Source organism: Urocampus carinirostris, chromosome 4 (assembly GCF_059441175.1).
Source record: "Urocampus carinirostris isolate Australia breed hairy pipefish chromosome 4, RoL_Ucar_1.0, whole genome shotgun sequence".
NCBI classification, from domain to species: domain Eukaryota; kingdom Metazoa; phylum Chordata; class Actinopteri; order Syngnathiformes; family Syngnathidae; genus Urocampus; species Urocampus carinirostris.
The window spans coordinates 47,599,541-47,670,159 of NC_142352.1; the positions used below are offsets into that span (position 1 = coordinate 47,599,541).

The 70,619-nt window shown below is 40.2% G+C and overlaps 3 protein-coding genes across 4 annotated transcripts; 1 reads left to right on the top strand and 2 right to left on the bottom strand.

Annotated features, from left to right (window-relative positions):
- Positions 1 to 1,715: 1,715 nt before the first annotated feature.
- slc7a9 (solute carrier family 7 member 9) lies at positions 1,716 to 20,218 on the bottom strand. Its single transcript, XM_088333296.1, has 12 exons — positions 19,938 to 20,218; positions 12,277 to 12,424; positions 11,218 to 11,460; positions 11,028 to 11,153; positions 10,857 to 10,956; positions 9,453 to 9,497; positions 7,328 to 7,451; positions 5,905 to 6,008; positions 5,732 to 5,828; positions 5,094 to 5,243; positions 4,853 to 5,027; positions 1,716 to 2,329 (listed from the first exon to the last, which is right to left on the bottom strand). The coding sequence occupies exons 1-12, from the start codon at positions 20,052 to 20,054 to the stop codon at positions 2,268 to 2,270; spliced, it is 1,491 nt and encodes a 496-aa protein (XP_088189422.1). The 5' UTR covers positions 20,055 to 20,218; the 3' UTR covers positions 1,716 to 2,267.
- An 8,507-nt stretch (positions 20,219 to 28,725) lies between these two features.
- Positions 28,726 to 32,530, top strand: nudt19 (nudix (nucleoside diphosphate linked moiety X)-type motif 19). 2 transcript variants are annotated; one of them, XM_088334745.1, is made up of 4 exons: positions 28,726 to 29,580; positions 30,779 to 30,986; positions 31,064 to 31,301; positions 32,127 to 32,530. In XM_088334745.1, the coding sequence occupies exons 1-3, from the start codon at positions 28,807 to 28,809 to the stop codon at positions 31,261 to 31,263; spliced, it is 1,182 nt and encodes a 393-aa protein (XP_088190871.1). In that variant the 5' UTR covers positions 28,726 to 28,806; the 3' UTR covers positions 31,264 to 31,301; positions 32,127 to 32,530. The 2 variants fall into 2 exon arrangements, with proteins under 2 accessions (XP_088190871.1, XP_088190870.1); XM_088334744.1 differs by having other exon boundaries at positions 31,064 to 32,530.
- Positions 32,531 to 41,831: 9,301 nt separating this feature from the next.
- On the bottom strand, positions 41,832 to 49,436 carry LOC148368043 (regulator of G protein signaling 9-binding protein). Its single transcript, XM_088334743.1, has one exon. It carries the CDS (start codon positions 48,864 to 48,866, stop codon positions 48,126 to 48,128), a length of 741 nt encoding a protein of 246 aa, XP_088190869.1. The 5' UTR covers positions 48,867 to 49,436; the 3' UTR covers positions 41,832 to 48,125.
- Positions 49,437 to 70,619: the final 21,183 nt, after the last annotated feature.

The following is a 70,619-nucleotide window of genomic DNA, read 5'->3' on the forward strand; positions in this document are numbered from 1 at the left end:
ATAAGACATCAAAAACTTACTTTTTTGCTTCCTTGAATAAACCTGGGGAAAACATATGAGTTTGCCTTACGCTTATCCTTTCGAGAGTACATCCTCAATTTGTTTCCAGGGCATTTTGTTTGGTGAAATACACACTGGATTGATTGGAGGAGCAAGAGAGGAGACAGCAGGGGTCTAAAACTTGCAGCCCGCAGGATGATAGTTTGAGGCCCGGCCCTAATTCAACTCTTGAATAGTCATCAATACTGATATCAGGTATGAATACCAGTACACATAATCCCCATGCCATTGCAAAAGTAAAAGAAAATAGGACTACAGCTAAAATCAAAGCTAGCTAGCTGGCTAGAAAGCAGGCCTAAATCAGCTTGATAACTAGCACAGAGGCAGCACGGCGGCGCAGTGGGTAGCGCTTGTGCGGCACAGTTCATGTCTCGGGAACCTGTCGTGGATTCAAATCCAGCTCCAGACTTCCTGTGCGGAGTTTGTATGTTCTCTCCGTGCTTGCGTGGGTTTCCTCCGGGCACTCCGGTTTCCTCCCACGTTCCAAAAACATGCATTTCAGGTGAATTGGCCGGTCTAAATTGTCCCTAGGTGTGAATGAGCGAATGAGCTGTCTGTCCCTGTGTGCCCTGCGACTGGCTGGCAACCAGTTCAGGGTGTCCCCTGCCCACTGCCCGGAGAAGGCTGGGATGCTCCAGTTTTTTGCATAATTATCACTCACAAAAGTTTCCGGTCATCAAACCATTTTTAATATCACACATAGACAACCCAAATACAATATGCAGTTTTGAAATGTTGATTCAATTTATTAAGGCACAAAAAATATCAAAACATATGTGGCCCTATGTGAAAAAGTAATTGCCCCTTGAACCTTAGCACGAGTTAGGCTACCCGTTGCAGGGATAACAGAAATCAAATGTTTACGCTAATTTATGATGAGTCTTTCACAACACCCTGGAGGAACGCTGGCCCACTCTTCTTTGCAAAATAGTATCAAATAGGCCATATTGGAGGGGTTTTGTACCAATAACCTCCCGTTTAAGGTCACACCACAGAATCTCAATCCGATTTAGATCCGACTTTGACTTAGCCACTCCAGAACCGTATTTATTTTTATTTTTTAGACATTCAGAGGTGGACTTGCTGGTGTGTTTTGGATCGTTGTCCTGCTTTATGATCCCAGAGCTCTTTAGTTTGAGAGCACAAAATGATGGCCAGACATTCTTCTTTAAGATCTGTTAAACACCCGATTTCATTATTCTGTCAACCACAAGATGCCCTGGTACTAAGGCAATGAAGCACTTTGTCATGGCACTGTATTTACTTACAGCAAAACAGATTGTGTGGAATAAAAACAAAAATCATTTGTGTAAATCAGTTTAACTAGTGTACCACAACAATATTAGCAGGGTTGGGTAGGGTTACTTTAACTGGATTACTTTCAATTACTTTTGGATTACTCCAATACCAAATATGCTAATAAAAGACAAAAGAAACTAAATATGAATAAAATTATGACTCACAACACGTGGTAAGCTTTCTCTCCTGGCTTTAATCTCTTTGATCTCCGGCAAAACTAACATAAAATGCGACAGAAACAAAATGAAAATAAATCCAAACAGCTTGCCAACATCATTTTTGCCGTTCCATGTATTCCGTTACTCCCCAAGCCTGCACAAAATTAAGTAATTTTATTCATATTTAGTTTGTTTTGTCTTTTATTGGCATATTTGGTATTGGAGTAATCCAAAAGTAATTGAAAGTAATCCAGGTAAAGTAACCCTACGCAACCCTGAATATTAGCAATGCACATTGTTCTCTGCTGCCAGTGACCAAGACAATTCAGGATTTGCTTACATCATTGTCACTATTGGCCAATAATGTTGCTGTTCTTTGGGCGGATCTGCATTTTGTCACTAATAAAATTTAATACAAGGGCCTTAAGAACATGTTGGATTTTCTTATCTGAGGTCCGTGTTCTCTCGCCTGTTCTCCTTGCAAGTTCAAAATTCATTGATGTTTTCTCTCCTTATTTTCAGTGTCTACTAAACCTAAACTTATCATAAAAATGTAAAATGAATACCTCTGAAAAGGTCAGTGAAATTTGAGTTTGATTACATTTGTGAGGCTAAAGGGTTCAATATACTCATTCTGTATTTCATTTTGTGTCCTTTGAAACACAAACTGGAAACTTCATTCATACCGGAAACACATCATCATTCGGCTATTCATCTGCCAAACGAAGGTAGACTTAGATTGCCATTTGATCATTCAAGTTTCTCAGGAGGAACAACTTCCAGCAGTAGTTGCAGGTGTTTAGTAATAGGACCTGTGAGAGCAGCAAACATGAAAATAGTTATAGAAATAGTTGTCAGATAGATATAACACATTTGCTTAGGATTAACATTCATTTGACATGTGGTACATTACACAAACGTCTGACATTAATGCTAGGTGTTTTGTAAAGAGTTTTTCATGTTAGGCAGAGATATAATTTGTTTTGTATACATATACATATATATACATATACATACACCTATATATATACATATATACATATACATATATACATATACATATATACATATATACATATATACATATACATATATACATATATACATATACATATATACATATACATATATACATATACATATACATATACATAAATATACATATACACATACATACATATATACAGACTGTCTCAGAAAATTTGAATATTGTGATAAAGTTCTTTATTTTCTGTAATGCAATTAAAAAAACAAAAATGTCATACATTCTGGATTCATTAGACATCAACTGAACTATTTCAAGCCTTTTATTATTTGAATATTGCTGATTTTGGCTTTCAGCTGAAAAAAAACTCAAAAATCCTATCTCAAAATATTAGAATACTTCCTCAGACCAAGTAAAAAAATAATTTCATAACAGCAAAACTAAATCCAACATTTGAAAATGTCCATTGATGCACTCGGTACTTGGTTGGGAATCCTTTTGCACGGATTACTGCATCAATCCGGCGTGGCATGGAGGCAATCAGCCTGTGGCATTGCTGAGGTGTTATTGATGCCCAGGATGCTTCGATAGCGGCCTTCAGCTCATTTGCATTTGTAGGTCTGGTGTCTTTCATCTTCTTCTTAACTATACCCCACAAATTCTCGATGGGGTTCAGGTCAGGGGAATTAGCAGGCCAATCAAGGACAGTGATGCCATGGTCAGTGCACCAGTTACTGGTGGTTTTGGCACTGTGGGCAGGTGCCAGATCATGCTGGAAAATGAAATCCTCATCTCCATAGAGCTTTTCAGCAGATGGAAGCATGTAGTGCTCTAAAATCTCTTGGTACACAGTTGCATTTACTCTGGACTTGATGAAACACAGTGGACCAACACCAGCAGCTGACATGGCTCCCCAAACCATTGCTGACTGTGGGAACTTCACACTGGATTTCAAGCAACTTGGATTTTGCTCCTCTCCAGCCTTTCTCCAGACTCTGGCGCCTTGACTTCCAAATGAAATGCAAAACTTGCTTTCGTCTGAAAAGAGGACTTTGGACCACTCTGCAACTGTCCAGTGCTTCTTCTCCATAGCCCAAGTCAGACGCTTCTTCCGTTGTCTTGAGTTCAGAAGTGGCTTGACCATGGGAATACGGCTATTGTAGCCCATTTCCCGGACATGTCTGTGAACTGTGGCTTTTGATACCTGGACTCCAGCTTCAGCCCACTGTCTTTGAAGCTCCCCCAAATTCTGGAAGCGGCTCTTCTTCACAATTTTGTTAAGGCTGCGGTCATCTCTCTTGGTTGTGCAGCGTTTCCGGCCACATTTTTCCCTTCCAACAGACTTTTTGTGGATATGCTTTGAAAATGCACTCTGTGAACAGCCTGCTCTTTGAGAAATTTCTTTTTGTGTCTTACCCTCCTGATGGAGGGTATCAATGATGGTCCTCTGGACAGCAGTCAGATCAGCAGTCTTCCCCATACTTGTGATTTAGTTTACTGAACCAAGCTGAGTGTTTTTAAGGCTCAGGAAACCCTCACAAGGTGTTTCGAGTTAATTAGATGATTCAGGTGATTAGTTGAATAGCCTACTTGTATACTTTTTCATGATATTCTAATATTTTGAGATAGGATTTTTGAGTTTTCTTAAGCTGTAAGCCAAATTCAGCAATATTAAAATAATAAAAGGCTTGAAATAGTTCAGTTGATGTGTAATTAATCCAGAATGTATGACATTTTTGTTTTCTTAATTGCATTACAGAAAATAAAGAACTTTATCTCAATATTCTAATTTTCTGAGACAGTCCTGTATATATATATATATATATATATATATATATATATATATATATATATATATATATATATATATATGCTCCAACTAAGAGTTTGAAGTGTTCTGGTTATACAATTACTTTTCTCTGTAATGAGTACTGTAAAGCGTTATAAATACAATTTTATAACTCAACTGTCATTACAACATGATGCGTTATGTGCTACTTTTTAAAAGCAGATCGTAAATTATTCTGTTTTCTGTTCTTTGACAGCAATGAAATCAGGGTGTCAGTTTATAAGAGAGGTAAAGGTAGAGAGCGGGAAAGACAAGGAGAGAGAGAGGGAAAGAGAGAAAGAAAGAACAAAAGAAAGGGAGAGACTAAAAACATAGAAAAGAACACACAGAGAAATAAGAAGAGCAAGAGAGGAAGAGAAAAGGAGAGACAAAGAGTGAAACAAAGAAAGGGAGAGAGAAAAAAAGAGAAAAACAAAAAAAGGATGAAAACCCTTGGTGTGTCTGATCCGACCCACGCACCGCATGCTTGACAAAGGTGTGCAAGAAGATGAATAAACTTACTAATGAGTTTGCTTGCCCACTTGACCTTCAGATGGACAAAGGGGTAGTACAGGAGGAGGCCGCTGAGAATAAAGGCGGCACAGTAGAGATACTCCATTTCGGGATTGTCAAGAATGGGGGCAATGACCAGGTAGCAAGAGACAAGCATCATAATGATAGGAATTATCATGGGAACCTTTGAAATGAATGAAAACAGTTGAGCTTTTGTTGCACGGTTCAGAAAATATCTGATTCTCTGCACCTTGACTGGTCTTTTCAATCCCTTCCTTGTGAAACGCATGACGAGAAGGGAAAACATTGTCAGTCCGTAAAAGAACCACTGAGCAAAGCTGAAGTAGTTGATAAGGATGTTGATGTCTGCCGGGATGATGTATAAAATAGCTAGAAAACCCTACAAAGAAAACAAACAAAAATAATTTGAATATATAAGATATACGATAGCAACAGAACTTTCTGTAAAGCAGGTGTCTCTGACAAGGTGCCCGCAGGCAAAGGGTAGCCCCCTAAGAACACCTAACTTAGCTTGTGCACAGGTTCTGAAAATAGCTTACCAGTGATGAGTCATTGCGATATACTAGTCAGTTTGATTTCTAACTGAAATGATGTTTTAGTGCAAGCGTAAAGAACCTTTTGGAGTCAAAGAACCGTGAAAGCAATATATATAAATATTAAGCCATTGTTATCACTTATCATCAGTTCATAGTGAAATGGGTCACAAAAGATAAAATAAGTATTCTTTTTGTTTCTTTTCATTGAAACCTATTCATCAATTTCTTAGTTATTTGTTTTTTAATGTTGATAAATGCCTTAAATAAAATAGTTCAATCCAATGTTTCACAAAGTATGACAATAACAACATAAAATGTCGGGAACACTCACGTTAAACATCAGAGCTGGGGATGGAGTGAAGCGCCTCAGACTGATAAAAGATAAAATTTCCACCATGTGACCTTCCCTGCCGCTCACATAGGCCAGCCTAAGAAACAAACTTTTGATTCAGTTATGGCATGACATTACCTTCAAAAAAAATTCCCCCGTCTAATTAGTGCCACCTTCCTGCAGTGAAGCAGCTTCCATTGGCTGAGCCAAATGTTGAAAAGACGACGAAAAGCGGAACAATCCAAGCCATAGGGTGAAGAACTTTGTCGCCAAATGTCTACAGTGAACATATTCAAAACAAGGCTGAGAAGCATGGATTGTTTGGTTAGTAGTTGGGGCTCACAAGGTGCATCTCTTGCCCACCAGCTTTGAAAATACCCCAACTAGATGTATAATCGTGAGCTATGTTTTGATACCTGTTATTACCTCAACATTATGGTTGAAATAACGGAAAAGTTATCCTGTCTGGAATGAACGGGCCGTGGTTTTCCCATCCGGAATGAATGGGCCCATTTGTATTAAAAGGGGAAGTTTTATCACCATGGTAACCAGAGAAGTTTCCAGGGTCGTCCCAAGTGGGTCACTGACCTACATTATGTGTAACCATGACCAAAAGGCATGCTAACAAGTAGATGATAACGAATCATGCAAATGGCTACATGTTAACGAGAAACTGTTTATGAGCCATGCTAAGGGCTACATCCAAACGAGTAAATGCTAATGGATACATGCTAACTACAGCATGCTAATGAATCATGCTATCGACTACATGCTAATAAGTGATGTTAAGAGGTCATGCTTGTGTCACATGCTAACGAGCAAATGCTAATGAATACATGTTAACGACTACATGCCAACAAATGATGCTAAAGGCCGCATACTAACAAGTCATGCTTACGGCTACATGCTAGAGATTCATGCTAACAGCTACATGCTAATCAGTAAACCCTTACGGCTATATGCTAACGACTGCATGCTAACCAATTATGCAAACTACTTTATGCTGATAACCCATGCTAATGGATACATGCTAACGGGTCATGCTAACAGCTACATGCTAACGAGTAAATGTTAAGGGCTACATGCTAAAAAGTATATGCTAATGAGTCATGCTAACAAGTAGTAGCACAAAAGCCATGCTAGCAGCTACATGCTAACAAGTAGATGCTAACGACTGTATGCTGATGAGTAATGTTAATGGCTACATATTCACAAATCATGCTGTTAGCTGCAGGCTAACGAGTCATGCTAACAGCTACAGGCTAATGACTACATGACAACGGGTAAATGCTAATGGATAACATGCAGACGAATCATGCTAACAGCTAAATGCTAACGAGTTGATGCTAACGAGTCATGGTAATGATAACATGCTGACAAGTACAGGCTAACGAGTCGTGCTCATGACTACATGCTAACGAATAGATGCTCACCACTATATGCTAACGACTACAACCTACCGACTACATTCTCACGAGTCATACTAACAGCTAAATGCTAACTATTAATGCTAACGATGACATGATAACAACTACGTGCCAGAGTCCAGCCCCAACTCATACAATTGTCTAGTTCTTGTTATCATAGCAGGCTTACCACAGCTACAGCTGAGGATGACAGCAGTTCATTGGGGGTCATTACAGTGAAATAGGCAAGGTTGACCATAACATAACACACGGCCACTAGAGGGATCCCGATGAGGATGGCTAAGGGCAGATTCCTGGGAAAAATTACATTTCAAAAGAATCATCAAGTGTGTGCTGGAAGCAGAGTTACTTCGAAAATGTAATCTGATACACTTACTTGTTACCTGTTGAAAAATGTCATCAATAATGTAATCCAAGTACCATAATATTCCAGTAATGTAACTTGGTTACTTACAATTACTTTGGGATTACTCCAAGACCAAATATGCAAAAAAAGACCTAACAGACTGTGTATAAATAAAATTATTACATTTTTTTAAAGATAAATGAACAATGTTACCTTGAAAAAGAAATAGGGGGAAGCCTGGGTCAGGTAGTTGCTTTTAGTCCAACAAAAACTGCTGAAACATTAACCACGTAGTATAGAGTATTTGTCATTGCAGTTCTTTTTCCCCAAAATATTACCCCATTTTCCAGTCCCCCTCACTATTCCTCTCCCCCCCTCACTATTCCTCTCCCCAGGGGGTTTCATTGAGCCACCTCAGCTATAAATATGCTGGGCTCCCACCTCACTTTGCCTGACTGTTTCTATTCCTCAAGACTTTCCCCCGCCAAAACGACGATTTAGGCGTCACACAACTTCCTTCTTCAATTTCCTCCATGTTCCAGTTTCTCTACTCCAAGGCCTGCCACTCCAACCTTCTTAAAGGTATTCCCAAGTCTCCTTTTCAAAATCCTCTCCATCACAGGTATCACTTTCAAGTTTTCCCTCCTCATTCCAAGACCTGCTACATCAACCGTCTTCTTAAAGGTATTCCCAAGTCAAGCTTCCATTTCTTCAAGCTCTCGTCTGGTACCCCGGGCCTGAAGACGTTCACTTTTGGTCAAAAAGTCATGTTTTGTACTCAGGCACCTGGAGCAGCTGTGGGGGGACAGTTGAAGTGGCAGGCTTTGGGATGAGGAGGGAAAACATGAAGGGATACTTGAGAGGATTTTGGGTTGGAGAGAATCTTGAAAAGAAGACTTGGGAATACCTTTTTAAAAAAGGATTGGAGTTGCTGGTCTTCGAGTGAAGAAACTGGAACATGACGGAAATTGAGGGAGTAGGTCATTGGAGACGAAGCTTGCCGTGTTTGTGAGTAAGTCTTAAGGAATCAAAATGGTTCAGCAAAGTGAGGTTGGAGCCCTGGGTATTTATAGTAGAGGTGGCTGATCGTTTATTGCAAACACGTGGGGAGTGAAGAGGACTGGAAAATGGGGTAAAGCTGACATATTTTGGAGAAAAGAAGGACTTTATGCACCAAACCCTGACCAAGTGACTGCACTAATGGGGGTATCCATTCATTATATGATTTAAAAAAAATATTTTAATCATTCAAATGTAATGCTGGGTGATAAAGCACAATGACAAATATGGAGCTTTCATATGAATATAAACTTATCAACAAAAGCGTCATTTTTAAAAAGAGGGGTGTTGAAATTTCAGGCCGCAAGCCATTTACAATTTTTTAATGATATACAAAAACAATTATTTTAACGTAATCTCTGTACAGCTATTTTATTTTTATTTCCAAAGACACGAATTAGCTTTAATAATTATAATCTCTTTACCGCATACATTTGATCAAAATTTGCAAACCAATAAACAAATATTTATAAAACTATTTGGGTTTCTTATTCAAAATTTATCCATCCATCCATCTATTATTTGCACCGCTATCCTCAGTAGGGTGGCGGGGGTGTTGGAGCCCATCCCAGCTATATTTGGGCAGTAGGCAGGGGACACCCTGAACTGGTTGCCAGCCAGTCGCAGGGCACACAGACAGACAACTCACTCGCTCATTCACACCTAGGAACAATTTCGAACCGACCAATTAACCTGACGTACATGTTTTTGGAATGCCGGAGGAAACCCACGTGAGCACGGAGAGAACATGCAAACTCCACACAGGAAGGTTTGATCTCATGACCTCAGAACTGTGCCGCACATGCGCTAACCACTGCGCCGCCGTGCTGCCCGGCAGCACAAAACCTATACCACTAAAATGTACTGCCAATACATATGCAGTACCTACCTGAAAGGGTTTTTCAGCTCCTCGGTGATAAAATTCAGTTGACTCCTGGGAAATTAGAGAAAAACAAACAAACAATATTGGGGCATCTTACAAAGGAAATACCCTGTCATGCAATTGCCCCTATGCACGTGCCATCACATTGCCTTCCATGGCAGAATGAGAGCCATGACGGACGGGAAGTAGCACCATTGGGGAAAACACTTGAATGAGCATTTGAGTTGAAACAAATACTAAAAACCACGACAGACATGACATATAACCGCCGCTTTTTACCTTGGTAATTTTTTGTTGTGCGGGTTGGTGGGCTAAGCTAACCAGCAAGGTTCTAAGCCTGATTAGCAATTTTAGCGTATCCCTTTTGATAAAGACAGACGACGGAGAGGTTTATCTGCAATAAAACAGAAGGACTGGCATTGAGCCGAGGCACAATACTGGCGGCCCTCAAAGTATTCCAGGATTTGCAGCATTTTTTACAAGGTATGTTACATGTAGTTTCGAGCTATTTTTTGGTTTAGGTAGGTATGAGTCACAATGTAATTTGCTACAAAAAACTGGTAAGCATCCAGACTTTTATAAGCTTTTAGATCAGCGCCGGTGTATGGGAATACTCCATTTACAAAATAGTGGTACAGATGGTGTGGACTGAAGTCAGGCAGATTGGACAATTTTGTTAGATGTGTGAATATGTCAGGGGGAAGAATGGGTCAGTAGCTAGCCCTGCTCATGATTATATATATATATATATATATATATATATATATATATATATATATATATATATATATATATATATATATATATATATATATATATATATATATATATATATATATATATATATATATATATATATATACATACGATATCCCCCTAGCCGGGAGGTGGCTAGAGTCGAGAACACATTCACATTTTTGACTCTAGGAGATTGATACAGAGGATGGGATTCCCAGCCCCCTCGCTCAACCCAACTGATGTGTTGGGAGTCATTAGGTGACCAAACCCCCAATTCCATCCCCTAATGCTGAGCGCCAAGCAGGGAGGCAGTGAGTATCAATGTTGTCTTAGGTATGACTCGGCCGAGGCTTGAACCTGCAACTTCCCAGCCTCGGGGCGGGCGCCCTACCCCCAAGGCCACCGACCTGCTAATGATACCCTCAGTTAATCTAAATAGCAATCTTTGTTCTTACCGACAAGGTGAGCCAATATTCGCACAATATTTCTTTGACTAGTCACTGCCAATGGTGTTGAATAGTATTACCTTTTTTTGCGGTTGTCTACTGTTTACTTGCTTTACCAACTGTTTACTACGGATTACTGCCGTCCGTTATGGTGTCGTCTTGTGGTTTAGTCCCATGTGTGCAGAAAGTCAATAGCTGCATTAGCTTTGGAGAACTGACTATTTACCATCCGTCATAGGCCCAGAGTCCATTATAAAAGGCAAGTCCAATTCCACCGGCAGACACTGATGTGCCATCAAATGCATTTGATAAGTTATCTTTTTTTCCTGAGCAAACAGAAAAAAACATCTAATCACCAATGTGACCTATTAAAAAATCACATCTAGAAAGGTTTTACCCTGCACCAAGAGAACAATACCAGCTCCCACTATGATGACCACGATGACAAGCTTGGCCACAGTGAAGATGTTTTGCACATAACTCGCCAGTTTGACACTCAAGCAGTTGATGGTCACGATGAAAACTGAAAAAGTATATTTTAGGTGTAGTAGGTGATTGTTATGTATCGTGACTGCAGTTGGGGTTACCTATGGCTGCAAGCGCCAGACATTTGATGACAAGAAGAGGAGGACTGCATTCTTGGAAGAAAGGAGCCGATGCATACTCAGCAAAGCTCAGCGTTATGATGGAAAAAGCAGAAGGCTTTAAGACCATCACGGTGGTCCAAGAGTAAAGGTAGGCCACAGGGGAACCCAGAGCCTCCATCAGGTAGGAATACTCCCCTCCCGATTTTGGGATCATGGTGCCTAGCTCGGCATAGCACAGTGCCCCTGCCAACCATAACAGATAATGAAAATTAGTGGGAGTTTTTTTTTTTCTGATAAGATGTTTAAAAACATACACATTATTTAAAGGCAGTGTGGTCCTTCTGTTGACTGTGCACAAGGTATCGTGACCCAAAGAGTTGAAAACAAGAAGAACCACATAACCTCCCCACTAAAGAGACAGTGTGTTTTATTTAGTGCTTGGCTGGAGATCAGAGGCGATGTCAAGTTCGTAATAGAGGTTGTAGGCAGGCGGCGGGCAGAACAGGCGTAGTCAGGTTCAGAAACGGGTCAAAAAACGGGAATCGTGCGGGAGTCAAAAACAGGGAGTCAGGTTCGGAAGGCTTGCCTTAACGGGAGCTAAACGTTCGCAACAATCGAACGCCGGTAACAGGGAGTCGAGGGGTTTAACAAGTGGCAAGGAGCCAATCAGCGACCTGGGCTGTTTGTGCCACCGGGGCAGCCGCAGGTGCCCCGAATCAGTAATTTAGACAGACATATTCTAATCCAAACATGTAAAATCATATTTTTCTCATTGTTTGTGAATAAATGTGTTCCGCTTATAAAAGATCCCTTGTCATCCATGATTATAACATGTAGGGTAGGCTACTAAAGTCAGCTGACTAGAAATTGTAAGTTGAATTTTTTTTTTTTACTGATTCAGTGTAATTGAGAACAGGAAGTCTGGATTGGGACGCAGTGCCATACTGAGTTTGACATTCCTGCTGGATATGAAACAAACTTCAAATTATGATATTTCTAATGACATTTTATGTTGTCCGTAGGCAAGCATGCATATGAAAGATTGTTTTAGTCGCTTACCCAGCATTGCTAATACCCCACAGGCAGTCCAGATCAGGAGGCAGGGTCCTACAGCTCCAGAGTGGAGCAAGACCGCTTTGGGGGAGATGAAGATGCCTGAACCGATCATAGTTCCCACGATCAAACAGATGGCACTCAGCAGACCAACCTGAGCTTACACATAAACACGTTATGTACTTGTAACATGTCACATACGTACAAGTGTGATTCTCTAGATGAGTGGTTCTTAACTGTTCTGACTTGAGGACCTCCCCTCCCCCCTTATGACAAACTGCAAACCATATCAGGGGGGAAAATTCCACTTCTTAAGTTTATCAAATGATATAGTATTGTGCAATTTAAAGCAGTTGTGGTAGAATTGTTTCCCCCTTCTTTTTTATCCAAAAAGCAAAATGACCAGTAAAACCCCAAAAACTGTATGTACCGTATTTTCCGCACTATAAGGCGCACCTAAAAGCCTTTATTTTTTTCAAAAGCTGACCATGCGCCTTATAATACAGTGCGCCTTATTTATGGATCAATATGCTCTGTAGCCTAGATGGTAAGGCGCCCGCTTTGAGACTGGGAGGTTCGGGTTCGCGCCCCGGCCGAGTCATTCCTAAGACTTAAAAAGTGGTCGGCGGCGCCCTCTCTTGGCTGCGGCTGCATCGGGTCAGATGCAATCGACATTTCGTTCTGTGTACATTGTTACACAGAATGACAATACAAGGAAATTATTATTATTATTATTATTATATTAAGTCGCAAAGTCTTGTAACAAACTTGCAGCCGCCGACTAGATTTTTCATTGGCTAACCAATGTGTCAATCATCATTTGAATCGATCACTATTGGCTAAAGTTATTTGGAGGTAAAGGGGCGGATCCTTTTTATCATTTACAGGCTCGCATAGGCCTAAGCGGCAAAACAAAGCCTGCAATTGGCCGAAAAAGATGTGTCACTCATCAGTTGAATCGATCACTATTGGCTAAAGTTATTCGGAGGTAAAGGGGCGGATGCTTTTTATCATTTACAGGCTGACATAGGCTTAAGCGGCAAAACAAAGCCTGCAATTGGCCGAAAAAGATGTGTCAATCATTAGTTGAATCGATCACTATTGGCTAAAGTTATTCGGAGGTAAAGAGGCGGATCCATTTTATCATTTACAGGCTGGCATTGTCACGGTCGCCATGACGACCAGTATGCCACGCCCCCGAACTCAAGCTGAAGCAGATCAGCTGATTGCTGTTCTGCAATTTAAGGCTGGATTTTGGGTTTGGCGGGTGCGGGTTCATTACTCATTATTCACAATCCCGGTCTGTTATGCCTTGTCCTGTTTTAGTCTGTTATGCCTTGGCCTGTTTTAGTCTGTTATGCCTTGTCCTGTTGAGTTTGTGCCGGAGGAACTCTGTATTGTTCTGTTTTGCCTCGGAGTATTGGGCGACTTTTATTTTATTAAATAAAACCTATGGATCGTCAACGCATTTGAGTTCTCCCTTCATGCCTCCTGCCTACGTTCTGGTCCGGTCACCTTCCACGCCACCACGTCTCGTGACAGAATGAACCAGCCAACAAATAGAACTCAGCGAACGATCCCAGCGCGACTTGGGGAGAGCTGGAGAGCGCAGTTCGGCAGGCGCCTACTGAGTTGGCCTTCCCTGCCCGTTCGAACCACGGCCCCGCCCGTCGTGGCCCTTGCTGTGCCTCGAATGGGGTCCCGGGAAGAATTGACGCCTGCCTGTTCAACTCTCATGCCTGCCTGCCCGACTCCCGTGCCGATTGCCTGCTATTCCGTCTCCCCTGCGTGCCAGCCCGACTCCGACTCTGCTGCCCGTCGGGCCGACTCCGACTCCGCTGCCCGTCGGGCCGACTCCGACTCCGCTGCCTGCCAGTCCGACTCCGCTCCTCCTGTTTTGTCTGTTCTGATTTTGACTCTCTCATGTCTTGTCTGTTCTGATTTTGACTCTCTCATGTCTTGTCTGTTCTGATTTTGACTCTCTCATGTCTTGTCTGTTTTGATTTTGACCCTCTCATGTCTTGCCTGTTCTGATTCCGCCTGTCCTGTCTGAATCGCCACTTCTGAACCTGAACCCCTGAGCCTGACTCTTCTGAATCTGACCCCCCTGAGTGCGACTCTTCTGAATCTGACCCCCCTGAGTGCGACTCTTCTGAATCTGACCCCCCTGAGTGCGACTCTTCTGAATCTGACCCCCCTGAGGGCGACTCTTCTGCATCTGACCCCCCTGAGTGCGACTCTTCTGCATCTGACCCCCCTGAGTGCGACTCTTCTGCATCTGACCCCCCTGAGTGCGACTCTTCTGCATCTGACCCCCCTGAGTGCGACTCTTCTGCATCGGCCTGTCCTGAGTGCGACTCTTCTGCATCGGCCTGACCTGAGTGCGACTCTTCTGCATCGGCCTGACCTGAGTGCGACTCTTCTGCATCGGCCTGACCTGAGTGCGACTCTTCTGCATCGGCCTGTCCTGAGTGCGACTCTTCTGCATCGGCCTGTCCTGAGTGCGACTCTTCTGCATCGGCCTGTCCTGAGTGCGACTCTTCTGCATCGGCCTGTCCTGAGTGCGACTCTTCTGCATCGGCCTGTCCTGAGTGCGACTCTTCTGCATCGGCCTGACCTGAGTGCGACTCTTCTGCATCGGCCTGACCTGAGTGCGACTCTTCTGCATCGGCCTGACCTGAGTGCGACTCTTCTGCATCGGCCTGACCTGAGTGCGACTCTTCTGCATCGGCCTGACCTGAGTGCGACTCTTCTGCATCGGCCTGACCTGAGTGCGACTCTTCTGCATCGGCCTGTCCTGAGTGCGACTCTTCTGCATCGGCCTGTCCTGAGTGCGACTCTTCTGCATCGGCCTGTCCTGAGTGCGACTCTTCTGCATCGGCCTGTCCTGAGTGCGACTCTTCTGCATCGGCCTGTCCTGTTTATCTGTCCTGTTTTTGCCTGTCCTGTTTATCTGTCCTGTTTTTGCCTGTCCTGTTTATCTGTCCTGTTCTCGTCGGTTCTGCCTATCTGTCCTGTTCTCGTCGGTTCTGCCTGTCTGTCATCCCCTGTCCAGTTGGCCACCAGACCCCCCCCTGCCGAGCGCCGATTCCGATCCGCCCGACGCAGATGGCGCCTGCCTCTCCCCGTTCCTGCGTGTTCGGAGGAGGGAGCAGGGTTGCTCCAATCGCGATCGTCAACATTCCGGGGCGCGAGGTAGTAATTTTTTCTTTTTTGGGACCTCGGGAGCTGTCCCTTAAGAGGGGGGCTCTGTCACGGTCGCCATGACGACCAGTATGCCACGCCCCCGAACTCAAGCTGAAGCAGATCAGCTGATTGCTGTTCTGCAATTTAAGGCTGGATTTTGGGTTTGGCGGGTGCGGGTTCATTACTCATTATTCACAATCCCGGTCTGTTATGCCTTGTCCTGTTTTAGTCTGTTATGCCTTGTCCTGTTTTAGTCTGTTATGCCTTGTCCTGTTGAGTTTGTGCCGGAGGAACTCTGTATTGTTCTGTTTTGCCTCGGAGTATTGGGCGACTTTTATTTTATTAAATAAAACCTATGGATCGTCAACGCATTTGAGTTCTCCCTTCATGCCTCCTGCCTACGTTCTGGTCCGGTCACCTTCCACGCCACCACGTCTCGTGACAGGCATAGGCTTAAGCGGCAAAACAAAGCCTGCAATTGGCCGAAAAAGATGTGTCAATCATCAGTTGAATCGATCACTATTGGCTAAAGTTATTCGGAGGTAAAGGGGCGGATCCTTTTTATCATTTACAGGCTGGCATAGGCTTAAGCGGCAAAACAAAGCCTGCAATTGGCCAAAAAAGATGAATGTGAATAGCACGTGGGGTTGACGGCATAGAGAAAGCATTTTTTACTATTCTGTATTTGTAAATATTTTATTCTCCTGGATTTACTACACTCACGGATACAAGAGGACCATGGCTGCACATTATCATTGAACACAACGACTTCGGTGAGCTACTCCGGCTATATATTTTCCCTGTATCTTGTTTCAGACTGAACTCGATGTTTCTGTGATAAGCGGTGCAGATAATGGACGGAATGAAGTGTCTATTTTTAAATTAAACTCAATTCCAAGTGTTTATTGTCATATGCACAGTAATGTTGCGAGCGAAAAAGGAAATAGAAACTAAGGAATGGCTGGCATTTCTTGAATCCCAAGACTTTAACCTTCCGAATGATATTTGGAACGATGCATTTGAGTGACATCGTACGGACACCGCATCCGCAGGTGTTCTCGACACAAATTTGCTTCTTTGCAAGCTTTCGGAATGTTAAGGGGGTAATAAGTTTGACTGAACTATCTGACTGTTTTGTCGACGTTCCCAGCGCCTTATAATCCGGTGCGTCTTATGTATGTCAATTATAGGACCAAAAACTATTTTTTCAGGGTGCGCCCTATAACCCGGTGCGCCTTATAGTGCGGAAAATACGGTACTCGCATATAAGCCTACATCTCAAATAAGCTCAAACTAAAACTGCATCAAAATAGCCACTTACCAAAAAGGTTGGTTCCCAAAATATTTAAAAAGAAAATCATGTACCTAAACAACAACAATTACTTAATTTTGTAGACAATAAGGATCAATATACTGGTAAGAAGAAGAAAACTAGAAATATCAGGTTTTTAAATAGTTTACTGTACCTTCAAGCAGTGCTTCAATGGCGGACACTCGTACAATATTTTTGTATTTCACAATTAATTCCTTCTTTGACTAGGTCATTGTTCTCGCTGTTTTCTACTTTTCCTTTCCTTTTTCCACTAACTTTTTGAGGCCCATTATTATGGACAGAAAAATGAAAAAAAACAAAATCACAAAGTGAGATCTGCTCCCTGACAAGCACAGTTGTACAGCGCCGATTGAATGAACACGAAGAATAGATTGAGCAGGGTATTAACCCATCTACTGTGTAAATGACCCTCAACTTTTTTCTTTTTCTTAGCATTATTTGCCAGGGTAAAGGTTCGGGACCCACTGAAAACAAGTCTGCGACCCTTTTTGGGTCCTGACCCACCAGTTGAGAAACACTGCTCTAGATCTTGGTCTTGGCGTGCCGTCGGGAGAGGTTGAAGAGTGTGGAGTAACACTCCATCTTCTGATGAACTGAATGCGTACGACAGCGGCAGGGAAAAGGGGTCTACAACCTTTTTGAAGCAGGGAGCTTCTTTTTTCCTTTTTTATTTTTTTTATTTTTTTATTACTGATTAACGCAAAGGGCTCTCTCTCTCTCTCTCTCTCTCTCTCTCTCTCTATATATATATATATATATATATATATATTTATTTATTTATTTATTGGCAGCACGGCGGCGCAGTGGTTAGCGCGTGTGCGGCACAGTTCTAAGGTCTTGGGAACTTCCTGTGTGGGTTCAAATCCAGCTACCGGACTTCCTGTGCGGAGTTTGTATGTATCCCTGTGATTGCGTGGGTTTCCTCCGGGCACTCCGGTTTCCTCCCACATTCAAAAGACATGCATTTCAGGTGGATTGGCCGGTCAAAATTGTCCCTAGGTGTGAATGAGCGAGTGAGTTGTCTGTCCCTGTGTGCCCTGTGATTGGCTGGCAACCAGTTCAGGGTGTCCCCTGCCCACTGCCGGATGATTGCTGGGATGGGCTCCAGCACCCCCGCCACCCTACTGAGGATAAGCGGTGCAGCTGATGAGATGAGATGAGATATATATATATATATATATATATATTGAATTTGAGCACTTTCTAACAAGGTTGATAAATACAGTACTGTACTACTGGAACATGTAGATTTGGACAAAATGGCAAGTAAAACTTTAAATTCATTACATTTAGTTGCACAATTAAGTTGAGTTTAGTTTATCCAATTATGAAAGAAGAAATGTGATTTAATGATTTGATGGCCTATGTCTTTTGAGGAAGTGGATTACATCGCATACAATCAAATTGAGCATGTGTGTCATCAAAAAGTTATATAAAATACAAAATGATATTTGAAATGCATTTTATCTAGGGTTAAATTAGGGCAAACACTTAAAGTTAATAATAAAAATACTTTTTGAATACATTTTGCAAATTTTAGACAGAAATCAGGGTAGGAGAAAGATGCTGACATGAAAACTTGCTCCTAACAGAGAATCACCCATATACAGTATACGTACACATACATACACACATATACTATTTGTGAGTTTCTCATCAACTTGGACTAATGTGAAGCCAAATAAAACTAAATCCTAGCCTCTGCGGATTTAGAGTTCACTTTTTCCGACCCCTTATTCAACTAGCTTGAACCCGCTTAAAAGTTTGTTGGGTCCAACAATGCAATGTTGTGAAGTTAATATGTGGAGACAGATGCTGTGGCACTGCCTGGTACATATACCCAGACATCTTGTTTTGTGATTGTCAGTATTAGAAATAGCGCTATTATAATTAACGCTGTTACATAACGGCACTATTATTTCAGTAACTGGGTAATCTAAATTTTAAAAAATTCCTCCGTTACAATGCCGTTACCGTTACTGACAAGAGGGTTGCCTTACTTTGGCTGCAGAACGGCAACGGCGTGTCCCCGCAACCCAACGCCATTTTCAGTTGTTTACCTCAGGTCTATTTGAAAAATATCAGCAATCAATATAGCGAACACTATATCATTAGATAGCAATTACAACTATTTATTTAGTAATGCACGGAAACAAAAGCCGAATGAGAGCTGCACTTGAATTGTGTTGTTCGCGGATGAAGGGAGCCCGCTCCCCACCAATTTACAGCCGGTTCATATGAAAAGGCTCAAATTGGTATTTTATTTATCTTTTTTATAGATTTGTAAAGACTAATTATACATCCAGTTTTCCAGTGTTAATGTCCATCCATCCATCCATCATCTGCACCGCTTATCCTCAATATGGTCGCGGGGGTGCTGGAGCCCATCCCAGCTGTCTTTGGGCAGTGGGCAGGGGACACCCTCAACTGTTTGCCAGCCACTCACTCACTCATTCACACCTAGTGACAATTTGGACCGACCAATTAACTCGACATGCATGTGTTTTGGGAATCCTCAGTGCCTGGAGGAAACCCAAGCAGGCACGGGAAGAACATGCAAACTCCACAAGGGGAGGCTGCAATATCTGGACTTGAACTATGAACCTCTGCATCACTGGGCTGCATGCTAACCACCCATCCGCCGTGCCATCGCAGTGGTAATGTGTTGAGATGAAAACTTGAGATAAAAACTAAAGTTTCCTCTTTTTTCTTGTTTTAGCTCTCTTTTTCCTTTTGTTATTGTATTTTTCCTTCCGTTTGTTTTTTTCTTTTTTTAAGTTATTTTGTGCATACTGTTACATACTAATTGTTAATATATGGATTAAAGCAACAAAAACAACCTGAAGAGCTGTTAGTGACCAGAGCTGAAAAAGCCGGTTCTTCAAAAATAGTCGGAATTCTGATCTCTACAAGCAAACGTGGTGTTCTGTATTTGCTCAGAAAAATTCGAAATTTTTGACATATAACAATTTTTTAAGGTAACGGAAATAGTTACTCTTCCTGGTAACTCTTTACTTTGACTATAGAGTAATTTAATTACTAATTCAGTTACTTTATGGAAGAAGTATTGAATAACTATAACCAATTACTCTATAAAGTATTGTTCCCAACACAGGTGATCTCTCTGAAAATATACAGACGCACTTACCTCTTTTTGAAGAACTGTGGCCTTTGCTGGATTTTTGGCTACCGCTGAAGTCGAGTCCCTTTGATCTATGGAGCCTCTCTTTTGCTCCATCTTCTCAGCTGTACTTCCTTCTTCCATTTCAGTTTCTCAAGATAACAGAAAACACATTTTGAAAAATCAATAAAAACCTCCAGTGAACTCAGCTCTAAGAGCAAAGATCATGTCCTCGTAATTAAGTAACATATTGTAAAGTTGTCATTAAAAAGAGTCCAGAAGAGTACAACATTCAGAGAAGTTTTCAAAGCCAGCTCTAATCATTCCAAATGCAAGCAAGAATGCAAATGCAGGCTAGTGGCTCATACTTGGGATTTTCTTCTGATCCGAAAAAAATGAAGGCGTTTATGACTGTGTGTAGCCAAAAACAAAAGCAAGAGTCAAGTTTTCTATTGATGCACATAACAAATTTCATGTATGAAATCATTTAGGTGACCATTTGTCAACTTCAACCGATTGTATGGAAAAAAATATGATCACATTCATACACATATTGACCATTAGTTTAGTGTTTTTCAACCACTGTCCTAGGGCACACAAGTGTCCCGAGAGACATTGTCTGGTCTGCCGCAGGAAATGTTCTAATTTCATTTTTCCCAAAAATTATGCCAATATTCCGTTTCTTTGCTTTTTCACACTGATCAGCCTACTGTAACATCCATCCATGTCAGTAGATGGCAGCAAACTACTATTATTTTTTTCTTGATATATACTGGTACTGGTGATCTCTCATGAGGCAATACTTTACAGCAGGGGTCAGCAACCTATGACATGCGTGCCAGCAGTGGCACACGAGGGATTAACCAGTGGTACGCAAGCGCACAGCAAAAAATAATAATTTTTTTTTTTTAAATTAGCATTTTTACCTGAAATATAGACATCTTCAGTGGCGCGCTGTGCTATTTAGAGGCTCTACGGTAGCGCCCCTCCTCCTCTGCTTCGTGTGTGAGTGTGTGTCTCCGCGGCACGGAGGAGAGATCTGTGTTTTAACCCAGCCACAGAAACACCGGCGCATGATAAATGAACGAATCATGACAGCGCCTCCGGCAAGAAAATCTTGTTCTTTACAGCCACCGTGGACAGATAACAGGGGCTTTGTGCAAAAAAATGACCGTGTTGTTTGTGCATTATGCCTCGAGATCGTTGTACTTCTCACATCAAGTGTTACACGTCATTACAAGACAAAACATGAACATGAATTCAAGGATGAGTCCAACATTAAAACGCGCTGTGTCCAGGTACGGCAAACAAACACAGACCCTGAAGACCTTTGTCACTGCTAAAAACGCCACCACTGAAGCAAGCAATCACATTTCTTACTGCATAGCAAAGCACAGAAAACCATTTACAGATAGTATATTTTTTAAAGAAGCATGTGTGTGCTTGTGTGCGTGTGCTCACGTGCCTTCTGCTTTGCTGCTGATATTTCAGGTTTTGATATTTTCTGCTACAAGATATCATTGATGATTGGTATGGTAGCTGTCCATATTACTTGTTTTTTGATTGTAGTTTATAGTTGATGAAGAATGGATGATTCTGGTTAATTCTTGTGGTAAAAAGTTGAAGTCATGAATGGCCTTTCCACATGTTGTTCACATTCATTTTTTAGTTAATTGATGAACAAGAATAGTGGAAGATAAATTGGTCAGTTACACGCTTTAAATGTATATCCATGTTGTATATTTGGACTGGTGTAAAATGACAGCTCTGTTGGATATAAAAGAAATGTTGTGTGAGTCATTAATCTTGGTGTGGCACACTGATTTACAAAGAAATTTGAAAGTGGCACCCCACACCAAAAGGTTGCTGACCCCTGCTTTACAGTATACGTAATAACTTATTTTGAAATGATTTAAGACTGCTCTACAAAAAAACAAATAAATAAAACTAAAACCTTGCACATACATTTGCCGATTTTAATAAACAGAAATAGTTTGAAGCTAGTAAGACATATTTTTATTCCACCTGCACATATTTTTTGCCTATTTTTGGTATTCTGTTTGCTATTTTCTAGGAAAAAAAACTAAATTAAAATATATTAATAGTTGAAAAACAGGTTAAAAATATCGTAAAATCCCATCCATCCATCCATCCATCCATTATCTGTACCGCTTATCCTCAGTAACTGTTCAAATTACTAACTAAATGCAATAACTTAAGATGGATCTCAAACGTTTTGTTTATCAGTTTATAGTTTAAAATGTGATTATCTTTGTGTCGTTTGTAACATACCTGCTTAAATTAGAGCGCTGTAATCCATTGATTATTAACTTTAAAATAAATTTATTTTGAAGCACAGTGTTAGGCCTCTTATATGCAAGATATAAGACTTGAGCTGACCCCCTAGTTTGCTGTGACCTTCCCTGCCTTGGTGTTTTCCTAGCAAGAAGCATTTTTGGACACATTATACAGTTTGAACCAGTTATAACCATTGAGTCTCACATAGGCACATGGACGATGCCATGTTGCCCTTACCTGAGCAGGTGGGCAGCCAAGACAGTATAAGACTGAACACCATCTAAGATGAGACGTATTTTTCCCGCATCATGATTGAAAAGGCTCTACAGCTGTGTATTCAATCTTTCTGCCATCCAGCGAACAGTTAAAAGAAAATATGCAATCTCATGTTTGTTATTTCTAATATAGCGAGCGTTTGAGATAAAAGATCTGGGCTGGGATTCAGGTTACCCTTTAAACAGTTAAATTTTACGTGAGAACTCACATGCTTCCAATTTATAAAAATATTTTGGAAAAAACAATCTTCACCTTTTTGAATTGACAAATTGAAGTCCAAAATCAGGAGCCTTCAGCTAGTACAAAATGCAGCAGCGAGGCTTTTAACTAAGACAAGAAAGTTTGACCATATTACCCGGATTTTAGCTAACCTGCATTGGCTTCCTGTTAGCTTAAGATGTGATTTTAGGGTTCTGTTGGTCGTATACAAAATCATGCATGGATTTGCCCCCTCATATATTTCAGATTTAATTCCGCCTATGTTCCGGTCTGGAGCCTTCGCTGTGAAAATGCTGGTCCACTAGTGATCCCAAGAGCCAAGAAGAGATCCGCAGGTTCGAGAACTGTTCTCCATTCGGGCCCCGGTGCTGTGGAATGCTCTTCCCCCTGAGATTCGATCTGCAACCTCAGTGGAAATGTTTAAATCTAAGGGCCCGGTCACACAGCCGTTTGCGGCTGAATCACGGCCAGAAATTTCTGCCTGTGAGGCGGACGCTATTGGACGCTTTGAGATCGCCATACAGACGAGATATAGCAGTGCTTATCACGCGGTCGGAAATTCACACGCGGTTGCCCGCGCGAAGAAGTTTTGCGCTGCTCAATACTTTAGAGCACGGGTACACAGCCTTTCACGGGCGTATCGAGGCTGAATCATGGCCAGAAATTTCTGGCCGTGAAGCAGACGCTATTGGGCGCTGTTGGACGCTTTGAGACCGCCATATAGACGAGATACAGCAGTGCTTTACTCGCGGTCGGAAATTCACACGCGGTTGCCCGCGCGAAAAAGTTTTGAGCTGCTCAAAACTTTGAGCACGTGTTAACCGCGGGCGGCACACGAGGTAATGACGCGGAAACGACGCGGAACGACGTGCTCTGGCCGCGGCCAGGGCGTGGTTACACATGGGTAGGACGGGAAATTTCAGCGGGTAATCGTGGGTGGAGCATGGTAATAGCATGTTCTGCGCCTGTATCGCGGTGTTATTACGTGAAATTAGCGCGTTACGCGTGTGACGGTCAAACGCCTTTCTCCGCGTATATACAGCGCGATTTGCCGAGCACACGTCAGTTGTGCTCGAGACGTTAAGGGGTGAACATGGATCCCCGTCACCGTAGTGACCTCGTTTTAATCCATTTTTATTTCTTGACATTTATTTTCATTTCATAACAAGATAATAAAATCAAAATGAAAAACTATTACAATAATAACATATTGGCTTCTTCGGTGCCATAGCTTGAAATCTTGATCTTCACGGGACTGTGTCTTGAGCGGTTATGATTTCTACAGCCCGGTGTTATGCCGAGAAATGCATCCCTGCCGAGATTTGCATCCCCTCGCTACTACAACCACTTTTACCTCGTTTCATCTCACTTTTATATCACTTTTAGGGAATGTAATGGCGAACATATAACCAAAACCACTTCGTCTTGCATTTGTTGGGAATGTAATACAACTTAAACCATTCCGTCTTTGTTTTTGTTGTGAACGTAATCGAACGGTAATGGACACCATATATAAAATCCTCCCCCCCTCGCGTGAACGCGCATTCTGCTGCGCTTCCAACAAAAGTGATCGTATTTTATATAAAACGCTTATTAAAACAATAAAGCGAGCTAATTATAACAATTGGGAGATCCTAGTCTATATAACGCGTTTATTTAAACAACAAAGTGCGATCGTATTCTACAAAATGGGTTTGTTAACGCGGATGAAAAAGTCACCAACGTCAATGCACGCTTCCAACAAAAGCGATCGCAGCAGAATGCGCGTTCACGCGACGGGGGGTGGGGGGGTATTTTGCGTAGGAGTCGGATTTGGGCAATGACGCGGAAATGACGCGATGAGGAAGCGGCACAGTCGCCGGCGCCTGTTTTGCGGGCATACCACCGATGAACAGCAGGTTGGCCAATTTTGCGCATTTTCCATCGCGGGCAACAACGGGCAAAAAAAAAACGCAAAATTTTACCCGCGATACAGACGCAAACGGCTGTGTGACCGGGCCCTAAGCTTAAAACACACTTTTATTCCATAGCATATGAATAACCTATATTTTATGTTGACAATATAAGGGGATGGTGTCATAATAGTCTGTAGTTTGCAATAGTCTTTGATCTGTGCAGCCCTTTGAGACTCTTTGTGATTAAGGGCTAAACACATAAACATGACTTGACTTGACAATCATATTTGTGTTGTACCTTGTGATTGTTTTGAGACGAAAGATCAGCTTTGAATTTTTGTTAGCATTTAGCTATGATAATTTATGCTATGCTGTGCTATGCTATGCTATGCTATGCTATGCTATGCTTTGATATTAGAATTTGTATTGGAATTAGAAATGTCTTTGATGTCATTGATAAATACATAGTAAAATTGTTTACAATGAGATTTAAATTAGCATCCCAGGAAAAAAGTGTGTAATACATAAATTAAGAGAAAGATTCTGTAGAAAAGAAAGTTAAGATATATGTGCTTGGAGACCGACCTAAGTACTTATTTGTGGGGGCATCAGAACAATAGTACAACATCAGTTACAATGTAAGAGTCGAGAAATAAGATAAAAATACACATTTTTCAATACATAGGCAAGATGTATATTTTATTCACAGTTGTGTGCTTGTTTAGGGTGGTGATGGCCCTAGGAAAAAAACTGTTCATGAGCTTGTTAGCAAGCATAATGTATAATATAACATTAGATGATTTTAAAAAGTATTTTAGGAACTTAATGGGTTTATTACTGAAATGTTAATCCAGGTATCTCCGGAATGAGTATAATTGTATTCATTTTGCAAAAATTAATAACCTAAAAAAAAATATAATCGGCCTCAAAAGATTAAATTAATGGGATACACCTGTAAATAATTAGAATTACAATTTTCTTTATCGTCATTAATAACAGTGAACATTGTTCACAACGAGATTAAATGTATAATAAGCTTAAAGGGACAGTGTGTAACCTTCATCATTTGAAAAAACAATATGGATTTTGATAATAAGCAAAAATGTACTACCTTATGATAGTTGATAAAGCACTTTTGTATTCTTGTAGGTGAAGAAATTTGTATTTATTTCACATAACATGAGGCTCCACTAAAGCAAGCTGACATATTTGTCTGCCATTTTGCTGCTATGGAAACACAGAAAACAAAAACATGTCTTTTTGTTTTCTTTATTTTTTTTCCTTTTTTATCCTTTTCCCTCTTTATGTTTTTCCTTTCTTACATTATTTTTCTTTTTTACCTTCATTCTTTCTCGTTTTTTCCCATTCTTGTTTTTGTTTTTTTGTTCGTTTTCTGGTTTTGTATTCTTTCCTTCTCTTTTTACATGTTTTCTTTTCTTTTTTTCTTTCTTTGCAAAAGGCTGGACAAAAATAAAAAATAAAAAAGCTTGGTCACTTGAGTCTTGAGAATTTGTAATCTTCTCTTTTGTTTTTGCTTGCTGTACACAATGACTGACAGCTCGTGGTCAAGTCAGGTCAAGTCAAGTCATGTTTATTTGTACAGCTCTTAATCACAAGAAGTCTCAAAGTGCTGTACAGACAATACATGGATCTCATCACCATGAAATTTAGGTAATAACAGAATGTCCGGTTGACAGATTCCTGAGGTCAATATCCTTCATAACAGCACCAGGCCCAAATGGAAAACTCCCTTGAACCTGGGCATTTCTTCTTGGCTCTTGGGATCACTAGTAGACCAGTATTTTCCAAGTGAAGGCTCTGAGCAGGAAGGAAGAGGAGAATTAAATCCAAAAACCCTGGCCTCCCAAGAAGACACATAAAACTGATGTCCAGTTTGACCTTGACCTGTGAATACAGTATGCTCATCGGAGCAACATTGGTCGGTGTGAGCAACGCCAGGATGCCATTTTAGTCAAAAGTCTCACCGAACAGACAACACCCTCAATCACGCTGATGTCGTCTGAGCTACAATAAAGCGATGGAAGTGGGGCCTGGGATGTTGTGCTTCACTCTATGTGCTTATCCAATCCCACTTTAAACATTATAATGTTCACGAGGAACTGCATATTTGTCTCAGGTTTTACACATTATATTTTTGTTCAAGTAAGGAGCAGAAGGATGTGAAATGAACAACTTATCAGAAACTGTAAAATACTGTATTTATTGTGATTCAATAATGTTATAATATTTTTGAATGTATCAACGAATTATTGTTAGACTGATGTAAGATAAGATATCTTGATTATATGATTGTCTCCTGTATCCTTTTTTTTCTTTTCAGGTGATTTGTATACTCTGTGATGTAATGTTTGTTGCAACGTGACTGAAAAGACAAAAATAAACAAGAAAATACGTATACCAACACAACTTTAAAATCACATCTTAAACTGACAGGTCAGCCATCATCGGGGTAATGTGATCAAACCTTCTTGTCTTAGGGCCCGGTCACACAGCCTTTCAGGGGCGTATCGAGGCTGAATCACGGCCAGAAATTTCTGCCCGTGAAGCAGACGCTGTTGGACGCTTTGAGATCGCGATACAGACGAGATACAGCCATGCTTTACACGCGGCAAGAAATTCACACACGGTTGGCCGCGCAAAAAAGTTTTGCGCTGCTCAAAAAAGTTTTGCGCTGCTCAAAACTTTAGACCACGGGTAACCGCGGGCGGCACACGTGGTACACACGAGGTAATGACGCGGTACAACGCGGAACGACGTGCTACGGCCACGGCCAGGGCGTGGTTACACGCGGGTAGGACGCGAAATTTTAGCGGGTAATCGCGGGTGGAGCACGGTCATAGCACGTTTGTTCTGCGGTGTTATCACGTGAATTAGCGTGTGTAACGCGTGTGACGGTCAAACGCCTTTCTCCGCGTATATACAGTGCGATTTGCCGAGCACACGTCAGTTGTGCTCGAGACGTCAAGGGGTGAACATGGATCCCCGTCACCGTAGTGACCTCGTCTTAATCCATTTTTATTTCTTGACATTTCTTTTCATTTCATAACAAGATAATAAAATAAAAATGAAAAACTATTACAATAATAACATATTGGCTTCTTCTTCGGTGCCATAGCTTGAAATCTTGATCTTCACAGGACTGTGTCTTGAGCGGTTATGATTTCTACAGCCCGGCCTGGCAGCTTTTATACCCGTGGTCCACACGCGGAAAGGACGTGGAACTGACGCAATGAGGAAGCGGAACAGTCGCCGGCGTCTGTTTTGCGGGCATACCACGGATAAACAGCGGGTTAGCCAATTTTGCGCATTTTCTACCGCGGGCAACCACTGGCAAAAAAAAATCGCAAAATTTCACCCGCGATACAGACGCAAACGGCCAGACATGGGGACTTGAGACTTAGTGACTTGGACTCGAGTCGACTCGAGTCGCTGTTTTTATGACTTGTGACTTGACTTGGACTTGGCAATCTAAGACTCGGGACTTGACTTGTGACTTGACTTGCCCAAGAAAAAAATACTTGGGACTTACTTGGGACTTGAAGGTGAAGACTTGAGACTTACTTGAGACTTGCACATGTGTGACTTGGTCCCATGTCTGCAAACGGCTGTGTGACCGGGCCCTAAGTTAAAAGCCTTGCTGCAGAAAAATATGAAAATATTACACAATGTCCCTTTACTATGAATTATTTTACAGCTTAAAAGAATGAGTATTTTAGAAGACAATTGAAAAATAAGTAGGGTGGCATTAGCTCAGGAAGTACAACGCTTGTCTTGGGGTCAAGAGGTTGCAGGTTCAATATCCGGCTCCTCCGTGTTATATGTCGAAGTGTCCTTAGGCAAGACACTGGACCCCTAATGCCCCAATAGCAGGTAGTTAGTTGACCTGCATGGCTGACGCTGCTATCGGTTAGATAGTGTGTAAAAGGGAAAAGTATGAGGCACATTGTAAAGCGCTTTGGGAGGTCTTCGTTGACTTGAAAAGCGCTATAGAAATGCATAACATTTAACGTTTACGTTTACATCCTGTCGGCAGACGGCAGCAGTGAGTTTTCCAATTTTTAATTCACTGGAAATAGTGATTCCGTTCGGCGCGAGTACTTCCGGGTTTCACCACACAACAACTGTGCTCCGGCGTTTATCCACTTCCGGATTATATTGACAAGTACTTTTTATTTTGTTGCTTTAAAATGAACACTGGACTCAAACATTGGAAAGAGGCGGCCACGCTAATTTTGGCCGCGGGTCACCGGCTCGGCGCGGACACTTCATTCATTTCTGGTTTGGAATCTTTTTATTCCCCGGTAAAACCCGAAGAAAGACATCGGGTTCCTCAATTCGACTACAATGTTTTACTTCTTAAACGAAGTAGTAAAAGCGGGTTCATGCCTAACGCGTATGTGTTCCCCGGTGGTATGGTGGACTCTTCCGACTTTTCCACTGAGTGGCTGGCCATTTTCAAAGCCTTTACTAACGCTCCCAACTTCGGTTTGAGGAGCGTCCATCAACCATCGGAGACCAGACCTCCAATATTTTCTACCGACAGGCTGAAACTGGGCTCACCCATACCAGGAGAGGTGGCATTTCGTATCTGCGCCTTGAGGGAAACGTTTGAGGAGTCTGGTGTGCTGATTCATGTGTCCAAAAAGGACGAGTTGAGTCTTTTAAAGAGCATTAAAGACAAACGATCCAGCGATGAAATCAAGCATTACAAGGTAAACGGGATCTGCAGCGATCAACTTAGCAGATGGAGGAGTTTGGTGATCCAGAACCCTTCGAACTTTATCAGGATGTGCAGGGAGTTGGAGGTTTTGCCCAACATCTGGGCCCTCCACGAGTGGGGTAACTGGCTAACCCCTGTTGGAAAATACGGCGTGAAAAGATTTGACACAGCCTTCTTTATGTGCTGCCTAGGGGAGAAACCAGATGCCTTTCAAGACCAGAAGGAAATTCAACATTTACAGGTGTCCATAAATATCATGTCACTGTCACGCGATTAAAAATATCTATCTTTAACTGGATTCCCTTTTTTACAATTGAAAAGTTTGTACAACTCTCTAGGTTCATACGAGCTTTGAGAAAAAAATGATACAGTTGGAATAATTATAACTTAAGTATTGATTTTGAACATTTAAAACAGACATTTATAAAATTTGGCTGATTCTTTCAATTGATTCTGTTTCAAAGAAAAAGTGAGGTTTGTTGTTACTCTGGATCCGCATCTTTCGCCTACCCTGGATCCAGTAAGACCAAAAAAAAAATTCCCTCTTTTATACAAAATCTACACGTACAAAATGTACAATGCATGTCATCAAGAAAATATTGGTGTAAATGTTGCTTGAATCTTGGAGAGGCGAGTCAGACGTTTTTGTTCTATGTGCTCTTAAAATGTTCGTGCGTCTGAGAAGTAACGCCATGATAGCAAGGTCTGCCTTGCAAAAACTGCAAGCTGTCATTTTTTGGGCTGTATCAGTGCTAAAATGCTCCCAAACATTAAAAGTTTTGGTACGCATACTTGAAGTTTACGCAGCCATTTCTGTATGTTTATGAGACTCTCAACAGAGATTATATTCATGAAGATCAGTCTCTCTGTTAGAAAAATATGTATGGCGACCAATAGTCGACAATGTAATTCATTGTCAACTAATTTTATTATCCATTTTAGTCGACGTTGTTGACTAATCATTGCACTTCAAATGGCTAATTTAAAAACAATTACTCGTCAAAGCAGCCCCCGTTAAGGTCATTGTTAATGACTCTACTATAAGACCCTGACCAAAAATAGCATCCATGAAAAACTTCTCAGTTTAAAACACCTGCTGTCACAAAAGCACACAAAGAGTCATCCTACATTTGCCAAAAAGCATCTTGATTATCCTTGAGGCTTCTGTAGAAACATTGTGTGGACTGACGAGTCAAAAAATGTAACTTTTTGGAAGTTGTGCAGCACCTTACATCTGGCGTAAAAATAGCACAGTATTTGAGTGAAAGAATATCATGCTAAAAGTAAAACATTGTGGTGGTACTGTGATTGGTTCAATGATCTGAAACCTTTTGTGAGTGATAAATATGCACACAGAAATCAGGTAGGGCGCATATACTTTTCGCGGCACTGCTTTTAGTATACACTGCTGCTCACCATGTGTGTTGACGGCATCCCAGTGGTCGGCGCCCTCGGACATCCTGCGGAGTTTCCGGGCTCGCAATTTGTGGATCGCACCCCCGCAGTTCTACGAGTTGAGTCGATTGTGCCGCTTCCCTTCACTCAGTGACCTCCACGCATTCGCCAGGCGGCGAGGCACGGAGGGCTGCGAGCACTGGCTTCCTGTCATCATCTTCCAGGACAACAATTACATATCATTGCTCCCAGGTTTTCATTTATTTCTTTTTTTTAGACCTCTCAATTTATGGTCTCAGTGTTGATATTTTGCTGCTCTTTTCCTGCAGGAGACCAGCTGTACCCATCTAACAGTTTAGAACCAACAAAATTGGAAGAAAACATGGAACGTCAAAAAAGTTTAGAAAATGCACGACATCGCTTCTTGATCTCAGACCCCTACAGTCCAGAAATACAAGTCAACATCAAACCCAAATACAATCATACACTACCTATCGTTGAACGACTTGACTCCACATCCCTTGTGTGAAAAATTGGAGGACCTGTGATGAACACCCAGAAGTAGAGGTAAGATCAGGCCTAAAAATAAATAAGCCCGACCCGAGTCATGGGTATATAAAACCGAACCCGACGGATTAACTTGATTTGATAAAAATAAAAGAAAAAAAAATAAACACAAACCTTAAATTTGCCGCCAAAATAAACACGAAGCTTTACTTCGGCCGTACGTACTTCAGCTGGCATACGCAGCTTGGGGTTTTCTTGGGGCAGAGTCCCTCAAATCAAGTGTGCACTGTGCCTAAATGAACATTTTGGCACTGAAGTGCACATATCGGCGACGTGCAGCAAAGAAAGTGACACCGAACAAAATGGCACTGTAAAGAAAATGAAATTCTGCAGATTACAAACTGCAAATAGTGAAAGATTTGGCCAAAAAGTGAGAGTGAGAGAAAGTTTCTAAAGCTTGTTAACTATTAGCAAGAAGCAGAAATGAAATCTGACGTGAGACAGATGGAAGGATGATATAATGATTTTAACTTAAACTGGTAGTTTGGTAAGTATTTTCTTTATCCAAATAATCACATGAGTAAAAGTAAGTGCATGCTGTGTAGATCCTTAACAAAGAGAAATGAAAAATACGGCGAGAGAGAGAGAGAGAGAAGCCCGACTCGCCCAACTTAAAGATTGACATTTTAAGCCCGAACCCAGCCCTAATTTCGGGCCCGGGCCCAAGATCTTACCTCTACCCAGAAGTAAAACAAAGTTTTATGCCTTACACACACAAAGCTATTTAAGTTGTGCCAGTCAGATTCACTTTACCTTTACTGTCTTTGCCTTTATTTTATTCACAAGTTTGATATACAGTTATCCCTCACCTGTTGTGGTTAATAGGGACCAGATGGATCAGCCTCAGTCCCTTCTCGGACCCGATTACAATCTACAGAGCACTGGCGATCACCATTTCCTTGGGGTTTTCTGACTTTTTTCTGAGTCCGATTTGATCAATGGATTTATTTTTAATCCAACGAGCCGTTTAAAGATAGCGGTCGCAGTCCTTCAGTTTATTAGGGTGTCCACAATGACTTGTGCGCCCACTCCGCTGTTTCAATGACAGCCAGACCAGCCTATCACAGTCGTTGACACACAGTCACGCCCACCCAACACACACACAAAGCCCTCCCCAAGCTGCCCTTGTAATAGCCTTTGCTGTGTTCTGTTTGCTGAACACAATGCACAATACGTTGATATCAATGACAATTAAATTCAAAACCTGGGAGTTGGTGAACCAGCAATAACCGAAGTGCAAAGTATTTGATTATGGTTTTAATTCTTGTAAATCATTTACAAATGTCACACCTACAATATTTTAAAAGGAATTTGGGAGTATTACAGTGCAGTGAAAGCTCATTGTTTGCAATGGTGAGACATAAATTTACGTTATATATAATAATATATATAAATTATTCTATTTTCTTTCTTTTTACAGATATGCAATAAGGGCTATGTTATTTATTATTCCACCTTATTTAACTGCCATGGAATAGTGGTTACCTCTGCCAAAATGATTAGTTGTTGTTTGTTAAATAATGGTGTTTCTAAAAAATTGATATCTTTTGAGATGTAAATGTCACAAAGTACATGATTAAGGCAAATGAAAAAATGTATATTAATGTTGAAGATCATGTGATTTTATTTTTCCAAATCTGAATGAGAAATTCAAAAGCATATGAATTATGTAAACGATTTTATTATAATCATTAATATTCAAAGGATCTAACATTTTTAAAACACCCCGTATATGAAATGCTATGAAATGTGTATTATTGCTTAGATTACGTATCAATTTTTGAAATGTATCATGGGCCATGGAAAAAATCAAGGTTTAGATTCACAAATATGTTTGCGATTTACTCATGATCTAAACATTTTGTCTGTTAAAAAATTGCACATGCCAGATTAAAAATGGCATATGTAATTGACGGCTATATTTGTGGATCTGCTATATACATGATTTATACTGGATTTCTTCTTTTAATGGTACTCGAGATTTTAGAAATTTGGCTTTGAAAGTCTTTAAAAAGTGCTTGAATTTTGCCATAATAAATTTGTACGAACCCTGATAAGATCAACAATATACTTCCAGGTTTTAGAAAGCAAATATTTGTTTCAGTGATTGTGTATTATTTATTTTTCATCACTGTAAAATTAAATTTTATGACAAAAGACAATCATCATGAATCTAAATCAGCCTTACAAATTGATGTTGTAATACCTTTGTCATTCTTATTATTAAATTATATTCCAAGCACAGTTCGTTATTATTATGGCCTTTTATAAAGGGAATATAAAAAATTCAAAATAATAGATTTAATTATGTAGACAGAAATTGAATCTCACCATAGTAATTGTAAGGGTGATTTCTGTTTTGATCACTATTTTCAAGCGTGTGTACATGTGTGTCTGTTTGTCTTTGCTACATTGTGGGATCCAGCACCTGACACCACAGTTGTGGTGTGGGAACCAAAGACCCAAAACCTAGTCCCCACATTTTCATCATTGTTTTGGTCCTAAAATGAACGAAGACTTGTCCAGGCTTAGTTTTATAGGTTGTCCCACAATGGCCCAAAACCAACTTTTTTTTGTGTGCAGTATAAGTGTATAAATTGGTACTGCAACCATACAAGAGGTAGTATTTTCTCAATTGTTATGCTTTTCCCAAGTGTGTGGTAGGGCTTAACGGTTAATTGATATTGCGATGTGACCTAGTGATATCTAGTAATCGTAAAACACAGCTCCCCAGAAGAAGACACTGTTTACTTAAGTTTACCCAATCAACAATCCTGTAATATTTGCTTCAAATCCCAATTCAAGACATACACAAAGCAAATTGAATGCTGTTATTGAACTGTTTGAAGAACCTGGACGTTTTTGGTCTCTTTTTAAAGGTAACACACACAAGTTTTGTCCCAACTTGAAATAATCACTGCTAGTTCTACTAACATTGAGTACTCTGAGTTCCGCCTATGTCCCGGTCCGAAGCTTACGTTCTGAGAGTGCCGGTCTTCTGGTGATCCCAAGAGCAAAGAAGTGTTCTGCTGGTTCGAGAGCGTTCTCCATTCGGGCACCGGTGCTGTGGAATGCTCTTCCCCCTGAGATCCGATCTGCAACCTCAGTGGAAATGTTTAAATCTAAGCTTAAAACTCACTTCTACTCTATAGCATATGATTAACCTACTCTTCTCGTCGGCTCCAGAGCAGGGGAATGTATAATAATAGTCTGAAAAATAGTCTGTGTAATATAGTGTAATAACCTGTGAAGCCCTTTGAGACTCTTTGTGATTTAGGGCTATACAAATAAAAATGACTTGACTTGTTGGACCACACAGAAATAGAATGTTTTTGCTTTTTGCAGCATTTTTGTAGCATGGGCATCTTAGCTGTAAAAAAGCCGGGACAATAGCATGAAGCCTTACCTGGTCCCATGTCAAAGTTGATCACATTCTGAAAAAGTAAATATTTTACATATTTTTTTAAGGGTTTGTCTAGGCGTTTCCAAAAGTGGCCATTTGGAGACCCCCAAAAAACTTGCTTCTTAACAGTTTGATGTCATTGTCACCAGTATTCATTCTTAGATGCATAAGTGGGGTCAAAAATGACCCCCACAGGTTGTTATTTTTCAAAATATTAAAAAAGAAGTTGTAATATCATATTTCAGGTATTCCAGGTTAATGACATAATGCAAATAATATTTTTATTTTTTTCCCCACTAATTTTTGACCCCACTCTTGAAAGAGTGTATGTACCAGTAGGTCATGCATCCAACTGTTAAGCACTCGCAAAAAAAAAAAAAGTCAGAGAATGCACTTTTCTTTTAAAATCGAAAATCGCATCGAAATTGCAATTCTGGTTTGTTAAACGGCAATTCGTTTTTTTTTCCCAAAATTGTGTGTGTGTGTGTGTGTGTGTGTGTGTTGCGTGTGTGTTGCGTGCGTGAGTGCGAGAATTCGACAGGCCAAATTGAAATAACTATGCCAAACCTTCGCCATTTGCGGTGAGGAGTCAGTGGAAGGTTACCATGGCAACTTTACAGCCATGGAAACCCAGCCTCTTTGTCAGCAATGATGCTGTGTTGTGTGTGGCTCACATCTTCATTGAGGGTTTGTATGGGTGCTCGAAATCCCTAAAAATGCTTAAAAATTAATGTTGTGTTTTCAAGGTTTGAAAAGTGCTTGAATTTTAGGAGAAGTGCTTATTAATGCTTGAAATTGTTTAGGTTAGGTGGTTCCAAAATAGGATAGAAACTAAGGTAAAGCCTCCTTGTTAAATTATTAAAATATATTTAGGGTCTGAAATAGAGTTGGGGCGGGACTGGTGTTACAGCTAAAGTTAGGTTTAGGGGTTGGGAACTAGAGTTTGAGCTCCACGCTAGGGTTCTAAATTTATTGTAGGGTTCCAAAACGGGTATAGAGCTAGGGCTATGGTTTGAAACTTGGGTGTGGGCTATAAATTATTTTTTTTAAAGGATTTCAGGGTTCTGAATTAAGGTTTGGGCTAGAATTAGTGCTTGAAACTAAAGTTCAGGCTCCTGTGCTTTTGACCGATGCTGGATGTCTTTTAATGATACTGGGAAAAATTTGAAAATTGTCTTTGAAAGTCCTTAAAAACTGATTGAATTTGGCCATAAATAGGTGTCCATTGGGCGCTCTGTTTGGGTGAAGACCTGCTCATCTTTCAACAACTGCTCACCGAGTTGTCTGAATCAAGTTTAAAGGGAGTTTGTATAATTCAACTTCTACCAGTGGTTTAAAAAAGTCATTAAAAAGCTATATTGTTTTAAAGATGAATGATCATATAAATGTGTTTTTATATGTGTTATATATATATATATATATATATATATATATATATATATACATATATATATAAAATGGCAGTTTTTCTATGTTGCAGATTTTTTTGAAGCATTGTGTTCTGCATTGTGATTGGCTGAACCGTAGCCCAACCCTTTTTTTTCTGCCTGGGTCTACAAGTGCGTCAATGTTTTGTGGTCTAACTTGAACACATAGGTAAAACAGGTTGACGAACCCACAAATTTTACAGTTCACGGATTCTTTAACCGCCAGGGCACCTCTTCCTGTGGCGTGTCTTGGGCAACTAAAGCCTGGCAGGCCCCATCTCTTCTAAGACTGTTTTTCTGGGTGGGGTTTTGCTCCCCCACATGAAACTGTTGCAGTAGAAGCCTGATTTGACTTGTATACAGCACCTTCATCATCTGGTAGCCATTTTTTTTTGTAAGGCATCATCTCCCTCTTCAGGCATGATGTCGGCATTGATGGGCAGCGGCGTGTGACAATACTTAGCCTAGATCCTTTATCACTTGGGAAAAACTATTACGTGTGCGCCAACGTTTTTTAATTTAAAGTTCCTCTAAAAGCAAACCTGTCAACAAAATGCTCTGGACCCACAAAAGCACCAGAAGGCAGAGGAAGATGCTTTCTATCACCAGAAAACGGGACTTCTTACCGGCTACACTTGTTTGATATTGGAAAGGTATATGGTTTATGTAGGAGGCAAACAACACCTTTTTAACATTTTCCAATGAATATACAGTAGATGGATATAATTTGTGGCTCGGGATATATAGTTTTTTTGTTTTGTCTTTTTTTATCCAATATGGCTCTTTCAGCATTTTGTGTTGCCGACCCCTGCCTTATTGGAGTCTTCCATATCGTCCACATCATGTCAACAAAGTATCATGTGAAGTAAAAACGTACTGTCCTAAACTATTTTCTGCCCCTTAGTGCAAAAGATTATTTTTTTGAATTTATACAAAAAAAACCTGTATAGTACTTTTTTTATGCTAAACGAATGCCTGGGCCTGTAAATTGTTATTTTTTTAATTTGGTTTAATTGTTTAATAGATTATTTAGTAAATATATTTTTATTATGCAGGTTTAGACTATTGCAGGACCTATTTAGAACGCAACGCTCGCAAAAACGAGGGATAATTGTACTTGTAGGCCAGGAGTTTCTATTTATTTTACACAACATGAATCTCACCTAGAGGGAGCTGAGAAAAGTATCTGCCATCTTGCTTGCTCATGAAAAGCTGGGCAATGTGAAGAAAATAGTGAACTTTGGTCACTTTGGGTGTCCATAGTTTGTATTCTTTCTTGTGCTATTTATCACTTGGTTGCACTACAAAATACAATGACATCTAGTGGTCAAAAATCACACAGAAACCCTTTAATCTGGCTTGCTGAACAAGTTTCAAAAAATTCTACAAATAACTTTTTTTTGTTGTTGTTGGTTTGGTGTCCCAAATGTGTCTTTGTTGCACTATACAATACTGTTTTTTAATAATGCTTAACAGAGGAAGTTTGGGAATTTGCAAGCTTGCTAAAAAATGTTTCGATATTTCCTGGGTGCTCTCAAATAGTTTCGAGAGTCTGCAACTTCCCTGCCTCAGACATTAGAAGCCAACATTTAAGGGGCCAACTTTTCCCCCCCATGTTTATTGTATCTCCATTATAGAGCTTGTGGAAATTTTTTTGTAGGTTCAGGACCAGGACAACTTGTGGTTGACAGAGTAATGAATTCTGGTTTTCACCAAAAGATCATCAAGTAGAAAGAATGGGCCCTCAGTTTGAGCCCTCAGACTCAAGTGCTCTTGGATCATGCAACACGAATGATCTAAAACACACAAGCAAGTCCATCTCTAAATGGCAAGTTAAAAAAAATAGGTTCTGGAGGCAAAGTCTGGATTTAAACACAATCGAGATGCTGTGGTGTGACCTTAAACAGACAGTTCATGCTAGGAAACCCTCCAATGTGGCAGATTTGAAACAGTTTTGCAAAGAAGAGAGGGCAAAAATTCCTCCATAGCTTTGTGAAAGATTTATTATCAATTATCGTAAACATTTGATTTCTGTTATTGCTGTCGAAGTTGGCCCAACTGACTTTTAGACCCAGATAGGTTTAGATTTTAATTTGTGTCTTAATAATTTCCATCAAAATGTCACAACTGCATTTTCTATTTCCTTGGTTTGTCTCTGTGTGATATTAAAATGGGTTTGATGATCTGAAAACTCTGTGAGTGATAACAACTTAAAAAAAAACAGAAATCACAAAGGAGGTAAATACTTTCGCGTCACCGTGATATCATTTTCCAGCTTTTTAATAACTTTATTAGGGTTTTTAATGTTTTATCAGTGTCAGCCCATGCACGATTTAGAACCACCCCACTCCTCCTTTCGAGCCTTGGAGCTTAAACGCGTCCTGGGCTATTCCAGGAATACACAAATACTCTTAGAAGTAAAACCATTAGCCCGGCAGATCAAGCATCGCCGTCGGAAAATGGAATTGCGTTTGACCTTAAGGTGGTTACGTCGCAAGCAATAACTGTCTGTGCAAAATCCCTACAGCTTTGCCCACTGCCGAAAAAATAACAATAAAATAAAATCTTACCTTATATGCAGAATATGTTGCGTTAGGAATTGGCACCTCTAACTGTTTTTAGTGGGTCAATATTGACCCGGGTTCTATCTAAATCCTGACCACCAAAAAGAAAGTATCGCTTACGATAGATTTAATACAAGACCCAAACAAACATATGCATCCTTACCCATATTTTCCCATTGTACTTTGCTTTTATGGCCCCGCTGACACATCAGTTATTACATTTTATCACAGGGGTCTCCAACGCGGTGTTCACAGAAACCAGAGTGCCCCCTAAGGACAGCTGAGGTGCCTGGATACCTGTTCTGAAAATAGCTTACCAGTGCTGGGTCATTTCGGATTCCCTTGTAAAACTACTATATAGCTCGTTTTTTCTTATTAGAAGTTGGTCACAGAGTGATTTAGCTAGAAGCTAAAATAGCTAGCTTGTACCTAAATAGTGGGTATGTTATCATCTCAAGCAATACAAAAAAATCTACCTACTTGCCTGCCCACTGTAAATAGCTGGCTTACAAGACCGACTACAACTTTGGTTAACTAGTTCAGCGGTAGAACTGAATTCTGCTATAGTGTGTAGCTAGAAATAGAGAGCTATAGCTAGAAGTTACATTTACCTGGGTACTGTACTAGCTAGCTAGTAGCTATATTTTAATTTCAATCGATCAAAAAATAATTACTTGCTGGACCGGGCACTGTAAATGGCCAATCAGCTTACAATATAAACTAAATATTTGGCCAGCTAGTTTACTATTCAACCCTTTACAAGGGGTCTCCAACGTGGTGCCTGAAGGCTCCAGAGTTCCCCCTAAGGACAGTTCAGAGGTCTGGGGACCTGTTCTGAAAAACACACACCAGTGCTGGGTCATTGTGATTTTCTAGTAGAATATATATATTTTTTGTGGTCGAATGAATCTATTTAACTAAAATATTAAATGTGTGATAAGTGCATATCAAACTGGGTATCTCTCAGCTTAAAAACGGTTGTAGACCCCTGTTTTATAACCATGAAACTAGTTACCGAACACCTTGTAAGTTTTTATATTTTAGAAAATAGTAAAGGGTGTCCTTAACTACAGATGGTAGATATGTTTTCACATTTTAACCCTATAAAACGGTACCTGGTCAAATGAGCAGAAAAAAAAATCATGATGGACGAGACAGTTGCTTTATCAAAGCTTTCATTTTATTATATTATTAGAAATTCAAATAAACTGTAGTTTTCCTGTCTTGTCCTTCATTGAATTTTTTGTTATGAGAATGTTGGTAAAATCAAAGAGATGAACTCCTTATCAGGACGTCGTTTAATTGAGCAGTCTCTAACGTGGTGCCCGCAGGCCCCAGGGTGCCTTGAAAGGATGGCTAAGGTGTCCGCGAACTTGTTCTGAAAATAGCTCACCTTTGTGATTTTCTTTTAAAAAGATGTTTTAGTTGTTTAGTTTATTTAACCCCACTTGCAATAATTAATCTAGTATTAATAGTAGCATCAAAGTAATAAAATGATTAGTAATTATATTGTTAGGAAGAAAAGCGTTATGCTATCAGTTGACTGGGTGGCCGCTGGCGCTACCAGTGAGCACTAACACAAGAAAAGGTCTAATAAAGGCATACAACTATTTTATGTATTATTTATTTGCAATAATCTGTGGTCTGTGCTTCCCTTTGAGACTCCTTGTGATTAAGGGCTATACAAATAAACATGACTTGACTTGACTTGAGTAGTTACTTTAGAAATGCATGTCCAACCAGGATGCCCTTTGCGCCAATAAGTAGCGAAAAGTAGCTCTCAGCTTGAAAAAAGTTGGAGACCCCTCACAGAGAGATTAAAAAGTAGGAGAACCCAACAATTAACCCCCTAAGTTTCTGCTCGGAGCCTTCGCTCTGAAAATCCGACCTGGTCATCCTGGAGGGGGGATTACCCTATATGAAGTTTTCCGAATTTACTCATGCTGAGGTTTTAAGGTTTTTTTTTTCCTTCATGCAGGTTTTAGATCAGGGGATGGTGGTAATAGTCTGTAATAGTCTGTAATAGTCTGTAGAATGTACAGCCCTTTAAGATGTCTTGTCAATAAGGGCTTTACAAATAAACAGGACTTGACTTAAAAGCAGAATATTCTGGACAACATTTTAACATAGACAAAGGCTACTTTCTGGCTATAGTGTGCAAATGACATTTGAAGCAAGCTTTTTATACTTTTTTTTGTACTTTTTTCTTTTTCTGAGGCAAAACAAGTTCTGGGTTATTTTTTTAATCACTTGGTCAATAGAATGTGATCGGCTATTATGGCAGTTGTTTATTTTTCCATTGTTGATCAATATCCTGCTATCAGCTAATTTGACAGCTCCCTCACTTGCCACTGTGGTTTTGTAGTCGGTGGACTTAAAAAATGAATATCTGGCTAAAGTTGAGACACTTCTCTGAATAGTACAGGCTTCAAAACGCAAGATAGAATATCTTAAAATAAGAAAAATGTTCTGCCAATTATGTAAGAATTATCTTATATTTCCATTTCATAATATATTTTCTACAAAAACCCTCAAAGACTGTATTCTGCTACATTAGGCTTCATTAAAACCGTTACTTAAATCCCCTCCAAGTGAGTACATGTCTGACTGTCTCTGCTAAGGCACATTTAGACCTCGTTTCTTTTATTTAGATTTGACCAATGACCCAAACAACCACCAGGTGGCACTTGTGAGCAGGGATAGAAACATTTTTTTACTGTATTGTATGTGCAGTGTATATAGCTGTAGCTTCACATATATCTATTTTTTTAATCCACAGAGGGTTCCCCCAAACAAACTGAGTACACAGACTTACAATTACACAGACTTGTAGTTTATTGTTGATTGGATGGACTTTGATGATCTGACTGTATAGTTGTTTTAAAAAAAAAATCTAATCAGATGTTGCTATAGTTACTCGTACATACGTAGTTTTTTCACCAAGTACTTTTTTACTTGTACTCAAGTAAATATTCGGATGGCTACCTTTCACTTGTACTTGAATTGTTCTGAAGTAACAGTACTTTTACTTAAATAACATTTTTGTCTAGTCCACCGCTATACAGCAAGGGATTACTGTATATGTTTTCTTATTTTGAAAGAAAATACAGCCAAAAACCTTAAAAAAATAATCGTGTTCGGCTAATGAGGTAAGAATTTATTTCTTTCAGTGCAGAGTTGACGATTGACACTAAAACTTCGACCGTTGTGTCAAAAACAAATACAGACGATCATTTTCTTGTGTGTGCGTTTTGAATGGTTTTATTATAATAAATATACCTGATTGCATGTACATTATCTGACACAAATGACTGTTGGTACAAAACGTCTAATCGTCATATATTGTATTTACATACACATTGCAAAATATACATTCAACCCCAAAAAGAAGCACAAGCTTAACAGTGAACTGGTAAATTAATTCATGACTGTGGTTGTCCCTAAAAGGGACAGTGTGTAATGTATAGTGCCTCCTAGTGGTACAAAAAACGTTAATTCAGTAAAAATAAAAGAAAAATTAAAACATTGATTTGAATACTAGGCAATAATAAATGAACTGTTATACCAATGAAAAAAAACCTTGGGTCGAGAATTTCTTTTACATAGTGGAAACCCCTACCTAAGGTCGCTGCCATGTTTGTCTGCCGTCTTGCTGCTAGCTGTGGCACAGGTTTTTATATATAGTTTACCATCTATTGGTCAAATATAACATACTCAGGCTTTAAAGCTCCCCCAAAACTCCTATAAATAGTGTTAACATAGTGTGGCCTGATTTGATGCTCAACAATTTAAGATCATATTCTTTAGGCACCCTTGCCTACATCATTAAATCACAGGTATCCTGTTTGGAAGTAGTGTGTAATATTTGACCACTGGTTGTCTCCGTATGGTTTGGCGCTACCAAAAAGGAGTGCTAGAAAGCACAAGGAAGAATACAAACTACAGAGAGACAACTTGTTTTTCCCCTCACTTTTTTTCCGAGCCTATCGTGGGGAAAAGATGAAAAAGTAAAATGAAAAAGGAAGTAAAAGGAAAGAAGGAATGAAAAAAAGACAAAAACAACTAAAAGAAAAAGGAAAGAAAGAAGAAAGACAAAAAATGGAAAGGAATAAAAAAGAAAAATCATGTAAAAAAAATAAAAGGAAAGGGGAAAAAACAGGCACTATGACATACACTTCTAATCAGTGCTAACTTTGCAGTCGCTCAAACAGTGACTGTAGCCTTCAACCTGGAGAAGATGTCATCAGGTGGTGTCCAACTGTCACTGGGCGTTTCGACCCTAAACCACAACGCCCTCGAGTTGGCGGGCCGGCAGTGCTGGCCAGTCACTGCCCACCTTCTCCTGGTTCCCAGCTAAACTCCTCTCTCCTACTCCAGGGCCAGCAAAAGGCCCTCTCCACGGCTTCCCCCACCCTATGGGCAACTGCCTTCCTCTCCCTTCCACTTATTCCCAGAGCTGTTAATGTGTCCCATACAGACTGTGCTGGGAAGCCCCTCCACCCGACCTCCACTGGGAAGGTCAGGTGCAGGGGCAAAGGGAATAAAAGAAAAAAATACATAAAAATGAAAGTAAAAAGAGAAAAAAAGCTAGAAAAACGTCAGAAAGAAAAAGAAGAATAACAAAAATAAAATTTAAAATGAACAAAAGTTATCTTACAGTACAACTTTTTAAATTGTTTTCTAATTTTGTGTAAAAAAATAGAATTACGCGCAAAAGAAAGAAAAGAAGAAAAAAATACTTTTCAGGGTTTTTCAGGGTAGCCTGGGCAGCAATATGGCAGCCAATCACGTCAGCTCTCTCTAGATGAGTGCTTCTCAATTATGTTCTCAATTATTTTCTTTCATGTGCCCGCCCAAGCTAGAGTGCCACTGCCCCCTATCAAGTGGAGGTACAATTCCAATTTATTGTAGTACAGTTAAAACATAAAAAATAAACTTCCCTGAGGTCAAAATGCGCCCCCCCTTAACATTGAGAACCACTGCTCTAGAAGATGATCGTCTCATGGCAAATCAATGATAATAATGGACTGCTGTGTATTTTTCAAAAATACATGTTTCTTATATTTTTGCTTATTATATAAATCAATTTTATTTTTGTTTTTTAAATGATTTTTTTCCACCAGGAGGCGCTAAATAATACACACTGTCCCTTTAAACTAACTGTTGCTGTTCGTGCGCTTCCTTCAGATGTCGGCATTTACTTTAAGAGAGTGTTTCAACTGGTGGTTCGCAACCCAAAATCGGGCCACGGACTCTTCATTAGTGGGCTTGTAATTAGAGTTATATGGTGGGTCTTGTACACAAAATATAACAGTGTCCCTTTAAGAAAGGCAGAATGTTTTTATCAGCGCTGTTTTTGTGGAAAACACCATTTGGTCCAACTTCAGCCATACCCTAGCTTCAGCGGCCCCCAACTCAATTGAGTTAGAGACCCCTGATCTAGCAGTCAAACTCCATTCGTACATGAGCTCTCTCGCTAATCCACTAGGATTAGATGCCGCTGATGGCCAGATACTGCCTCGGTGAACATATTTCCGAAGCCTGACCATCAAGAAAGGCAAATAACATTTGTATGTGTTATGCACGCCTCCTGACATCGCATATGGAACTACTGTACCGCCATCTATCCGTTGCCTCTGCCCAGATCAAATAGAGCTCTTAACCCCTTAGATGCATAATTGGGGTCAAAAAGACCCCATGGGTTGTTATTCTTCAAAATCTTCCAAATAAAAACAGTAGTAATATTATCATGTTCCAGGTATTTTTGTAAAACATGTTTATGACATAATTTTGTGAGTTTTTTTTCCCTCTAATTTTTGATCCCACTCATGGAAGTGTGTATGGACTGATAGGTCATAATAATAATAATAATAATTTCCTTTGTATTGTCATTCTGTGTAACAATGTACACAGAACGAAATGTCGATACATCTGACCCGTTGTAGCGAGCCGATGCATCCAAGGGTTAAAAAAATACACCCCAAAAAAAAAGAAAAGATCTCCAAGGGTGCATAGTGTGTGTTAGTGGGTTCTTAGGTCTGATGACCCCGTTCCTTGTGATTGTGTCGCAAACACAATTGCCCCACAGGGACAATGAATCAATCGATTACTCTACAGTGCTCTTTCTTTTTTTGTTTTATCCCCCCCCCAAAAAATCACTTAACAGCCATTATCGTCACTTGTTCTATCCTTGCAAATACAAACAAAGTTCAATTCAAATTATCCAATGTTGCAAGTCCAGTTTTGCTTGCAGGACCACAAAAAACATGTGATTTGAATTCCTATTGATGCTCCGACCAAGTGCAGAACGAGCAGTTACCCACAACGTCCAGCAGGGGGCCTCTCGTTTATTATATTATACCATCAAATGGGGCAGCAGCAGCTCAAGGAGGACCAAAAGAGGTCTCAGGATTGGTTCCCGGGTCTGCCAAGTTAAATGTCAAAGTGACATTGAACCCCTAATGCCCCTGATCGGTGTGTGTGAATGGGTATAGTGTGAAGTGCATTGTAAAGCGTTGTGGGTGTCCTCTGTAAAGTGGTATATAATGGTACTCTACGGCACACAAATAATTGTGCCACATAATTTATGCCTAGCAAGGCAAACAAATACGAACAATTAAAGGGACAGTGTGTATTGATTGACCACGACATGTCGATGTATGGTGTAGTGCAATGGAAAAATGAGTGCTAAAAATCGCAAGAAAGAATACAAACAATGGAGACTCAAAATGACCAAAACACAACAGTTAACTTCTCTTGTTTTTTTGCCCAGCGTTTTTGAGGTTTTTGGGTAGCAGCAAAATGGTGGACAATTGTCCACTCCCTTTAGTTCAGGTTATGCATAACAAATGCTAATTTATTTACCTAGGACTTTTTTAAATGCATGTTCATATGATAGTTCATATAGCTTTGCTAATTATCTAAATCAATATTGTTTTTATGAAAGGAAGTTTTTCACCCATACGAGGCGCTATATAATACTTTGATAATGTTTGTAATTTTGCTCATTATTTGAATCAATGTGCTCTGTTTTTTGTTTTGTTTTTTTGAATATTCTTTTTTTTTTACCACAATGGGATGCTAAAAAATACACACTGACGATAAAGATGTTTTTACAGGGATAACTCAAAATTTGAGTCAATTTGTTGATTGTTATAACTTATTTCCCACACAAAAGATTTTTGTTTTGACACTATTGTAAAGTTTTGGATGGATTTCAATTAACCTTATGTGATATTTCGACATTTATTTTGTCATAAACGTCAAAGCATAAAACACAAAGTTTAGCGGCAAAATTTTGACTTAATCCTAGTGACGTTACAATTTTATGAAAAATGTACTGTACTCCCCCTCAGTTAAAAAAACAAAATCAATTTGCGTTATACGATGGGTCGGGAACCACAGTTAATGAAGATCATTGAGTTTCATTTGGGCCTTTTTTGTAAGTAATGGTTTCAAAACAAGGGGCAAGCAGAGTTATTTTGTAAAAATGTCACTAAATACTGCAAACGAGGATACCTACATATTTACCTTTGTTGCAGATGGCGTAGACAGAAAAAAGTGAGTAGGTGCGCTGTGAGCATTGCTCTGCCCTCCACTACCGCAGACCCAATCAAATTGCTCTGTGTGCTTTGTTGCCGTTTGTGAGTGTTTACAAATTGTTCTGTGGGTTTTCATCATAAAGTGTATCGACTGATAATATAGATTGTTTGATGAACTTCCATAGCAATGTACAGACAAAACGTCTGTCTGTGTGACACCTAGACTGTAAACTGTAGTAGGGTCTGTGCCCTTTATACACTGCACTAAACGGCTCTATTGGTATTATGTAGCTGATGCATTGACCAAACTTGACTTTGCATTTGTTAGAACTGTAATGCTGTATGATAAATATGCATGTTTAGCATTTTATCTTCGAGCCCTTTGTACTCATTAAGAGACATATCTGGTTGGCCAGCCATAGGTTCCCGACCCCTGCATTAGACCGAGCTTATCTTGCCCATGACAGCTCCAATTCGGTACACTGAAAATCCTTTTCTACCCCTCGAAAGGTCCTACCAAAGATCAGTGCGCATGGGCACGCACAAAGCTTATAGTGATTTGTGCCTTTAAAAGCGATGAGTACTTATGATTTTCGTTTGTATTTAGTCTTATTTGGCTCTTTAACTGCTTCAAAATATCAGTTTCTGACGTAGCTTTTAAGCTTGGCATGTTTTTCTGTGATTGCTTTCTAGCATTGTGTTTATTGACTACGGTAATCACACACTGTATGTATGCATGCCAACCCTCGTTTTTTATCATCAAAAAAGGTTTTGTTTGCAGTAATTTAGAATTTCAGTGTTGCTGGTTTTACTTGATTATGAAGAAAACAAAATTGCTGCTGTCAGGTCCACCCAAAGTAAGTCGTCTCGAGAGGGTGGAGGACTTAGGGCTGCAACTAATGATTATTTTCATAATTGATGAATCAGTCAATTATTTTTTCAATCGATAGATGAAACGTATTTCTTAAATATATTTTTCATTTCCTCTCTAATCAAATATTGAAGTTTTGAACAGATAGAAAAATATTGCACAAAACATCAGAAAATTCTGTAATATAAAACACTAAAAAATCCAAGTGTTTGTCAATTTAATTGACGATAAACAAAAATACTACATACAAATATATCCTGTACACCTGCAAATCTGTAAGATACTCTTTTTAGACCACCTTGTGTAGACTTAATCATGTCATTATTATTATTTTTCTTTTTACTTTATTTCATTTATTTATTTTCTGTTTTTTATCTGTACTTCTGCAGCACTTTTTGTTCCCTTGACAATTGTTAACTTTCTTTCATGATGAAACAGTAAAACTACAAAGTTGGAACTTTCATGTCAATTTTGTTTGCAATTATGCAATGTTCAATAAAAAAGAAATATTTAAAAATTACAAGATAACTTGTTTGTAAAGATGGTCTTGCGCTCTCTGCCGGACTAATGTGGTACTACAACGCTCAGCGTCACAATGGAATTGTCTGCAATCTTATTTGCATTGAGTTAACGTACTTAGTGCCTTATAAATTACGCGATACAACAAATCGATGACCTAATTAATTGTTTTTAATCTATTTTGTCGATTAGTTGTTGCAGCCCCATTGGAACTTTTGGCAGAACACCGGATGGCCTTGGTCATCGTTAGCAGATGACTACATCATTGTAGATTGATAATATTGTCGTGGTATTCTGCATTGTCTGTCTCGTTGTGAGTAAATAGGTGCCGCATTGTGTTTGTAAGGTGTATTTTCACTAAATAAGGAGGAATTGCAATTGCATTTAGCAATTGGCTGAGGTTGACAGGTATCCATCGTAGGTCTTCATGCATCACCTTTCTAGAGCTGTTTTTATGCACCTTATTTGTGCCTTGACCCATTCAAAGACGGTCTTTGCTTCAGGACATGTTGATGACCAAATATCCGAGCACCACCGCTACAGTCACAATGATGAAGAAGACCACCACGGCGCAGATGGACGCAAAGTTGGCGTCCCCACCGCCTCCCCCTTCCTCGTCTTTGGGCTCCTCCTCGCAGATAGAGATGACACCCACGGAGGAGTTCCCCACGCTCATGTTGGACTTGAGCTCGGCGCCAGCCTCCTGCTTGGCCTCCACTGCCCATGGAGCCACCTGCACCTTCATCTCCATCTCCTCCATCATCTGGCTCACCTGGCCAATCTCGGCCCGCAGGTCCCTCAGGTCGGCCGTGTCGATGTTGCTGTCCGCCTCATATTTCATATTCTGCACGCTCATGGCGCGAGCCGCCACCGGGCCGGTGCTCCCCGTCATGCCCGTCTGGATCAGGTGCCGGGTGGGCACCTTCAGCGGGAAGTCCTGACTTATCTCCAGGGAGCGTTTCATGTCCACCTCCAGTAGATCCATGCTGCTGGAGAAGAGCACCCATAGTCGCTCGTACTCGGCGCGGTCCTCCTTGCTGATGCTCTTGTCTTTGAGAAGCGAGGTCAGCTTAGTCCTGTTGGCAACAGCCAGCTCCTGCGCTTTTTTGCGGGTCCGCTTCAGTTCCTCGCGCAAGTTCTGCGAGTCTGACGTGCTGCCCAAAGCCACGACCAGGTGCCTGTAGCACGCCGTCACTTTATTCAAGGCGTCTAGCATAGTTTTACACTCCTCTTTTCCCATTGTGGCTCACCAACGCGTTCTTTTTCCTCTCCTCCTCCTCTTCCACAAAAATATGGCAAACAGGAGAGAAATGGCGTTCTATGTGGATCACCTCTCCCCTACGTGAGTGCACATTCCTCTCTATCCTGCATGCCGGTCCTCAAGATGATGCTTTACTCGCCCACAATCAGGATTTAGCCTTTTATGTTCTCCTTTACGCACGGATGCGTTTCTTGAAAATATCCACGTTTAGCCACAGGTGGGCAAAAAACGCATGGAAGAAAATATTAAATCCGTAAATTTAAATATAACAGCGAGGAGCGTCACGGCATCCCAAGAGGGGGAAAGCGAGATGTGGACGTTCGCTGTTTGGTTCCGATGAGCTCCGTGCGTCTATTTTGGTAGCGGAAAGCGTAATGGGTGATGTTTAAAAGCCCTAAGAGCCTTCTGTGGTCACGTGCGCGCGCAAAAAGCGATGCCCACCGTGACAGGCGGCGGGGAAAGAAGGGAACGCCCACTGACTTGGAGGCAAGAGTCAGAGTGCGCTGATTTGCTGCCGGTGGTGATCGTCACGTGGCGCACGCCCGCGTCATTGGGTTAGGCCACTACTGTACAGGCGGATCCTTACACAGGGAGTGACTTATCACTACTTAGAGCACAAAGTCAAAAATGAGGTTTGTGCGCCCGACTAGGTCCGCCAAGGGTTTAAATCCCTCTTTTCTCTCTCTCTCTCTCTCTCTCTCTCTCTCTCTCTCTCTCTCTCTCTCTCTCTCTCTCTCTCTCTCTCTCTCTCTCTCTCTCTCTCTCTCTCTCTCTCTCTCTCTCTCTCTCTCTCTCTCTCTCTCTCTCTCTCTCTCTCTCTCTCTCCCCTCTTTCTCTCTCCTTTTCTCTCTTTATTTATTTATGTCTTACTCTTTTTCATGCGTTCTTTTTCTCTTTCTATACGGAGAATTTAAAATACCTAGAATTCCAATAACGTGTTCATTATCTGCACCGCTTATCCTCAGCAGGGTCACGGGGGTGCTGGAGCCCATCCCAGCTATTTTGGACAGTGGGTAGGGGACACTCTGAACTGATTGCCAGCCAGTCGCAGGGCACAACTAGATAGATAGATAGATACTTTGTTCATCCCCGAAGGGAAATTCACATTTCCAGCAGCATCCCTGAGCTGAGAACAAACAATCGAGAACAATCGAAAAATAACACGGGAGCTGCTGGAGTGGCTGCCATTCGTGACGGCGCCGGAAGAAACGATTCAATTTGAATCATGTACAAACAAACAAACAAAATATTTATGTTTCAATAAGTGGAAAATGGGGGGAAAATAATTTCTCATACTGAAATAACCAGGTAAAACTAATTTTAAGTTACCTGAATGTTGTGCCATCTCACCTTTCCCACTCTCTCTCCTGCAGTTGACTTGCTGCTGCTCGCTCCTGAAACTAATACTTACCTCTTTGTGTATTGCCTGCATATGGCGACACCCTGGATTGTAGGATTTCTTGAAGACTCTCAGATCTGCAACCTCAGTGAAAGTGTCTAGGCTTAAAACCCACTTATATTGAATAGCTTGTGAATGTTGTTTAAGTCAGTAGGGTGTCAACCAGATATGTCTAGTAAGACATATTGTAAAGCGCTTTGGGAGGTCTTCATTGACTTGAAAAGCGCTATATAAATGCAGACCATTTACTATTTAGAGCTGTGATGTCATTTAAGTGACAACACATTCCAAAAGGTGAACCGCATTATCGAGTGATAATTGGCAGCAATGTCCAGTGACACCGAGCAGGAACTACCCGCTACGCTGCTCCCTGAAATATCACATCGCAGCGTACCCTCGGCCATTCTGGAAGTAAAATACGACTCGAACGGCCATTAAAGCAAAATATTTGGATGTTTTTCAGTTAGAGCCTACCATATCTTTTATTGAAAGAGTTTTCTAAATCGGTCAATATTTAGTGTGTCATTGCAACTAAAACATTGCAAAACTATTCACAAGTTAAACTATTCTAAAAACAGTTGGTCTGGACACTTATGCACTGCAAAGGTCTTAGATAGATAGATAGATAGATAGATAGATAGATAGATAGATAGATAGATAGATAGATAGATAGATAGATAGATAGATAGATAGATAGATAGATAGATAGATAGATAGATAGATAGATAGATAGATAGATACTTTATTCATCCCCGAAGGGAAATTCACATTTCCAGCAGCATCCCTTCGCTGAGAACAATACAATAATAAAACAAAAAGAATACAATATACAAATACCCAGTGTGACGTGCAAATGCCCACTGTAGCGTGTTATATAGAATAACTAAATAGTGCTACACAGAATACATATTGCAATAAGATTCTGTAATATACAATGTAGGTGGTGTGGGTGTGGGCTTTTACTCTGCCGGGTAGAGTTAAAGAGCCTCATGGCATGAGGAAGAAAAGATCTCTTCAGTCTGTCTGTAGTACAAGACAGTGACAGCAGTCTGTCGCTGAAACTGCTCTTCTGTCTGGAGATAATGCTGTGTAGTGGATGCGATGGATTGTCCATGATTGACCGCAGCTTTTCCAGTGCCCGTCTCTCAGCTACTGTTGTTAGGCTGTCCAGCTCTTTGCCCACAACAGAGCTCGCTTTCCTAGCCAGTTTATTGAGACGAGAGGCATCCTTCTTCTTGACGCTGCCTCCCCAACACGCTCACAGGTCTTGGTGGGCTCTGTAATGTAAGTCTGTTCTCTTGCCATTGTTGGTATTCAGTCCTTACATTGTAGCAGGGGCCATTTTAGGTTCAAAGCTTTTGGGGGTGCTGAGCAGCCAAAGTGGCTGGTTATTTATTTTTATCTTATTTTTTTCATTTCACTTAAGCCAAAGTCCAGCCCGGGGACCACTTACAGCCCGTGATCAAATTTATACTATATATATACTACATATATATATATATATATATATATATATATATATATATATATATACATATATATATATATATATATTACACTCAAAAGTAGCATAGTACTCTAAAAGTGACTATCAAGTAACAAATTACCATATCGAAGCTGACCCACTAAAACAGTTTAAATATAGCCACTTAATAAAATAGATCAAAACACGTAAACCAATCTGTGGAAGCAGCGAAGTCTTCCTATTGAGTGCTTGCAAACTAACAGCTGAGACACTCCATATCCATGTTGTCTTTTGTCTTCGAACCAAGACATCTCCAAGACATCTCCTAAAATTTTCTCCAGGCATGGCCTTGCGATCTGCTGCTTGATACGCAATTCCTCCATTGGCACGCATGACCACAAAGTCGCCAGCAGAGCTCTGGGTTGTTGTTTCCCACTCCAGTACCGCACTCAAATAATGTTTTGTTTACCAGCTTGGGCCCGCTGTGTTAGGAGGAGGCAGAGGCAGCACTTGCCTCCTTTGCCCGCATTGCTCTTTTTGAATTATTAAGGCGGATGGTGCCTAATGATCTAATGACAGCCATGTTGCACTAATGGACTTAAGCACACATACGGATACGAAGGAAGCTTGAATTGTTGTCTGCGTCAAGATTGCCATCTTGGGAATAGTGCAGCGGGTTCTTTTGGGCAGATGTTTATAGTATTTTTTAATTACAGTATAGGATCCAGTGAGAGCCAGTACAAAAGGTTTACACAATGATAACAACATTTATTTTTCATTAAAGGGGGCGTCCAGGTTACCATTTTATATGAAAATACTTTTTAAAGCGAGGGTGGTGATCATGTTTTAACTATGCATATCTATATACATTGTATAAATTTTATATATATATATATATATATATATATATATATATATATATATATATATATATATACATACAGTGCATCCAGAAAGTATTCACAGCGCTTCACTTTTTCCACATTTTGTTATGTTACAGCCTCATTCCAAATTGTAATAATTTAATCTCTTGTCTCAAAATTCTACACAAAATACTCCATTATGACAATGTGAAAAAGTTTTTTTTTTACTTTTTTTTAATTTATTAAAAATAGAAAACTAAGAAATCACATTTACATAAGTATTCACAGCCTTTGCTTAATACTTTGTTGATCCACCTTTGGCAGCAAATACAGCCTCAAGTCTTTTTGAATATGACCCCACACCTATCTTTAGTCAGTTTTGCCCATTCTTCTTTGCAATAAGTCTCAAGCTCAATCAGGTTGGATGGGAGACGTTTGTGCACAGCCATTTTCAGATCTCTCCAGAGATGTTCGATCGGATTCAAGTCTGGACTCTGGCTGGGCCACTCCAGGACATTCACGGAGTGGTTCTGAAGCCAATCTTTTGAGATCTTGGCTGTGTGCTTTGGGTCGTTGTCCTGCTGAAAAATGAACCTTCGCCCCAGCCTGAGGTCAAGAGCGCTCTGGAGCAGGTTTTCATCCAGGATATCTCTATATATTGCTGCATTCATTTTTCCTTCTATCCTGACTAGTCTGCTAGTTCCTGCTGCTGAAAAACATCCCCACAGCATGATGCTGCCACCACCATGCTTCACTGTAGGGATGGTATTGGCCTGGTGATGAGCGGTGCCTGGTTTCCTCCAAACATGGCGCCTGGCATTCACACCAAAGAGTTCAATCTTTGTCTCATCAGACCAGAGAATTTTGTTCCTCATGGTCTGAGAGTCATTCAGGTGCTTTTTGGCAAATTCCAGACGGGCTTCCATGTTCCTTTTACTAAGGAGTGGCTTTCGTCTGGCCACTCTACCATACAGGCCTGATTGGTTGATTGCTGCAGAGATGGTTGTCCTTCTGGAAGGCTCTCCTCTCTCCACAGAGGAACGCTGGAGCTCTTACAGAGTGACCATCGGGTCCTTGGTCACCTCCCTGACTAAGGCCTTCTTCCCCGATCGCTCAGTTTAGAAGGCCGGCCAGCCCTAGGAAGAGCCCTGGTGGTTCCAAATGTCTTCCATTTACGAATAATGGAGGCCACTGTGCTCATTGGGACCTTCAAAGCAGCAGAAATTTTTTTGTATCCTTCCCCAGATTTGTGCCTCAAGACAATCCTGTCTCGCAGGTCTACAGACAGTTCTTTTGACTTCATGCTTGGTGTTTGTGCTCTGACTTAAACATTCAACTGTGAGACCTTATATACACAGGTGTGTGCCTTTCCAAATCATGTCCAATCAACTGAATTTACTGCAGGTGGACTCCAATTAAGCTGTAGAAAGATCTCAAGGATGATCAGTGGAAAAAAGATGCACCTGAGCTCAATTTTGAGCTTCATGGCAAAGGCTGTGAATACTTATGTAAATGTGATTTCTTAGTTTTCTATTTTTAATAAATTCAAAAAAAGTTAAAAAAAAATTCACATTGTCATAATGGAGTATTTTGTGTAGAATTTTGAGATAAGACATTAAATTAATACAATTTGGAATGAGGCTGAAACATAACAAAATGTGGAAAAAGTGAAGCGCTGTGAATACTTTCCGGATGCACTGTATATATATATATATATATATATATATATATATATATATATATATATATATATATATATATATATAAAGAAAAGATGGAAGGAGTTTAGATATGACCACTTTCTTTCACAGGCAAGTCAAGTGGGTTACCCTGGATGTGAAAAAAATCCCCCCAAATTCTCAGCTTTTTTACCAGAAAGATGTTCCACCCTCCAATGGTAAAACAACATTGAATATCCACACCAGCTTGACCATGCATAATACAGCCAGTAAGATATGGCCAGCATCAAAATATTTCACAAGCATCAGATAAGTCACTCTAGAGGTCAGAATGCTGCACAAAAAATCGTTTTCAACTTAATGTCTTACATAGAGTTAAAATGGTTGACGTTAAAAATGATGGTTTTGTGAGATTGTTCACATTTCCAACTAAATGCAACTTCTTTTCGTCTCATGTGACTTTTATGCCCTCTCCCGTGTGAACACCAACAGTTTTCCACAAACAGAGGAAGACACGTTACGTCACATGCTATGCACTGTTTGTGCCAGTACTCATGGATGCTAATGTCGTAGTGTATCTAGGAATTTGAAAGTAATTGTTATAATTTCATTTCATGAAACTGTGTCATTTTCTCACCCCGACGAGGACTACGGTGGCGCCGAAACTTCGAGCAGATTATAATGAAAAGAATGGATTGGTGACGCATCGGATAGCTTGTCTACCGGGACTCTTGTTCGAGCTTTCGGATAGTGACTCTAAATGTGAAGAAAGTGAACCTTTTAATGGAGATTTAGCGAAGATGTTAAGGTCAGAACCAGAGGATGAGGATTTTGACATTTTTTAATAAATAGATTACTGATAAAAAAAATGTGACTGCCAAACTGTTTTGCACCGTTTTTTTTATTTTGCTTTATCTGTGTGTTAAACTTTTTAATCAATACATAAATTAATTATGTTTTTAAATATACACACTTCTATGCTTGCTGCTTGTTGTAACGAGGCCGCAGCAGAGGGCACCCGCACTCTATTGTGCGTGCGCGCTGTGTAATGTTAAATGCAAATGGTCTGCATTTATATAGCGCCTTTCAAGTCAATGAAGACCTCTCAAAGCGCTGTACAATGTGCTTCACACTTACCCATTCACACTCACATACCGATAGCAGCGTCCACCATGCAAGACAACTACCTGCTTATCGGGGGCATTAGGGATTCAGTGTCTTGCCCAAGGACACTTCGACATATAACACAGAGGACCCAGGAAGTGAACCTCTTGATCCCAAGACAAGCGTTTCACCTCCTGAGCTACTGTACTGAAATACAACCAGCTACAGAGACAGCGGCTTGTAACACGGTGCGCCCAACGTTTGTGAAAATACATTATTCATATTAGTATTCATGCCACTTCGGCTGTCAACGAAATTATCTGTTGACGAAGCTCACCGCATAATGAAGTAACCAGTGAGTGTAAATCTGAGACTGCATCCAAAATGTTTTTTCTTGTGACACAGAATACGTGCATCTGATTTTATTTTTCTTTCTGTTGGGATTGTGGCAACTGCAGTCCTTTGAATGTGTTTCCATAGCAACCCTAACCTATTGCTGAGGTGGCTTCGGTTATTTTTCCCAAGGTAATCAACATTTTGGCAAAGTAGATGTTACAGTTTACGAGGAACGGGGCTATCTCTGATCATATTCTCGCTGTTGTGTTGATTTCATCCTTACCTGGCCCTTCCTTGCCTTGTGGAGGTATTTGTCGGCGATCAAATGCGACGGCTTTTCAGATTGAAGAGTGTGGGGGATGATTCAGATGCGCCTTGTTTGATTGCTCTCCAGCTGATGGCATGAGTGTGATTTCCTGCACACAGGCTGCTTATGGTTTTGCTCTTAAAGGAATTACAAAGACCTTTTTTCTTTCAATTAGGCACAGAAGGTTTAGTGTTTTCCCCCACATTGATGCAGATATGTTCCATAATATTCGACGCACCATGGATCTCGAGAAATTATTCCTCAAAGTAGACAGTTTGACCTCATATCCCTCTAAGGAGTGACGTCACCGGAAGACAACGAGGAATCAAAACAATGGCAGGTCCTTTTGAAGAACAGACGCCGATTGTAATAATCAGCGAATGCATAGCGTTCATTTCTGCTAGGATTAAGCGGAACTTTGCTTACCGTGTTGCTGGGACACTTCTGACTGTTTTGTCTGAGATGCATGCTTTGATCTAAAGCTGTGTAGGGTAAGTTTACCTGCCGTCGTGTACAGCGTGCGTTCCTTTTTTGCCTTTGCCTCCTTTTAGGTATGTGATTTTGATTTCCTTTATTTTGTTTCGCCACGTTTCTTGCAATTAATATAATATTGTCCAGATAGTACCCCTATTAGCGCGTGGGCTCAAGAAGTCTAAAGACAATTCACTTAAAATTGTCTTGTTGATAACCTTCAGATAAAAGATTGAGTACGACATTTTTCATCAGTTCTCATGATAAAATTATCTAAAAACTGAATTGGTGCTCCTCATAAAAATGATTAACTCATCTCTTCAGATAGATCTGTCAATCGACTACTTATTCAAACCCCAAAATTCGCTACAGCAACTATCTCAACTTATCTCATGATTTTTAGAAACGTGTAATTATTTTACACAATCTGTGACACCCTTTTGAGAAAGCTCACATGTTTGGCGGCCATCTTATTACAACAAAAGCCCAAAGGTGGCCCAACTAGGTTCAGGGCGCAATTACTTTCTCACATACGGTCAGGTTTTGAGTTTTTTTTGTGCCATTCTTAATGGAATCAGCATTTCAAAACTTCATTTTGTATTTCTTCTGGTTGTCCCTGCATGTGTGGTATTGAGATTGGTTTGATGATCTGAATCCTTGGTGAGTGCAAAAAACAGAATCAGGAAGATGGCAAATACTTTTTCATAGCACTTTATGTTCAATATGGCTCTTTCAACATTTTGGGTTACCAACCCCAGCCCTAGCCAAATGCCCCGCTTCCTTCTCCTGTGTCTTGAGACAAGTGTTTCACATCAGGACACCACGGTTGTATGGTGATCTGCATATATCACCAGGCGGATACAATCGGCCCTTGGGGGACACAGGAATGATCACACATTGACTCCCTCGCAGCAGTACCTCGCCTGTCACACACTCTTCAGCAGGACATTTATTCTCCTTTTGAGTCCAATACAGTTATCCCCTTTTGTATCACGGTCAGTGTTGGGACTAATGCCGTTATAAATAACACCATTACGTTACGGCATTGTTTTTATCAGTGACGGGGTCATTTAGCTATTTACTTTTTCCAGCGTTACAACGCCGTTAGCATTACTGATGGTCAGGAGCATTGCGTTACTTTGCCGCGTTTGGCGGAGTACGTTATGTCACGTCCTTTGGGATCATGTCACCATTCAAAATAGCTACTACTACATAGTTAGATAGCGATTTCGAATACAGTATCTACTAAAGCGCCAAAGGAAAAGGAAAATTGATAAATGCGGCAATCGACTCGTGGTCATTCGCAAACTGGGAGCCAGCTACCCTCCTATCGAGAGCCGGTTCCTTTCGAGACGCTATTTTTCTCCAGTGATTGGTCTAAATGCACTTTTTTCCCCAGGTGTTCTGTGTTGTTGAATTTGGATTTGTTAAGAATAAAAAAGGTTCAAAATGTTTTGAATCTTTTTTTATCTTTGTAGATTTATAAATATTTTAATCTGTGTTTTTCAGTGCTAATGTTTAAGTTTTTGTTTTTCTTTATTTTTCCCCTTTTTGATTCATTCACAATAATGGCAAAAAATGGTAATGTATGGGTTAAACAACAAAAACAACCCGAAGAGCCATTTGGGAGCTGAAAGAGCTGACCCTTTTAGTGACTAAGCCAAAAAAGCCGGTTTTCGAAAAATAGTTGGAATTCCCATCCATCTCTACAGACCATTCGAGGTATATTTTATTGATTAAACTTACTTTATATTGAATACTGCTGATTGGTATTTTATCATATTGTTTACTGTTTCTTTTTGTTGCACTTCAAGGGTAGGATACATCTGTTGCTGGTGAGGTGCAATAAATATTACATGGTTCTATCACACAACTAACTACCTGTTCTTCTCTATTCAACTGACTTGAATGTTGCTCAGAAAATGTCAAATTCTTTATCATACAACTTCTTTTTAGAGTAACAGAAATAGTTATTTTACCTGGTAGCTAATATTTTTACTCAGTTACTCAGGTATTGAGTAACTATAACTAATTACTTATTAAAAGTAAATTGCCCAACACTGATCACGGTTTACTTTTCATAGTTTTGATAAGCCAAAGATTTTCGTCCATACATTGTTTTCTGCAGCAGACTACACACAGCAAATGCTATCACGAGGGCGGAGGACAATGTGTGTGTGTGTGTGTGTGTGTGTGTGTGTGTGTGTGTGTGTGTGTGTGTGTGTGTGTGTGTGTGTGTGTGTGTGTGTGTTCGGTGGGCGTGACTGTCTGCGGGTGTGACTGTGATAGGCTGGTGTATTCTGTCAGTCAAACACCCGGGGCCGGCTGGCACACAAGTCAATTTGTCCACCCCCCAAAACAAACTGCAACGCACTGCATCAGCTAGTAATTTAGTGGCTCTTTGCATTGAATTGAAATTCATCAACTAAATCGTACTCTGTGGAAAGTCAAAAGAGTGCAATGAAATACTAATCACCAGCTGGTTCTCAGTGGATAGTTATACGGTTCGGGAAGGGACTAAGGTGGGGTTAGGAGACAAAACAATAGTGGTGTGCAGGTCCAGCCAACTGCTCTGGCTATTTAATAAGCCGCCCCTGCAGAGCTTTTATCTCACAAACACCGTCGAGCTACAACTCATGGTAAATCGCTAAATTCGGGACTGTTGTTTTTTAATCGTTATAGAAACCTGGCTCAATTGGTGGATTTTTGACGCCAGCATGCATCTAGCAGGCCGCTTTCTATATCGCTTTCTTTCACTGAAAGGAAAGGCCTTCCAGTTTTGTTGTACTTTTGTATAACGACAAAAAAGACCATTCATTTAACTGCAATTCTGTGTTTTCATTTGTAGATCTATAGTTGTTATATTTTTACAGTCATATATATTATATGTTACTGAAGTCTAATGAATAAATAAATATTTCTACTTTGCGGGTTTTTACCATCTGGGGCCTTTTTTGGAACATTACCCCCACGAAAAATGAAGGATTACTCTGTTCCACATGTTCAGGTTTTCTAAATCCGCTTCTCTGTTTCTTTATAACATTGAAGCAGCACTTCTAGTATGGATAAAATCAACATCTGTTTGCCACAGGCTTTTAAAGTTTCCCATCTTGCGTGTGACCCCTTAAAATAGCACCAGATTTGTTTAAGCACATAAAAAAATAAAGCATTGCCCGCTTTTGAAAGCTGACTAGGGAGTCAGTGCTCCTATTTTGATTTATGTATTTATTCATTTATTTGCATACTGACAATTATGCTTACTGAATCTTCCCTTGGTCATTTTTAAACCAACTGTATGTTTATTTGTGGATTACCAATCCTGCCACGTGTACAAAAAAAACGTATAAATAGATAAATACCAGTAAATATATGCCATTTAAATAACTTAACAAATGATCAAATCTCGTAATGCCTAAATATATGACATAAATGCAATTGATTTATATATTACGGCATTTTTTTTCTCATTTTTATATTTAGGTTTTATCATATTTATACATTTATTTCTGTATTTATTTTGTCACATTTTTTATGTATTTTGTCATTTATTTTATAGTGTATTTTTTCACAACAAAATGTGGGAGCATGACAAATTGGATGAACTTGTCATCTATTGGTGAAACACAGGAAAGCAAGACAATAGTAGCCAATTCGTTCATCACTGATCTCACAATGGGTGAAAAGCTCAGGCAATTTGGCCGCCTTCTCATTAACCTATTAGTGAAAGACGTGGAAGCAAGACATTAGTAGCTGATTCCCTCATCACTGATCCTACGAGAAAAGATTTAGGCAACTGGGGTGCCTCCTCATTTGAAAAAAATGTTGTCGCGACAAAATACTCGACAAAAAAAAGACACAATTTCCAACAAAATGCACAACAAAATACATCACACAATTTATAGGGATTTAGGCCATGAAGTAATAATGAAAATTTTCTGTATTGTTAATATACTGTAATAATAATGATAATAATATTGATTTTACATAGTAAAGAAGTATTTGATTAAGAACAAAAAAATTAAAGAAAATAAGCTTTGTTGGTTAAATGTTTGTTAGGAAATGGCTGGATGGAAAACATTCAGACACTGTTTAAGAAAACCCGCTAAAATTATGATTTTATCCATTCCTGAGTTTTACCATTTTCTTAATGTTAAAGATATTGTGTTGTAATAAAATCACAAAAACATCAAACATTGGATATTTAAAAACAAAAATCATGTTACCTGAATTTTCCCACAAAAAAAGGATCACCCACATCGATATTACGTGATTTTTTTTTTTAATTTGATCAATCATTTACAGTATATGGCACATATTTGTAGGTATTTATTTATTTATACATTTATTTCTTTATATGGCAGGGTCGGTCCCCCATATTTTTTTGTTTTTTAAAATCTACAATTGTTTTATCTGACGCATTTGACCGACTAACCACCCAAGACGAAGGATATAAAATGAACTTTTACATACTAACGCGGATGCCGTTAATGATCAACTCACTGTAATCCAAGATTAGCGCGCTGGTAACCCGTTTGGGATTAGCAATATAATGCACGCTAATGCATCTTTTTGATGGAGGATGTCAGCCCTCGATTGCTTCCTTATCAGATGGAATTGGAGGAATAAGCAGGAAATGGAGTCAACTCAGTCAATTTGTGATATTTTATACTTGGAAGAGGACCCTGAACCTCCGGGGCTGTGCGCTAACCACCCAGTTGCTGTGCCACGTAGGCAGGGAAGTGACAATATTAATTATTTGTCCAGCTCAAAAGTCGTGACTTGTTTTCAAACACTGCTCCATACCTCCACAGATGTAATATCACCCTGCATGGGTGTTACCTGCCTGTTTTGGGGGCTGCTCAAGCACCACCAAATTCAACTAAGGTCCCCCAAAAATGATAGCTCTTTTAAAATGCCCCTTTCCCTAATAAAGGACAAGAATGGCTTCAATTTGATGGAAAAACGCTTGATTAAAAATAAAAAAAAGTTCTGATAAAATGTGAACTACGCAGCGTCGGAAATACTCCACTGCCTTGAAATGCTTTAGTCCATTTGATTCCTAGCACCACTCTCACCCCCCTTCCACGCTCCTCTTTGACTAGGCTAGTGTAACTTGCAGCATAGCAGCTGAGTCTGTGGAGGCTCCGGTGTATTACGGTGAGAGTATGTTATACAGTGGCAGTAAAAGTAAAAAAGTACTTCGTGAAGAAACTACTCAAGTACTGAGTTACTGCAGCAACGTCTTATTTATTGATTGATTTTTTAAACAACCGTTCGATCGAATCACCAAATCATCAAAATCCATTGTTATCAACAATGAACTGCATTGATTTTCAAAATATATTCAAATAATCAAGGTAAATTGAAGTACATTCAGAAACAATAAAGTTAAAATAGTATAAATCGAAATGTTGAAAGAGCCAGTCATCATATTTTGATATTTTTGTGGTCGTTTTGGTGGCTTTTTGTGTCAGTTTTAATTCTAATATTTGTTTTTTGTTTGTTTTTTTCAGTCATTTTTTGGTCGTTTTTCTAGCAGAAAAAAAGTAAGCCAAGAGAGGCCATGTTCAGATGGTTCTTGTTCACTGCTCTACTCATGTTTACAAAGTAAAAAGTTAAATAACTGTTAATGCAGGCAATTTAACTGAATAGAACTATTTTTTTTTTTCGAGTCAACAATCTTATAAGGTTTCCTGAATGGTTTATATCTCCTGTATTATTGGATATTGGTTCCTTTTTTTGTCTATCATTGTCACTATTGGCCAATCATGTATCATGCTGTTTTTTGACATCCATTCCCCTTAGGGCCCGGTCACACAGCCATTTGCGTCTGTATCACGGCTGAATCACGGCCAGAAATTTCTGCCCGTGAAGCAGACGCTGTTGGACGCTTCTGAGATCGCGATACAGACGAGATACAGTCGTGCTTTACACGCGGCAAGAAATTCACACGCGGTTGGCCGCGCGAAAAAGTTTTGCGCTGCTCAAAACTTTAGACCACGGGTAACCGCGGGCGGCACACGTGGTACACACGCGGATATGACGCGGTACAGACGCGGAACGACGTGCTACGGCTGCGGCCAGGGCGTGGTTACACGCGGGTAGGACGCGGAATTTTAGCGGGTAATCGCGGGTGGAGCACGGTCATAGCACGTTTGTTCTGCGCCTGTAACGCGGCGTTATAACGTGAATTAGCGTGTGTAACGCGTGTGACGGTCAAATGCCTTTCTCCGCGTATATTCAGCGCGATTTGCCGAGCACACGTCAGTTGTGCTCGAGACGTCAAGGGGTGAACATGGATCCCCGTCACCGTAGTAAACACGTCTTAATCCATTTTTATTTCTTGACATTTCTTTTCATTTCAAAACAAGATAATAAAATTAAAATTACAATTACAATAATAACATATTGGCTTTTTCTTCGGTGCCATAGCTTGAAATCTTGATCTTCACGGGATTGTGTCTTGAGCGGTTATGATTTCTACAGCCCGGCTCGGCAGCTTTTATACCCGTGGTCCACACGCGGAGAGGACGTGGAACTGACGCGATGAGGAAGCGGAATAGTCGCCGGCGTCTGTTTTGCGGGCATACCACGGATGAACAGCGGGTTGGCCAATTTTGCGCATTTTCTACCGTGGGCAACCACGGGCAAAAAAAAATCGCAAATTTTTACCCGCGATACAGACGCAAAAGGCTGTGTGACCGGGCCCTTAAGGTAACCTTAAGGATTAAACAGAAAGAAGGGCCATAGAGGAGGGCTTTAGGACAGGATGGAATTATTTTATCTGAAAGCTACTCTCCCAGGCCTTCTTGCAAGTTCAAAATACATTCATGTCTTCTTTCCTTATTTTGACAGTCAACTAACTTTTATCCTTGACAGTTTTTATCAGCACTTTACTTGTGAAAAAACTCTTTCCAGCGGCTTCCAGGTAAATTTAGTTTGCTTTACCTCAAACCGACCGGTTAAAGTTAATCCGTAACTATTGTACATGCTTTTGTTGCGTGTGCACGTATGACGCGCTTGAATCAACTCGTTTTTCATTTATTTTGTGGTTTGGGTTAGCATTTGTACGATTTGATGCAGTACTTTTCCTACTTTCACCATTTTCGTCCAAGAATGAAAGAAAATCGCTAACACGTGAGTGAAATCACTTTCATTTCCCACGACACCGCCTCTTTTGCTCCAGCGTAATGCACTCGGCAGCCAAAACACCGAGGCTAAAAGTAAAGTAAAAGCAACAAGCTAGCAGCTAGCAGCTGTATACAGCGGTGGAAAAAATGTATATAAATGTTCTTTATTCTCAGTTGGGCATTGTAAACACATACTTAACCCTCGAGTTGTCTTCGGGTCAAAATGACCCGCCGCTGTGTTGTAAATCCCCAAAAATTCACCAAATTTATTTTTTTTACTTCAAATGTAAGGAAATATATTTTGGTTATAGGAATGAATAGCAACTCAAAACTCCTTTGCGCACATCTTTTCCTTTTTTTTAGCCGAACAAGTGAAAATAACTATATCACACATATTGTGGTGAAGGACAAGTTGTTTCTTCAAGTAATAGGAAACTTGGTGTTTAAAATTTTGGACCCGGAATGCACAGGATGTATACAGAAAATGAAGACAACAGGAGGGTTAGTAGAGAAAAAAAAATCCACTTTCAGCTTTTTAAAGACACCTCAATCGACGAACCCCACCTTTAAATAAGGTAAAAAAAGACAATGTACCAAAAAACAAGCATATATATATATATATATATATATATATATATATATATATGATTCAAATTTGGGTACATATCATGTAAGCACACAGCAGAAAAAATAAAGCAGGATTTAGCAGATAAGGATCCAGGTTGTTTATGTGGTATTGTAGTTATTTGGTTAACTACAGGCATGTATTTTGATGGGGCTATTTGTGGTAATGTAGGAAGATTCAGGCGGGGTGGTTCAGCGGTTATGGAGAAATAGCAAGGCTGTCTTTGTTGAATTATTGATGGATGGAGTGCTTCCTCTGTGTGGTCTCTTACATGGCGCAGCACGAAACGGCGGCTTGAACTGTGTGTTACACTTCAACCTTGAGAAGGATCTTTCTTTGTTGGATGACATACTCTTACACACACCTTTTCAAGTATGCATAGAGCAATGGTTATGTGTCTCTTCTATCAGAACTGAAACTCAAGCAACGCTGACCTTAAAATCCCTTGTATGCTGGTATACAGTGAAGAAAATAAGTATTTGAACACCCTGCTATTTTGCTATTTCTCCCACTTAAAAATCATGGAAGGGGTTTTAAATTTTCATCTTAGGTGCATGTCAACTGTGAGGGGCGGCAGTAGCTAAGGAGGTAGAGCGATCGTCTTAGGATTAAGGGATCCCAGTTCGAATCCCGGCTTGTCCGTGTTACATGTCGAAGTGTCCTTGGGTAAGACATTGAACCCCCAATTACCCCCAATAAGCAGGTTAGCGCCTTACATGGCTGCACAGATCACGGCCGCTATTGGGAAATGTGAAGCACAATGTAAAGCGCTTTGGGAAGTCATTGACTTGAAAAGCGCTATATAAATGCAGATCATTTCATTTCATTTCAGATAAACTAAAAAAGAAAAATCCAGAAATCACAATACATGATTTTTTAACGATTTATTTGTGTGATATAGCTGCAAATAAGTATTTGAACACCTGAGAAAATGAATATTAATATTTGGTACAGTAGCCTTTGTTTGCTGTTATAGAGGTCAAACTTTTCCTGTAGCCTATCACCAGGTTTGCACACACTGCAGGAGGGATCTTGGCCCACTCTTCCACACAGATCTTCTCGAGATCAGTCTGGTTTCTCGGCTGTCGCTGAGAAATACGGCGTTTGAGCTCCTTCCAAAGATTTTCGATTGGGTTCATGACTGGAGACTGGCTGGGCCATGCTAGAACCTTGATATGCTTCTTATGGAGCTACTCCTTGGGTTTTTCTGGCTGTGTGCTTCGGGTCGTTGTCATGTTGGAAGACCCAGCCACAACCTGTCCTCAATGCTCTGACTGCGGGAAGGAGGTTGTTCCCCAAAATATCACAATACACGGCCCCCAGTCATCCTCTCTTTAATGGAGAGCACGTTCCATGTGCCTAAAAACACGCCCAAAGCACCCCCATGTTTCACAGTAGGGATGGTGTTCTTCAGATTGTACTCTTCATTTTTCGTCCTCCAAACACGCTTAGTGAAGTTATGACAAAAAAGTTCTATTTTGGTCTCATCTGACCACAAAACCTTGTCCCATGACTCCTCTGTATCATCCAAATGGTCATATGCAAACTTTAGACGGGCCTTGACTTGTGCTGGTTCAAGCAGGGGAATCTTTTGTGCCATGCATGATTTCAAACCATGACGTCTTAGTGTATTACCTACGGTAACCTTGGAAACGTTGGTCCCAGTTCTTTTCAGGTCATTGACCAACACCTGTCGTGTAGTTCCGGGCTGGTTTTCCACATTTCTTAGAATCATTGAGACCCCACGAAGTGATATCTGGCATTGGGCTGAGATTGACTGTCATGTTAAGCTTCTCCCATTTTCTAATGATTTCTCCAACAGTGGACCCTTTTCAACAAGCTGCCTGGCAATTGCTCCATGACTCTTTCAAGCCTTGTGAAGGTGTACAATTTTGTCTGTGGTGTGTTTGACCGCTATTTGAAGGCGAAGGCCATGTTACAGGTTAAAGTCTTACTGATTGTATGGGGTGGACAGGTGTCTTTATGCAGCTAACGACCTCAAACAGGTGCATCTGATTCAGGATGATACATGGAGTGCAGGTGGACTCAGGAGGGTTCTAGATAATACACAGGTGATCAAATACTTATTTAAAGCTGTATCACACAAATACATTGTTAAAACATCATGCATTGTGATTTTTGGATTTTTTTTTTTAAGGTTATATATATATATATATATATATATATATATATATATATATATATATATATATATATATATATATATATATATATATATATATATATATATATATAATGTTTTATAATTTGTGTATCCCTTTAAACGGGCAGTTCTTGCAAAAATTACTCCAAAGCATTGCGAAAGACTCATTACCAATAATCAGAATTCTGTTATTATTGCCGAAAGTGGCCCAAAAAGCTATTAAGCTCATGGGGCAATTATTTTTTCTCATAGGGCCACATAGTGCTTTTTTGTGCCTTTATAAATGGAATCAATATTTCAAAACTGCATTTTGTATTTCTTTTGGATTCTGTCCGAGTGATATAAAAATGTCTTTGATGATCTGAAACCTTAGTAAGTGATAAATGTGCAAAAAACACAGAAATCAGAAAGGGGACTTATACTTTTTCACGGCAGTGTGAATACGTGTAAGAAGATAAATCATTTGCTCAGCAACTGCAAAATTTGTTCATTGGGGATGTACTTTGGAGGACTTTCTTTACAAGGATAATATGTTCTTGAATGGTTACCTCATTATATAAACCAAACCAATAAACAGCCAATGTAAATCTGTCATGATTTTGTCTAAACATTTTTCAACAGAGTTTTCTGTGTTACAGCAAACTAAGTCAGGAGGATCTGTAGCATCTGCTGGGTCAAGTCTTAGCATTAATCCGATCACCACTCGGTAAACTTGAGAAAAGCTTGGGAGGTTTCTAGACGGAGGAAGGAATGAGGTGCTTGAAATCATGATCTGACTTAATCTTTGTAGTTAGCAAACAGTTGCCCAGTTAACTTCATGAAACCACATTATTCTGCAGTGTTAACAGTTTTTAATTTACATAAAAGTGGTTGATTTATGACACCGCTGATGATCTTTATATATTTACAGGTGACCAAATATTACCCTAGTATTGATAATTTATTGCTACGCAATACAGAACTGACAAAGAATATTCAGTGCGTCCGAAGGATTAGTGACTATTCACGAGGAACCATGAAGTGGAATGTGAGGAGTCTGGTTTTAAGATCTGTTGTCAAGAGAGGAAATAGTTGAATGATTACAAACCCTGTTAATGTAATTAAAAGCCTCACCTGTTAGTTACCAATTGACAAAGGTCTGTGAACATCCTTCAGTAATTTTATTTATTCATGTTGACTTTCACTCCAGTATTGAGTGTTAGTCGAGTGCCATAAATCAATAACGTTTGACATGCAGTAAGCTCCCCTGGGCACATCTTGCAGTACTTAAATTCAGCTGATGTTTATTTATAATTGAATTGTGAGGGTTAGATATTTGGTGCATTTTCCGATAGTTCCAATTAAGCTTTCTATCTTTCTTTTTTTGTGTGTGCATTAAGTCATTCAGAAGGCTGTCACAACGCATCACCTTTGATATTGTGACTGCACTATTCTTATCATGTGCACAGCTGTACTGAAAGTATATCAGCCTTCATTCTTGAGAGTTTATTTTGCTTTCACTGTGAGTTGTTTCTCATCCGAACGTGGCAATAGATGATGGTTTTGAGGGCTAAAGGGTCTTTTGCCCTTGCACTGTTTGCCTCTCTCCAATTTAGCAAAGCAAGAAGATTGAGTGTGGGAGAAAATCCCCACTAAAAGGCTTCAACCTTGGATTTGTGCCTGCAAGGCGATGGTGGATGCAGCACAGATAAGCCTGTCAGAAGTCAGGGGTCACTCTTTTGTGGTGTGGAGCTATTTTGTACTTCTGCTCCATAAGCGGAGAAAGTATTCAATATGGTTCATATGGAAATATTTACAGTCATGCTTGTCTGTGATGGTGGAGTTAAGGTCTAGAATTTCCAAATGCCTTTCTAAGTTTAAGCCAATAAGGCTATGTTTGCATTTAAAATGATGTTAGCATACAGTATGACGTAGAAGGCGACAATGGATAGACTGACAGACATGGTAACTAGAATAGAGAATAGAATAGAATATACCTTTATTGTCATTGCTACAAATGGGCTAACATATTGTGACAACGAAATTGGGCATGACACTCCAGTTTTACACATTCATAGTGAGGTATGAGCAAGAAGATAAAGGAACAGAGAAGATAATGTTATAAGACAAGGGGGATAAGGCTATAGTTATAATTTACATGGTATTTACACAAGAAATGTCGGCATGTGGGATGTTACATACAGGGTTGTCGTGATAACGTTGGTATCGTAACGGTTGTGCAATATTGCATTTGGTGCAAAGTCATCATAGTGGGTAGTAGGCCCCCTCTTTGCTTCCCCAACTCATGACAACAATCACACTCACCGACTAACAATAACTGAACTCGTTGCTTATTTGTATATCATCATTACTCACCACTTTCTTTACCCTTCTTCACTAGTGAATAACGATGGCCATGCACTTTAACATGTACTTATGCTGCTATTTATTTTTTTACGGTACCATGTCTTCACTTGGGAGGCACGGTGGATGAGTGGTTAGCATGTGTGCAGCATAGTTCTGAGGTCCTGGGTTCAAATCCAAATACCAGCCTTCCTGTGCAGACTTTGCATGTTCTCCTGTGACTGTGTGGGTTTCCTCTGGGCAATCAGGTTTTCTCCCACTTTCCAAAAATATTCATAGCAGGTTATTTGTGACGCCCCAAATTGTCCCTAGGCATGAGTGAGTAGAGTGAATAGAAGAAGAAGAATTTACTTTTATTGTCATTCTTTGTAGCCATGCACACAGAACGAAATGTCCATACACCTGAACCTCTTGATGGATGGCTGTCTGCAGTTTTAATGTTTACATTGGGTCTGTTATGGGATATGGGTTTTATGAATCTTTATCCTGGGTATTTATCCGTTTTTTCTTTTGATTATTGAATAATAGGATGCTCCAGATTAAGTTTTTTTATTTATCTTTTTGTCAATGACAATGCCTATTCTGTATCTAATGGGCAAGTAGTGATAGGAGATATCAGTATTGCTTCCCTTGTCAGCGTATAAGGTATTAGTACTCACAATACCTGTATCGGATTTTGATACATCAGGTAGATACAATATGTTGGGTAGATACTGTAGATAGTTTGATTTTTCCTCTCCTTTCTCTGGATTTTAAGAAATGTTTTTACCCCAGGCAACATGATGGTGGTCTGAAAACTGAAGGCAGCTGCTGTTTTGGGTACGTCGAATATTTAAAAATGCATGAAGACAGCTCTGCTTTCTTTCGTTTATTTTTCAACAGATATCCCCCTCAAGTTGCACACCGGTCATAAACACAACACAGCCCAATGTGATCAACTTCGCCGTATGAGAATCGTATAAATTTGATACCAAATGGCTCTGTTGATAATGTGTGTTCAATAAGTCCTGGTTGTATAGAAATAAAAACCATTGATAAATGGAATATACCAGTAATGAACATACTGTAGTGGGTTTTACATAATTCACCCACGGAACCATTGTTTATTTAGCGAGTTCCTAGGGGGACTCTTAATTGGGCCGGCTCGAGCCACTCTGGTGTTTGTTTTGTGATTGCAAGTTTAAATGTCATTAAAGCAGCTTTCGTTGGCACCTTTGTTTGACACTCTGCCTACAACTCCCGTCTCTGCTCGCTACATTGGTGACCCCGACGTTAGTCTTGTGGAAGTTTCCGAGGCTGTGCATAATACTGAGCATACCGTCATGGCATACGCGCCCGTTCTCAAGCTCCCCGAGTTCTGGGAGTCATCGGCGTTAACGTGGTTCGCACAAGCAGAGGCTCAATTCGCCCTGCACGGAATCACTAATGATGACTCTCGCTATTACCACGTGGTGTCTGCTTTGGGGAGCTCAACTGCAGCCAGAGCGGTGAGTTTCATCACATCCCCTCCTGAACTGGATAAATATAAGGGACTGAAGGCATATCTCCTCAGAATCTTTGAACTGTCGCGTTCTGAGCGTGCTCGACGCCTCCTTGCTATTCAGGGCTTAGGAGACAGTAAGCCATCGGATCACATGGAAATGATGTTAAACTTGCTTGGCACCGAAGAGACAAATTTTCTTTTCATTGAACTGTTTCTGGGTCACATGCCGCCGCATGTCCAGACGGCGCTTGCGAATACAACCATTACAGATCCGCGTGCATTGGCAGAGGAAGCGGACCGTTTTTTCCTGGCCACGCATAGATACATACATGAGGTGCTGGCCCCTACACGCACCTACACACC

Excerpts from the sequence above, each read along its gene's own strand:
- slc7a9 (XM_088333296.1), bottom strand. The coding sequence starts at position 20,054 with ATGGAAGAAGGAAGTACAGCTGAGAAGATGGAGCAAAAGAGAGGCTCC. Across the intron at positions 7,452-9,452 it reads GAGCTGAAAAACCCTTTCAG|GAATCTGCCCTTAGCCATCC; the intron begins GTAGGTACTGCA and ends AATTTTTCCCAG. Across the intron at positions 5,244-5,731 it reads CCCCAGCTCTGATGTTTAAC|GGTTTTCTAGCTATTTTATA; the intron begins GTGAGTGTTCCC and ends TTTTCTTTGTAG.
- nudt19 (XM_088334744.1), top strand. The coding sequence starts at position 28,807 with ATGAACACTGGACTCAAACATTGGAAAGAGGCGGCCACGCTAATTTTG. Across the intron at positions 29,581-30,778 it reads AGGAAATTCAACATTTACAG|TGGTCGGCGCCCTCGGACAT; the intron begins GTGTCCATAAAT and ends ACGGCATCCCAG. Across the intron at positions 30,987-31,063 it reads TTACATATCATTGCTCCCAG|GAGACCAGCTGTACCCATCT; the intron begins GTTTTCATTTAT and ends CTTTTCCTGCAG.
- LOC148368043 (XM_088334743.1), bottom strand. The coding sequence starts at position 48,866 with ATGGGAAAAGAGGAGTGTAAAACTATGCTAGACGCCTTGAATAAAGTG.